Source organism: Chanodichthys erythropterus, chromosome 14, assembly GCF_024489055.1.
Source record: "Chanodichthys erythropterus isolate Z2021 chromosome 14, ASM2448905v1, whole genome shotgun sequence".
NCBI lineage: Eukaryota > Metazoa > Chordata > Actinopteri > Cypriniformes > Xenocyprididae > Chanodichthys > Chanodichthys erythropterus.
The window spans coordinates 36,695,368-36,767,456 of record NC_090234.1 but is presented as its reverse complement, the minus strand read 5'-3'; the positions used below and the strand labels follow the sequence as shown (position 1 = coordinate 36,767,456).

The 72,089-nt window shown below is 37.9% G+C and overlaps 2 protein-coding genes across 2 annotated transcripts; both read right to left on the bottom strand.

Annotated features, from left to right (window-relative positions):
* Positions 1–13,969: 13,969 nt before the first annotated feature.
* Positions 13,970–35,339, bottom strand: wnt10a (wingless-type MMTV integration site family, member 10a). The gene is made up of 5 exons (XM_067408843.1): positions 35,291–35,339; positions 26,958–27,132; positions 25,888–26,150; positions 23,180–23,553; positions 13,970–14,437 (listed from the first exon to the last, which is right to left on the bottom strand). The coding sequence occupies exons 1-5, from the start codon at positions 35,337–35,339 to the stop codon at positions 13,970–13,972; spliced, it is 1,329 nt and encodes a 442-aa protein (XP_067264944.1).
* Positions 35,340–44,850: 9,511 nt separating this feature from the next.
* wnt6b (wingless-type MMTV integration site family, member 6b) lies at positions 44,851–69,100 on the bottom strand. Its single transcript, XM_067409365.1, has 4 exons — positions 69,021–69,100; positions 61,878–62,098; positions 51,004–51,308; positions 44,851–45,312 (listed from the first exon to the last, which is right to left on the bottom strand). The coding sequence occupies exons 1-4, from the start codon at positions 69,098–69,100 to the stop codon at positions 44,851–44,853; spliced, it is 1,068 nt and encodes a 355-aa protein (XP_067265466.1).
* Between the last annotated feature and the right edge of the window lie 2,989 nt (positions 69,101–72,089).

Sequence of the window (72,089 nt, the reverse complement as noted above, 5' to 3'; positions counted from 1 at the left end):
CCTTAATGTTATGAAGTGATGAGAATACTTTTTGTGCGCCAAAAAAACTAAAGAACTTTATTCAACAATATCAGAATTTTCATTTTTGGGTGAACTAACTCTTTAACATATGGGCACACACCAGGCAACATATTCAAAGTTCTGAGTAAGAGTCAAAATTGCCAGACCTGGAGGGAGAAAACAGTTTGGGTCTCTGTCAGATCGCAGCTCTCCCGCTGTGCGCCTGAAGAACGTGATGTTCTTTAAGACATGCAACAAGTGACTTAAGGAGCCCATGTGAAACAGAGCTCATGCAGTATTCACTACGGCTCAATACAGAGGGCGCACTTAAATAAAGTCCAGATTTGCTGTAAGGACAGGCAGGGGAACTAAGGAACAGGAGTGGATAGACTGTGAGTTAAAGGTTTTACGCATGGGGCCTGAAGCAGACCGTCGCTCGCTGGCTTAGGTCCATTTATAGCAAGAGCGACGGGGAAATATTTAACCCTGTTGATCAATATTTCAAAGAATGGCTTCCAGTGTCGTTCCCCATCTCCGCACTTGTGAGGCAGCTGTCACAGAGCCTAATCTAGAGTAAAGTGGAGCAGTCGCTGGGGAAAGCACCACTTCACATCTTCCCTTTCTAAAAATGGAAGTGAATTCGCTGGCAGTGTTGCCTAAGGTCACTCCAAACATGTTGCAAATGGTGTTAAAAGCATGTACTTCCTGGCCCAGTCTCAATATTTCATAAAAACTGTGTGCAAATTATCCTTCTCGCTGCCTCAAAAACCCTACCACGCTGATGCGGCCTATTAAAATAATCATAAGGATCAAACTGTGATGTTAGCACAGATCAAGTATTTGTAAAGAAGCTCACAGAATGAGGCATGAAGCCTCTGGGGAAGAGGTGCATGCGGCGCAGATGTATGTATTAAATTATAGTGTGGAGTTTCCTTTCATAGGAATTTAACTCAATTAAAGCTGGAGTGACTATAGCATGGCCTAGAATGCCTCAAAAATGGGTCCGTAAGTTATTGAGGCACCGAGAGAAGGAAAATCAAAAGAAACTTTTATAACATGCTATTATTGAGCTTTTTGACTCTTTATTGGACAGACGTGTGGAGTGAGCAATGCAAAAAACCTGGAGTCAGTCTGGAGTGGACTGATTATAAAGTGGGGAAAAGAGTTTCTGACAACAGAACTTCATGGAGAAATGAGCAGGTATCTTAGAATTCAAGAAGAAATGCGGATTACGTAGATGCTCAAGCAGAAGCGGGATAATTGTACAGAACGGGATACATGGAACAAAGCACGACTCTAGTCTTCGGGGTGCATTGAAGTGAAATATTACAATATAATCTTGATGTAAATGTCAGGACTTAAGACGATTAAGACTGCTGGTGTGTGTGAGTTCTCTTCTGATCATGCCATGGAGGCTCAATCGGTACTGACTGTGGCTTATCTTAGAGCTCATCCACCAAACATGAACTCTTCTAATCACCTTCAACTGGATCAGGTTCCTGTATTTGGTATATAGTCTGTAACCACCGAGACACTGCCAGCCCTGACTCTTTGTGTATGATTACAGTTATTATTATTATTGTTGTATTTTATGTTTAACCTAAAGTCTACATATACCATTAGTCTTATAAGTGGTTTCCTGCACCAAAAACATAAGGCATCTGCTAAGTTCAAATAGCAATAGATGCTATTTACACTGTGCAAATAGCAGTATTTTCTTTGCACCTCAGTATATTTTAGTATATTATAAAACAGTGTGCGATATAAAACATATTCAGTGAATGTGTTTATATTTATTAAAATCCTAAATGGAAGCTGGGACATTACTTGTTCTTGACATTAACTCGCCTTCACCTACTCCCAACCCTACCCGTTAAAGGGTTAGTTCACCCAAAAATGAAAATAATGTCATTTATTACTCACCCTCATGTCGTTCCACACCTGTAAAACCTTTGTTCATCTTCAGAACACAAATTAAGATATTTTTGATCAAATCCAATGGCTCAGTGAGGCCTGCATTCACAGCAATGGTACTTCCTCTCTCAAGATCCATTAATGTACTAAAAACATATTTAAATCAGTTCATGTGAGTACAGTGGTTCAACCTTAATATTATAAAGCGACGAGAATATTTTTTGAGTGCCAAAAAAACTAAATAACAATTTTTTTTAACTATCTATTTCAAAACACTGCTTCATGAAGCTTCGGAGCTTTATGTATCGAATCAGTGGTTCGGAGCATCAAAGTCACGTGATTTCAGCAGTTTGGCAATTTGATATGCGATCAGAATCTTCGATTCGTAAAGCTCTGAAGCTTCATGAAGCAGTGTTTTGAAATAGATATTGTTAAAAAATCTTTTTTTTTTTTTTTGGCGAACAAAAAATATTCTTGTCGCTTTATAATATTAATATTGAACCACTGTACTCACATGGACTGATTTAAATATGTTTTTAGTACCTTTATGGATCTTGAGAGAGGAAGTACCATTGCTGTGAATGCAGGCCTTGCTGAACCATCGGATTTCAACTAAAATATCTTAATTTGTGTTCCGAAGATGAACAAAGGGATTACGGGTGTGGAATGACATGAGGGTGAGTAATAAATGACAGAATTTTTGGGTAAACTAACTCTTTAAAGACCTTATTCTCACTATTAAATACCCGTTAGGCACTTTATTTCCATTTTTTTATATATATAAAAATATAAAAATATATATATTTTTTTCTTAATTTTTTTAAGAATGAGTTTGGTAAAAGGCGGAATTGAACCTGGGTCAGTTGCGTCAAAAACTGACACCACCTTTTGCTCAACATCACTGCTCCTGTTATCAGCAGGAGTTATTTTGTAATTTTGTCTGGCTCAATCAGATAATGGTCGGTGGAGTTAATGGAGTGTAAATAGAGTAAATATTTTTATTTGGTGTAAATAGACACTCTGAAAATATAATTATGTTTATATCATATTTTAGTTTTACATGACATTGTGCACCCTCTATCAAAGTTATACAGGTTGTTTTATTCCTACTGTACTTTTAGGACACCTTAGGCAAAATAAATAAATAAATAAATTGGAGAAAAAAAGTCATTTTTTATTGTTTTATTGTTATTTTTTGTTCTTAAAAGAGGAAATGATATTACAGAAAGAGTCTGGTTAGACCCTCATGACTGCTTGTCATGGTCAGTTTAAAAAATATTAGAGTTGCCTATTTCATATTAAGATTATTTGATATAGTCATTAAAATCATTTATTAAAAATACCTGTATATTTATGTGTATGGAAAGTATCTAATTTTTTTTTTTTACTTGATCGATAAACTGATTTACTTATTGTTGAAAATGGTATCAGTATTTTTGTTAATGCATGAAACCAACATGAATACAACACGAGTACAATGTGGCACATGCTTTTTAAACTAGATTTTTGAAAGATTTTTTTTTTTTTTTTCTCATTCTCATAGTTATTTTTCATTGACCCTGATATATAAACGTGGGTGGCCATTTGAAGCATGTGTTCATGCTTCTGATGTCATAACCATGACAATTACTGAACGACCCCTTTTCAGCTTTGTTTTCCAAAACAGGGTTTGTTGGAAGAATGGCTTTGCATTGTGAATGTTAGAAAGTATTGGACTCTTATTTCAAAAGAGCAAGGATAATCCTGTTTTCCATGAAATGTCTTGTCTAGCTAACGTTGAATGAATTGGAATGAATCCATGTAAATAAAAATATTTGATAAAATTACAAGATAAGCATTTTCACTTAAGATTACTGTAGAGTGAAGGAAGAAAATGGAAACTCTTTTACAAAATGTAAAAGATCCATAGTTCGTTCTTCTGTTGCTTTCTGTTTGCATCATGACCTTTCTAGTGTCTGTGTGGAGAATTCCCTGCTTTCTGTCTTCTTGCTGTCTAGCTGTGCGTCATGCTCTAACCCTTGTGAGGCCTTTTGCAAATCAAAGGACCTTCTCTCTGACTGAACCATTATTTTTTTTTTTTCCTTTGTTTGTGGTTTCACTGTTTTACAGATTTCAAAAATCTTTATAGGTGCCATCATCAGAGAGCTGAGGAATCTTTACTGGCATTAAGATGTACTTTGCGACACTAAGATCAGTTAAATAACATACTAATGACAAATAGCAAATATTGTTGAGAACTGAATGAGCGTATAATAGACCAAAACTGGATAGTGGGTGGGTGTGCTTTACAATAAGGAAAAATCTTAAAACAAGCTCAATCCTGCCTGTTCATTTTGAATGTTCACAAAATCACACGCATCACAGAACCACAGAATTTCAGGGGGCAGCTGTTGCATGCAGAGTCTGACGTTTAAACAAAGGGTGTTACCAAACATTTTTACAATGCACGATCACCAAAAAACCCTTTGATTGATAGCATTGATAAAAGAGGAATGTGGTTAATTTCCTCTGAATTATGACATCAATATTTATCATAGACAAAGCAATAATCATGTTGACATCAACAAGGGAAAATGACAAAAGAGTGAAAAAAAAAATCTAGTTTAAAACACAGAAATGCACTCATATGATTTTAAATGTCATGTGGTGCAACTTTTGTGGGTAACACTTCTAATGGCGTAATAAATGTAACTTCTGTTGCTGCTCAAGGTCAAGGGCTATTTATAATGCCTGCCTGTGTTCCCTAGTTTGTTCCCCTGGTTCCTGATTATCACCTGTCAATCGTTATGTCTCCCCATGTAGTTAAAGTCACTATGAAATCAAAATTTATTTATTTTTTTTCCTGCTTTTAGTATGCTTTAAGCACTTTAGCTGGCCTTTAAACCCTGATTTTCCACACTGTAAAAAAAATCCCAGTAAAATTTACGGTAAAAAAACAGCAGCTGTGGTTGCCAGAACTTTACCGTAAAAAATACAGTAGCAACGTAAAAAAATCTGTTAAATTTACGGTAAAATAACATATTTCATTAACTGATGTTAATTTACCAACCTAATGAAGTACTAATATCTGTTTTGTACCTTTATAATACACTGACAGTCACCAAACCCAGTGGTGATAAGAGTCACATGATGAATCAAAGTTCATCACAAGCAGCTTTTCCGCAAGCTGAGAAGGACAACATTAACATACAGAAGGAGCACACAGTGTCATTCACACACACACTAAACACCATCATGGTAACATGCATGAAATTTTAAAAATGCAATAAACATTAATTTAACAACATTAGATGTAACATAAAACTCTAATGTACATAACTGATTAGAAAAAAATGAGAAAAACTAATAAGAAACAGAGTTATTTCAACGAAAATATATCAAATGTGAAGTGTCACGCAGGGAATTGTGGGAATGTCAATTTACGGTTTTTCACTGTAAATTTTACAATGAATTGTTATTTTTCACTTCCAAAAACTGTGAATTTAATGGTATTTTACCGTAAAATTACATTAAATGTACCATTAGATCTATTACAGTTATTCACCGTATATAGTACGGAAACTTTCTGTAAACCAATTGACAGTTTTTCACCGCAGCATTTTTACAGTCTTTTACTGTTAAAATCACGGTCATTTTTTACAGTATCATTTTTGATTTACGTGATTGTGGATTATTGTAGCTCCTGAGATTTCCTACATTACAGCTCATTACAGCCTGTATGTGACAGAGTTCAATGAATTGATAAGTATTATAATGTATCCTAACTGTGGTTACAACTATTCATGAGAACATAAAATGCAAGGTGCATTACAAGGCATTAAAATACTTTATAAAATGGTTAGTTCCTGTCATTGATTCTGATTGGTCACCAATAGCTGTGTTTTATTCACAATAATAAACGGCTATGACCGCTTCGCCCAACGGTTCTGTGTATCACTACACAACACACTTAGCAACCACTCTTAGCTCAATTTGTTCTCGGTTGATTTTGTTCTTTGAAGCTTACTGTATGTAGAAGAGTATTGTGAGAAAGAGATCGAGTGAGTGAGTTCATTACCTGCATTCAGATTTAGCATTTTCCTTTAGGTCAGTCCTATGTTCATAATAAAAAATCTGTTTAAATGTCTGATGTATTATCCTGTCCTTTTAACAGTTAAGGGGTTTTCCCGTGACTGACAGCGCTAGTCAAAGTATTTGTCAGTTGCGTCTTGTTCTGTGTTCACAACAATTCAGTCTTTTCAATGCAAAAGTCTTCGCTACTGACTGACACACTCATAAAGACAGCCTTTGCCGCCATCTAATGGTGTAATAATGTAACTTCTGTTGCTGTTCACGGTCAGGGACTTTTTTTTTTTTCTGGTGGAAGGAAGAACATTAAAATACTTTATAAAACAGATAGTTCCGGCCCTTGATTCTGATTGGTTGAGCCGCATTCGAAGCTGTTGTAAAATTCCCGAAAACATACAACTGACCGCATTATATAAGTATTGCTGTGTCTGTCTTAGCAATGTAAATATATGTTTGTTCTCTATTGATTTTGTTCATTGAAGCTTAATGCATTATGTAGAAGATTATTGTGAGAGAGATATCAAGTGACCGAGTTTATTACCTGCATTCAAATTTAGCATTTACCTTCAGGTCAGTCCTATTTTTCATAATAAAAATGTTTTTGTCTGAATGTCCGCTACGATCTTTTCCTTTTAACATTTAATGGGGTTTCCCATTCCCTGCTGACACCGACACTAGTCAAAGCATTTGTCATTTGCGTCTTGTTCCCTGTTCACAACAAGTTTCAATATAAAAGTCTTTGCGACAAAGTGACATGCTCAAAAAGAAAGTCTTTGCTGCCATCTAATGTAACTTCTGTTGCTGTTCACGGTCAGGGACTATTTATAAAACCAATAAGCTCCATGAAGCTGTGGTTTACAGTGAATTTATAACAGCTAAGGGGCGTTGTTAGGCATGATGTGGTGCCTAAAACCCCTTTAGCTGTTATAAATTCACTGTAAACCACAGCTTCATGGAGCTTATTGGTATTATAAACAGTATTTATAAAATCAATAAGCTTTAATTTATAATGCATTATAAGGCTTTAAGTAAATTGTTACCCTTTTGTGTTTTAAAAAGTTGTTTAAATATATATTTTTAAACATACACTACAGTTCAAAAAGTTGGTGTCGGTATGTTTTTGAAAGAAGTCTCATATGCCCACCAAGACTGCATTTATTTGATAAAAAAATTCATTATTGTCATTTTCTTTGTAAATGCACCATTTGAAGGAAAGAGTCATTTTCCATTTGATAAACTACAGGTAAACGACCACCCATGGCCTATTAGCACTGTACGCTCTTCTACGTGCGCAGGGTCTGAATTCCTCATGTATCTGCAAACCAGTACCTGCTCAAACATTCATGTGTGGTCTCTGAGCATGTAGGCAGGTCAAAGTTCATCTGTGTTTGCAAACAGATAATTAAATGAGCCTTCGACTCTCAAGATCATAATTCCTTTAGCATGGTCAAACAACCATGGCCAAATAGTGTACAGGTTTCAATACACACGGCATGGTCTCTGCCTCTCGTATGTCATGCTTTTGATTCAGCTAAAAAAATAATAATGACTTATCTCTGGCTGCAATAAAAACTGTGTCATTCTGAGCTTTGCGTGGTGTGTACAGTCTCTCTGTCTGTTCTGTCCTGTGCTTGTAGAGACTGGCCCATCACATCAGCTTGACGTGATCCACCCTAGGGGAAAAACGCAGAACATTTATTTCACATCAGGCATTGGCACTGAGGTGCTTGTTTTCCATCGGCTGCTTTCCCCAGCTGTCCTCTTCTTCTTCTTTTTTTTTTCTTTCTCGTAGTCTTTTCAAACTTCTGTACATGTCCCCAAGTGTCAACTTCCTGCACAGAATGCATTGATCAACATAGAAAACAACTCTTTACTGACTCATATAAATGACACTAAATATGCAAATTATCTCTTTCTTAGAAGTCACATGGGTATGAAGGTGTCTGCCAAGAACCTGACAGCACAATACAGTAAATACAGTACCATAAATCATGTAATTTTTATATAAACTAGTTGAATCTCAAACATAAAAACACCAGTGTGCAGAATTTTGTTTTGCCTGTAACAAATCAATGCAACAATGTTTGATTTCATCTAATACTTGTGCATATTTTTTGTAAACAAAAATTGTGCATGTGACATCAAAATTAAAAGGCAGGGATCAAACTGACGTCATTAGTGTTCTTATGCTGCCATCCAAAATTCAAAAACAGCAGTTTCTCATAAAGGCTCCTTCCTGCAGAGCTATTTATGTTTTAGCCTTCATGTTCTGTTTGAGGTCTTGATTGATAGATAGATAGATAGATAGATAGATAGATAGATAGATAGATAGATAGATAGATAGATAGATAGATAGATAGATAGATAGATAGATAGATAGATAGATAGATAGATAGATAGATAGATGGATAGATAATACATTTTGTGTGCAAAAACAAAAAAATTATGACTTTATTTAACATTTTTCCTCTTCCCTGTCAGTTTCCCACACAGAAGTACTGTGTATATTTTGTTTTTGCGCACAAAAAGTGCAATGACGTTGTTGCCTATGTGTGGTTCAGAAACCCTCAAATTTCATCAAAAATATCTTGTGTTCTGAAGATGAACGAAGGTCTTACGGGTGTGGAACAACATGAGGGTGAGTAATTAATGGCAGAAATTTCATTTTTGGGTGAACTAACCCTTTGATGTAATTGAATTCCTTTTCCCTTGATACAGTAAAGTAAGGGATTACTGTTAATTTTTCTGTAATTTACTTGCAGTTACTTCTGATTGCATTAAATACTGTAGACTTTAGAACAATTTTAAATTAATCAATAGTAGATTTAAAGTGCCCCTATTATGGATTTTTGATGAGTATTGTGTAGTCATGTAGTGTGTAACATAGCTGTAAGTGAATGAAAACTTCCTGCAAAGTTTTAAATCTGAAAGTGCACAGTATATAAAGTTATTGTTTCTCAAATGTAAGAGTCGACTCTGAGTCAATTAAACGAGTTGTTTGTAAAACGAATCCCAAGCCGTTTCGTTATGATGTCAAAACAAAACATTAGCATATTGTCCGCCCACTTGTCGCACGCACAGGTGCCAGGAAATTTTTTTTTTTAATTTTTCAACAATACTACAGCAGTACAATCTTTTGTTGTGTTCCCGTCATTTTACTGACGACTACTTCTCAAACCTCGGGGAGTTTAACGCAGGATTCACAAAACACTTGGTCTTAAAATATGGATCAATGACCAATTTATTTGGACCAGCTTGCTCTTCTGAATCTCAACCTGTAAGTATGATTAATAATTGATGTTTATATTTTCTAGCGATCGTTCAAAATTCGTAGTTTTGTATGTTATGTTGTGTAACATACACCCAGTCTGTATGTCTCCTGCTAACCGGCTAACTCACGTTTCTGCTATTCAGATGTGGGTCCAATATTGTCTAAAAATTGTCTTATTACTTGGAGTAATGATCAAGGATGGAGCACAACTTTTGTTTACAAAGTGTAACGCATTATCAGCTATTCACGTTTGTGCTTGGCTAATGTGGGAGTTTACAACCTTTTTTTACTTAGTTTGTGTACACATCTGGCCTAAATTTTTTTATGTTTGAGGTTTTCAGCTTCGCTTGGCATTCTGATACAGTTCCCACAGGTTCACCTACATAAAGTATAACAATGGCGCTGCTATCGCGTCTTATAAATAACGCAGACTAAGGTGACACTTACCACAGAGCAACGTCCTACTCCAGTCATGATTGTGAATCAGTTTCTGGATGATCGACTACTTCAGAGGTTTAATTGTCGGACTCGGGCTCGAATTGATATGGTCAAATCATTGCCATTTTGTCTGTCCATACATTGTATACAATGTCTTGCTAATAGAGTGCCCCAGGGATGACGCGGAAGCAAGTTAGCATTTTAGGACTTCCGGTTCCAATGCCCTAAAGTCTATGGGTTTTTTGAATGGGTTTTTGCTAAATCGTGGTTAACAAAGCCTCTAAATACTTTCACGTTTTGATCTATGACATAAAACACACCAGTTATAACCCACTTGTGATTTTTTTTTTTTAAACTTTTACTGTGTCTTAAAAACGGCAGTTGCTAACAAATTGCTAAAAGGGACTACCTTTGACGGGGACTTTAGACGTCATCATTAAAAATGGGACATTTGGACAGCATTTCTCATGAAAAAGTGGATAAGTATTCATACAAAGCGCAGATCATAATCAGCGAGCATGTTTATAAATAACGTTGTTTTCTAAATAAAGTTTGAGGAAGCTTGGTGGTGACGACGTTGATCCGCGACCATGGTGTGCTGTAGTCCGTTTATAACCTACTGTTAGCCTTTTATATCTGACGCCTTTATTTAGGCTTCAAAATCTATAAATGTTGTGTTAACTTGTAAAGGTTATCTTGATAGACAAAACGTGTAAGTGTCATAACCCTTTGTTAAACACAGAGCTTATGTTCTGCGATTTTCCAAAAGTCTATGGGGAAAATGCATAGGCTTTCAACCGAGGGAACCCGTGCGCCGCTAACTTCCGGGTTGGCCTACAAAAACGCGTCATCCCTGGGGCACTCTATTGATAGCTGTCATACAGTTATGGCAATGGGTGGACCAATAACAACGGATTGGGCCATCTGACCAATCAGAGCAGTGTATGCTCACAGAAAGGAGGGGTTTAGAGAGACTGATTTTTTGAACTGCTTCTAATGAATCGTTTACAAATAATTGAGAACTGATGCGAAATTAAATGTATATTATGAGAAAGGGTTTTTTGACCTTGCATGCATGTAAACCTGTTGTAGGAGACTCCCAAAACAATATTGGGAACCTTTAAAAAGGCATAATCAGGGCACTTTAATATAAATTCACCAGATGTCTAATTTAAAATATATGTTTTTAATGTAACCTTCTTCCTTTAAATACTTTGGTCAGTTCAAGAAAAATCTATGCAATTTTATGTTATTTATCTAAGAGAGCAGTTTCATGTTGTATTGTTCAATTGGTCGAGGTTGATATGACTTGGAAAGTAATTAATAATAAATAATGCTAGACTTTTTAGAGAAAGTAATCTAATTATTACACTGTTGAAGATGTAATTAGTAGCTAGTATTTAATTCTTTTTTAGAGTAACTTAAGACTGATGACAATTAATGATTAAAAGGGTTACTTGCCTAATTTATGTTGCAACATGTTTATATAAAGGCAGAGACGATCAGTTTTGCTACTCTATAAATGGCTGTCGACTAACTGAAGCCCTGAAGGCGTCTCTCTGCAGGCTGCAACAACGTGCTTGTCCTCACTCTTCATGCAGTTTACAATGGAAAAATAGTTTACTTTTGCCAGAGAACAGAAAGAAAAGAAAAAAATCCCGCTTTCCAGAAATTAAAAGATATATGCATGATACAATATATTGGTCTGCATGATGCTGACCAACATATCAGTCCTGTGTATTGTGTGCTTTTCTTTCTTCCTGCTGCACATGCAAAACAGGTGAATGTGAAAGCTGGTATGCAGGAATGTCTACATCACTCTTCAACCTCTTCTATAATTAAGTTCTTTATTGTTTTACAAATATTAAGTTATCCACAAAATAAAATAACTTATATATTCAAACTTAAAAAATTATACCATTTAAAATTATACCATTTAAAATAAAAATGCATATTATCGCGTTTACCCCGCACAGTATTTCATGTCAGTCATTTCTCCAGGATAATTGTTCTAAATGTGCAAACAATCAAATTGAATTAAATGTTAACCAGAACTCAGTTAACTGACAACTCAAAATTCAATTTTTTTTTTTTTACAAATGCATTTTGATGTTTTGGCATATATTTTAACATGAGAAAATCACACAAATAAATAAATACAACAACAAAGCAAAACAGAAGAACAGAACAAAAATTGGAAGACTAAAATAAACAAAAAAGGAATGATTCTTCTTTCACTTTGGGACAAATTTTAAAATTACTAAATGAAAAGGTTGGTTGGAGTTCCCTTTGAAAAGTATTGCGTAATTATGAGTTGTTTTTTCATCAGAGAGATGGTTTAGATGGGCAAAAGTGTTCAAAAGCTTATTCTATCCTTAGTTATTATTGATCGAAGTGATGATTTTTGCAGAAACATCATGATTCAATGACAAAAATCTGAAACTTACAGGTTTCTTACACTGGCCATGAACAGTTATTTTCATAAAATATCCAGTGATATTTTACTACTTTATATAAGACATTATGAGACGAGCAATCTGAAAAGAGAATAAAACAGCTCTGAATGTTGAATATCATGTTTGAACAGTTGTGTTACCGAAGAATAAGCTGGCAGAAGTATTATTATTATTATTATTATTTATATAAAGTTTGGTGAGTTCAGGGGGCCTATAGCTACCACATTATGGGTGTGGTGATCAGGATGTGATTATACATTTGTCTAAATATCTACTGACTGACATTAAAAGCTCTGGTGAATATGTTCCTGTTACAGTGAACAGAGGCACAGCCAACAGTTTGCAGGGAAACGTCATACACACAAGCATCTGTAGAGGTCCAGCTTCTTCCATACATTTAGACTCCTCAGATCCTTTTTATGATGTGCTTTTCGTGCCTTTGTCCATAACAAATGTCCATATCCATGTAACAGTGTTGTCCTTTCTACTGGTCTCCAGGACTGATCCACAACTTGCACATGAGTGCAATCCATTCATCTGACTGTGCTTAAAAAGTGTCACTTGACAAGGCAAACAAGACCAGTCTACACTTTTACCAGCATCAAAGTGGTTATATGTACAATCACTGGAAATTTAAACAGACATGCTGGCCTTTTGGATTGATATTATCTGGTATATGATACCGTTTTTATACTCAGAGTTTATTTCTTAAACTCTTCTGACAAATGGCTCTGTGCAAAGGTATATTAAACATCATGGATGTACTAACTATACACACACAGTCCTAGGCAAAAAATGGGCCAGGCCCAAAATGGCTAAATACTAAGCTTTTAATTGTCTTAACCACAAATTATTGGTCAGGAAATTAGTCAAATTTAAGCAAATGCGCTACGTAAAAGGTCATTGCTGTCTCAGAAAAACATCAAAGACAGAATCATGTTTTTGGCAGAATATGGGAAGTTGTGTGTGGAGTGAAGAATCACAATGAAACACAAGTTGCATGGTGATGCTCCAGAGTGGTATCTTCGACAATCAGATGTCATTTTTCAACAAGACAATAGTCCTGCCCGAAATGCAAAGATAACTAAGAAGTGGTTTGAGAAAAAGTCCATCAGATTCATGTTTTGGCCTGGTCAGAGTCCCTATAGCGAATATTTTTTCTCACATTAAACTCAAATGAACTGAAAGACATTTTTTCAGCTACTCTGTTTGAACTGTTTGAAGCCATTAACATTGTGTGGAACAACTCTTCTTCCTCTAAAAAAGTTGGGGAAGGCTATTCTGTGCTACGTTACCAGTGATTTATGAATAAAAAGGTTAAGACCATTAAAAGACCACTAAATACTTCACCTTTTTTGGTTTGGCTTGTTTTGTTTTGTTTTCTCAGGAGTGTATATATATAATATATATGTTTCTCTTCTTTAAGTACCGGAATCCCATGCGGCTGCTTGGTGCTATATTACAGGACTACGAGCCATTTTTTTCTTTGAAAACCGAAATAAAACGAACACAACGCCGTGTCGATGAGTGCTCTGTTGGCAATATACTCCACAATATATTCATATTCTTAATTTATTTAAATTAAAAATACTTTCTGAAATTATATGCAGTGCAAGTCCAAAATCAGTCTGAAATCTTGTGCTTGGACCCATGCAGTGTGCAAACATGTGCACACTTCTCTAGCACTCAATTCATCTCAGTCTGCTTTTGTGCTTTCCATTCGAATCATGGAAATGGCAGTCCATTGCAAAAGGGAGAGATTTCTTAGTCTTTCCCTATGTTTAATGTCTGTTTTTGTACATTTAGTAGATGAGTGCTCATTTCATTTGCAGACGCTGACCCACTCTGTTATCCTGCACTCCTCGCACACCACGTAACAGCACCAGTGGAACTTGCAATTGCAGCGTTCGCTGCGAGTCTGCTGTAAGATGTTGTGCCCCCGTCCACAGCACAAGCTCTCACAGTTGTCCATGCCCTGGCTGGTCTTGTTACAGATCCGGCCCTGCGTCCCAGCAGAGTCCGAGCCGGGGTCCCTCTCGCAGAAATCCGGAGACTTCTCAAAGTAGACCAGATCATTCACGTTGGCTCTCCGTCGGTGCGTGGGGTGGGCGTGCTCCACCTGACCCGTGTTTCTGTTGTGGGCTTTGATTAGCGTGGCGATGTTGAAGCGTTCTTTCAGCAGCGAGCCCACCGTTCTGAACTCTGGAGTCACCTGCCAGCAGGTCTTGAGCTGACAGCTTCCTGATGTACCGTGGCATTTGCATTTCCTCCTCATGTGGTCCACCACAACCTGCACACAAGCAAAACAGATGAGGAAGCGTTAATATCTGGAAACCGCAGCGCATCTGGACCATAGCTGGCAATCTAGACCTTGCAATGCTTTGACTAAAGCTGCAAAATTTGTGCAAAAATGATCTGAACTTAGTTCAGAATCACTGATTTGTGATGAATGGAAAATTATACACAAGATATATGAATAGATGGGTCAATCACACATAAGAGTGTCTACAGTAAGAAAGTTTTTTAATGCAGTTAAAAAGTATTTTTTTGATCTTTATTTTGCTTTTCATAACATTGTTAATGGACAATATTTCTAAAATATAATAATAAAAGATTATGCAAAAAGTTTTAAACTTTACTTATTATAAACTTGTATATATATAAAATCAGGAAAGTTGACAACCTTGGTGTTTTTGACTTTATGCCACTCCAAAAAAAATATCTAAATAAATTTTAATTCAGAATTTAAAATCATGCTTAAAGAAGAGGTGTATTCAAGTCATTATACAGTATGTATGAGTTGTATTTTTATGTATTTTCGAACAAAAAAATGATAGTGATGTTAATGTTATTAACAGATTTATTCAGTCTCGTATTACTAATGAACATTTCTGTGTGGTTATGAGTTCCACTACATGACATGTCAGAGACTGGTTGGAGATGAGGATGCCCTACTCACAAGTTCAGACCTCCCTGGCTATAAACTTTTAGATCCAATTACCAAGAGGAAGAGGGGCCACCCTCACTACTGACAGATGCCCCAGCACCCACCCATATCAACAACACAAGCACAAACATTAAGGCTTAGCAATCCCACATTTCACACTGTCTCAGGCTTTCTAGCGCTCAGCGTGGGACAAAACACAGTTTGAACATCTTTAGAGATAAGTCAAGTTTTGTCTGTCAAAACTCAATGGATTAGGTTTCCCTGTACAATATAAAGCTGTGCTATTTCATGTCACTCAGCCATGGTTTGTGTTTTTTTTTTCTTCTGTCTTCCTCTTCCCGTCATGATCCAGAACATACATAGGTTTTTTTTCCCCCCTTCATTTTATGAAATGACTCAAAACAACTTTTCAATCCTCCAGGGCCACAGTCTTCTAAAAACGTATGTTCTGATAATCGGCAGACATCTGTTGCCAATCACCTCAAGTCGCAGGTCCCTTTAGCAGTTGTGAAAAGCAGACATCTCCCATCCCTGAAGATCGTGAATTCTCCAGGCTATGTGGTTTGCATGCCGGTGGTTTCTATTTCAAGCTCTTAGCCACCATAGGTGCGCATGCAAATGGAACTGGTCTGTTTTATATGAATGGGCACAAACAGTAGAGAGACAGATATGAAACAGATATCACACCCTTATTGAGGCCAAAGATAACAACCATCAATCACAACAATACGCCCACAATGGCAAATCAGGTACTACAAAACCTGTTTTCGCTCAACATAGATTTAAAAATTTTAGGCTGATTTCACTATGTCTGAGGTAAACATCCCAATTAACCCTTAGTGATGGGGAAAACGAGGATTAACCCTTTCCGGCACCAGCATTTTCATGGTCGGGATCGGTTCGAGCGACTGCAGCCTTGCAAAAGGAAGCCAAATCAGTCCCCTGAGGGCCGATGCAATGCGGGAACAGACAAATAAGGATATTCAAATCCTTTCGCTTTGAGTGCTGAGGACCTGATGGAAATTAAATGTCTCACCTCCAGCAGTTAGGAAGTGAACCTGCCTGCTCTTGCCATGTGCGGCCCATGGTGAGGGAGCTACAGGGAAGGGATGGGAGATCGCAGGGTCTGATTGCTCTTCTTCCTCCTCAGCCTGGACGAGGCACCTAAGGGCAGGAGTGGCGTGGGTGCGCGGCAGTGGAGGAAGCAAGGAAGAGACAGGAAGTGCTCTTGGAAGCTGCCGCCCTGCTTAAGTGACAACAGGATAATCTATCGGGTGTGTGGAGAGGTGGAGCATCTGAGTGAAGCCTGGCAGGCCGTCTAGCCCGAGGAGCTACAGATGAAGTGCAGGAAGCGTAGCTCATTCCTCTGTCTGCCATGAACAGATTAACATCCTTAAAGCGAAGCCTGTCAAGCCTCTGCATTGCCCTGCTGGCACAGAATGAGACTTGTGAAACAATGGGCTTTATTGGCAGATTCGTTTTATTCGCTGTATCCTACAGTTTCTATAGGGATACTGGGCTTTATAAGCAAAGGAACGTACATTTACAGGCATATTTCAACCTTGAAAAAAGCAGATCTTTCGGTCTGACACGTCTTTGGCAAGAGCAGATGTGCAGTGGAAGAAGAGTTGCAGTTATTCATCAGGATTTGATGTGTACAGCAACATGTGCTGCTCCAAAAGCTACAGTAACACAGCAGAAGCCACTATAAATGGATCTGCAAGCAAAACATATTAGGGCCTATAAATTTGCACATTTTCTTTTCCGACATGCAGTGGATGTGGATGTTTTGAAGGGTGTGCTGTAATTTCATTGGTGCAGAGCAAATTGAAAGCCACATCTGGGCCACTTTAATTGAAGAAAAAGTGAGACAGGCTCGCCCATAAACTGGCACCAGACTGAGATCAAGTAAAACACATTGGTAGCACATTTGGACCACAGGCAGTATACAGCAAAACAGTTGTAAATGTACAACCCCTCAAGTGAGATGATTTTCCCTTCACACTAAATCAACAATATAAAACGTATAATATTTAAATAAAGCAGCGTTTTACATGTTCATTCAATAACTGGGGATCAATCAAACAAATATTGATATTAATTAGCCATTCAGTAATACAACTGAAGTCCTTCAAGAATACTATTACAAACAACTGAAACAGCATTTGCAACACATTTGTCTTTCCGGATGTGCTATATTTCTGAGTGGGACTATTTTCTCCATTCGGATTTCATTTGGGTGATATTATACTGATATTCAATGATATTATTGGTTAAAATTACTTTACTTTTCTCTGCAATGCAGTCTTTTAAGAAATCATTTAACGAGTGGAGAAAGTTATTTGATTTTAATGAAAGAAAAATTAATACTTTAAGAAAAACTAGTTTATCTTTTACAATTTTCCATTACAGAGTTTCCATATGAACTCAAAATTTACCACTTTTTTCATATCATAGAAGGACAAACACTCCTTGTTTTATTCTGCACAATTGATTATCATTGTGTTATTCATGCATTTCAATAAATGCACATCTAAATAAATATGTTTAATTAATTAACTGCAGTATGCAACTAACAATTCCACTATGGTACAGAATTGCCATATGGCAACATGGCTTCCTTTCTAATAAAAAGTTTCCACATAACATTGCTCATATTCCTTCAATTTACTGTAAAACTATTCCAGATAAAGTTGATCTGTGAACAAAAGCATCTATGTAACATATCATTGATCCAGAAATCCAGATGTAGAAGAAATGTACAGAGAACAGCACAGTTTGAGCACCCCATGTAAGGGTGACCACAGGAAAAGCTGTAGAGAAAATGACATGTGTTGTGGCTTAATGCAATTTCTTATAATTCTTTTCTGAATAGTGAGAATGCAAAGGAATGTGTTGCCATTAAATTGTAAATTGGGTCACTTTTCATTTCATGATGTCTGTAACACTCACAACAGCAACATTAATGTCTAAAATATTTGTATGCCAATCCAAAAAGCATCATCACAGTCAGAGGTGATTATTTGTGGAGCACTTTCCTGTTCAGGGTGCTGCAGTTGCAGTAAGACACTGTTAGGTATAAACTGGATAGTCCACTTAAGATCTAGGACAAAATGATGACAGGGTGCCCGACAACATGATCCTCCATCTAATGGCTCTTGATGAATTGCTGAATGAGAATTGCTCGGTTCCTTTGATGTTTCAGAGGAGGCGTTCCACCAAAACCTCAATGTCCTGAAACACATCTTCATTAAAGTCTCGGATAGATGCGTGACCAGACTGTGATGTATTTCTTCAGTTAAACATGTTCACATTTAAATCATGTGTGGTGTATATAGCAAAGAAATGTAGAGTAAATGTCACTAATACTTCTAGGTCAAAACATTGTCCTTCTAAACTGTGTTTCTGTACCGTCTCCTGCCCTTTGCTTGCTTTGCTCTAAAAGTAGAAACTTTGCCTGGCTTTCCAACCGGTCTTCATTGAGTGGAAGGAGCTCCAATGAAAACATGCAAAAAATAATTTACAACCCCACTAGACGTTGCCATGTAATCGGCAACTACTGCAAACATAAAAACATGCCCTGTTCTTTTCGACCCGCCGGTCCAGATGATGTTGCCAGAAGCAGTGAATGGCAAATACTAAAACAATACAATTAAATTGATTCTCTTCATGCAGTTTCTCTCTCTCGCTCTCTCTCTCTCTCTTTGTGTTGCCCTGGCCAGTGACAGACTGTTTAAAAGTTGTATTTGGGGAAGGAAGGGCGAATGTCTTTCTACTTCCCGCTGTGTTTGATGTCTAAAATCTTTTGCTAGCTTTAAACATCTGTTTCCAAATAGCCAGCAGCCACTAATTAGAGCTTTTAACAAGACTGAACGTCGTGAGAACCAGAGGGTGGGCATGAGGCGACATGTACATCCCAGTAAAGTCACTACATTCCTTGACAAGCGACTACCTTTCCTGGGGAGAGTGGTTGGGGAATATTGGGTCGCAAACCTTGCAAATAAAAACGGGACCCCTACATCACATCACCCATCTCCCAAAATTATGGGACCCAATTGCCAAAGACAATGGTCTAAGCATAAAAAAAAAAACATCATGAATTTTGAGATCACATTTCTTTTATCAAGAATATTAGTTTAATTAAAGTCAGAAGATGAAGGATTTCGGATTTTTCTTTTTCATCTTTCTGACACTGACTTGATAAAACCTGCCAACAGTAACATATTTCGGTAGCAGCAAAGTTTCTTGTCTTTTTTTTCTGACAATCAGGTTCGGATGCCAAATAGGCTTACTGGCAGAAGCAGAAATATTCCTGAGCAATGGCGTCTCTGTACATCACACCCTCGCTGGCAGCTTGATCAAACACCACACCTCCTAAATGAGCTTCTCAGACAGAAATCCTGAACTTCCAGCATCCTTTATAGATCATCCAATGTAAATAACAATCAATCAGTTTAGAAACTGATAACAATAAAGATCCTTTGAAGTGTCGTCTCTTAAGTCTGCAAATGGGTGGCTTTTGCCAATGAACTAATGAGCCAATGATCATAATAATTACAATAATAAATCATGAAACTGTGACAGAATTCATCAATAACAAAGACTCTAGAAATATTCTAAATTTACAGTCTCTAAAACAATGCGTCAAAGTGTATAGAGCGAGACACAAAATTGGACATGAGAATTATCAAGTACTTTAGATGGCGAACACAACTAAAAATAAAAATCAAAGTTCCTTATTGGCATTTATGGTTCCATGAGTAACCTTTAACATTCATGGAACCTTTTCTTTATAGTGAAAAAAGGTTCTTTAGAAGTGTTCTTTACACTAAGACAAAAAATGGTTCTTTTGAGAATTGTTCACTGAAAGGTTCTTTGAGGAAGTTAAAACAGTTCTTCTATGGCATCGCTGCAAAAAAAAAACCCTGTTTGGAAGCTTTATTTTTAAGAGTGTATCTGTTACTTTATTTGGGACTTACCAAGTATGTTTTGTCTGAATAATCAAGAGAACCAGAAAACTGATGGAACGATACAGAGACAGATTGGAGAAGAGGAAGCAGCAAACAATGAACAATCTGCAACTCTGTCTGTGTGAAACTGCCAGTGATGGCCCATCACAGCTTATCGTGGTCATTTACAGTACACTTCAGTTCTGTACCGTCCTGATAAAGAGTGACAACAGATTAATCCATGATGATATCTTACCTCCCACATCTAGAACGCACAGCTGATGAGCTGTTGTTTGTTGCAACACCAAAATAAGTTGGACAGTATTGGAGTTACAAGCAATAGTGAAGCTCTTAAGATAGTGGTAGGAGCAATAACACATGATAAGAGTTAGGCTTGGAAGAGTACTAGCAATGCCAAGATCATGGGTTCGATTCCCAGGGAATACATGAACTTGTAAAAATCCGGTTAAAAAAACAACTCTTGAGTGCAGTGTAAGTTGCTATAGATTAAAGTGTCTCAAATGTAAAATGTGACTTCAGAAATAAGAGAAGTGGTAGTTTATAGGGGCTTTGGCACTGGGTAGTTATAGGAACTCAGTTGTAGGAACTAGCCACCAGGGCAGTCCCCCGAGAACTAAAATTACCCCTAGGTCCATTTTCCTGCTGCATTCGCACCTCCAGTAGGAACTCTGAAGTGACGTAAGCCAGTCAACACTGATGTCATTTAAGTGTGGCATTCAACAATGTCAACAACCGGAGGATGGAAAACACCATGATCAGAGCTGTGTTTTTGTTGTGTGTCGTGAGTTTCGTGACAACGGAGATGGAATGTAGACATATAAGTTATGCAATTGAAAAGGAGGGCTAAGAGATGAAATCTCTTATAAAATATTAGTTTTATATTGTTGATTTAGTGTGACTTGATGGGTTGTACATTTTCAACTGTTTTGATGTATACTGGCTGTGGTTTAGTATACACTGTGCTATCCAATGTGTTTTACTTGATCTCAGCCTGGTGCTAGTTTATGGGGGAGCCTTTTCAGCCATGTATGACACAATGCTTTCCCAACACTGACAGAATTTTCAGACAATTCATGTTTTCGCTGTTATACGGTAGGGGGCATGTTCTAAAAGAGTACAGAATATCCGGATCTCAAAACAGTGAAAAAGCAGAAACAAGCGACAGAAGCATTGCTTATGCTACGCGCATGTAAAATAACATGATTAAGCAGCATATAATTCAAAACTGCCTAACGTTACTGAATGAAATGTCGACCCAGGAAGAGGTAGGACTGTGCAAGCTTTGGGGGTGTTGATGGACTTGATGTACTCCATCTATGTTTTGATCATCGTTCTGAGTCTGATCTGGACGTAGTCTTGACAAAAATGTGTTTTCTCAGCTTTTAGTAAAAAAAAAATTGCTTTTTTATGAAACTTACACACATTCAAGTGTTGATAAAAAGAATGGATCAAGTTGGATCAATGCTCTGTTCTTTCTTTTGATATATTGCATATTCAGATATTCATACAACAAAATATTCTGGGATCCATGAAAGTTTTGTGAAAATTATTAAAAATGCTGGTTGGCAACTTGGCACTGGCGGGGAAATTGCAAATTGCTGCACTTCCAGAATAATGAGTTTTAATATATATTCATTAAATGTATATAGAACTAGAAAAAAATGGTTAATATATTCCACTTCAAAATTTAACTGTCATTATATAATTCCAACACAATTTTGTCTTGCAACTCTTTTTAGTAAATGTAATAATTAAATAATTTAGAAACTGGAGACTAAGTCTAACATTTATGAACAACTTTGCAACAACTGCTTGATCAATATGCTTATTCTTAAATGACTGAAGCTAGTTTTGTAGACAAATATATAATTTTCCTTACAGAACTAAAAAAAAGAAAGTATTTGAGATGGATGACTTGGACCGGAGAGTGAAAGGAAAGCAGCAAACAAGTGTCCAGAGACATCTCAGAATGCTCCTCATGAATGTGGTCAGGAAAATATACAGAGTGTGTAAAGCTGTCATCAAAGCAAAGAGTGAATAATCTAAAATTTAGAATGTTTTTGATATGTTTAACTATTTTAGTCACTGCATAATTCAGTTTGTGTTATTGCATATTTTTGATGACTTTGTGCTCTTATACTACAAGCTGCATGAAATAAATGTTTATGGAGTAAAACAAATGCCATTTTTACTATTGGGGCAGCACTATATTTGTTTTCCTTATGAAACACAAGTAACAAGTAATGACTCAGAAAGGTCATTAGGACCCATCAGTTCTTCACCTCTTCCATGTCCTTTTATTCCTCCCAGTTCTTTTAACTTAACTGCTCTTCAGTGTTGCTAATCTACCTCTTATTATCTAATTAGTCCAACACAGGCAAAGAGACAACACCTCGATCCCTTACATCACACATTGCCACCAGGAGGGACTCACTGATCAAAGGCAACACCAGGGAAGGCATATCTCGATAAGGCTTAAATGCCTTTTAAACATTCCCAAATCCAAAGATAACACGTTTCAGTGAAGCACATGTTTGCTTTTGCTCGAGTGGAGTTATTGCTCATTTAAGTGTTTTGCTGTTGGTAGGTGGTTCGGGGGGTGGACACTGTTGCGTGGAGATCGGAAAAGATTCATGAGTGCACCTAATTGAGCATAGACGGGGCACCAGCTCGTACGTTTACGCACAGGCAGGAGCCCAGGCAAAAAGTTCAACAAACCTCTCTCAATGCCAGGGCCTCGCTTTTTTGAAAAACCAATGATCACACGAGGCGGGGAACGCACAAACAAAAATGTTACGCTTGGCAAAACGGACAGGCATGAAGCTTTCAAGAGCACAGCTGCAACACGAGCGTCCCTTCATGTTTAACTGCCGCTCGGAGAAAATCTGTAGCTTCTAGGTACATCAAAAGGAGGAACTCAACCGCTATTGTCTCCTTTAGTACATGCGACACGGTTATAGTATCTCAGTAGAAAAGAAGCGCTCATCTTTGAACACCGCGTTTTAACGCACCTTAAAAGGGAGCGTAAGTCGATCCCCTTTGCAATCCAACACTGCTGATTCATTCAGGCTTAGTGTCACACATCACACACAGCCAACATAACGCCGTCTCTCACCTGCCTGCCAACTCTGTTGTTATGAAGTCTCATCCGGGAGTGAATGTCTCTGTACGTCTCACGGGAGTCCAGGAACTCCTTGGAGAAGCGTTCCCCAAACTCCACGTTGGGGCTGCAGCCGCCCCACTCCCAGGAGTCCTGGGGGCCGAGAGCGTCGGCGGGAAAGTGTTCCATCACGCCGTGCACCATTCCTTTACCGCGGTTGATGGCCTCCAGCTGCAGACGGTTGAGTTTGATCCTGAACGCTTCCTCGTCCCCTCTGCGTTTCTCATCGCAGCCGCAGGCCTTCAGTTTGCCCATTGCGCAGGCGTTGGACACGGCGTGCACCACGCCGGCCGCAGCAATAGCATATGCAAATGCGCTTTCTCTGAAACCTGCCAAAGAGACAACACAAGGGATTATTAAGGCAAGCCTCGCTCAAATGTTGTCCATCGCCCACTTTGCCGTTTGTTCTCTCCGTGCTTTGGGGAGGAGATCGCTATCATGTTCGGCGGGAGAAACCGCAAGAGCCCTGATGCTTGACAGCAGTACCAGTATATTCCTCCACACAACAAGCAACAGAAAGACCTCACAGGACAAAGCACAACAAATCTAATGAACGCCTTAAGTATCCGAAGCATGCACATGCAGGAACAATGGAGAAGGTGTGGAGGGCTCTGGTTAGTGTGGCTAAGCACAGACATGCTCATCTGTACACAGGCTCTGCACTGAGCAAGAAAACGTGGCTGCAATTAACCTGGCTACTGTTAGCAGCCGTTTGATCTGCACTAATCACATGCCGCTCATCTGGATTTCAGCTCTCATCCACCGCGCTCTTTATTAGAACTGAAGCGCGGCAGACTTTAAGGCTTTCCGACAAGATTTAAGAAATTCCTCAGCAAATACGTTCGAACACATGAGAGCCACATGTAGCAGTAGCATGTTTTGTTGTTGTCCTTGTATAAGAATATTTAATTACAGTGTGTTTTTTTTTTTTCTCTCCAGTGTTTCCAGAATAAAGAAGATGCCTCACCAGAGGTTCCTGTGTGTGCTATAGGCTTGTTGAACGCTAATGGTCTCAAACAATAATAAACGGAGATCTCATAAAAGCAGGCTCTCCTGAATCACTTTCAGGGACAGATGGGGAATTAAAGAAGGCCATGCTCAGAAACATGAAAGAGCCCACTAAAGGCTAAATAGTTTATAGTTCCTTCTGCCTGCTAAAATCAAAGGGCACTTCTTCAGTATGTAAAAGACTCTCTTAAGTATACATATCAAATTCTTGTTTTAACTGTTAAATCACAAAAAAATGATCAGTCTGGTTACTGATCTGAAAGAATATTTATATATGTATATATATATATATATGAAATGAAAATATAAAAAGTGAAAGTCATTTTTAGTTTGTATTTAAATAATAATAATAAAAAAAAAAAGCGAGACTTAATAAGTCTGGTTAATTTCAAAGATTTGAAAGAAACTCAACTGAAGACTGCTTACTGTATGTGTCAACCAAAATTACAAAAATATTAAAGCTTATTACTTGTCTGCAGAATGTCTGCATTCATATGCATTTGCGTGACCACAAGACCTTTGGTTTATTGAAAATGATCCTTCAAGAGAAACAGAAATTTCCAAGTTTGAACAGGTTTTAAACTGGCCATGACCCCATGTCTAGCACTTAAAAAGCATGTTTAATGCAGATTGGGGCTTGTCCTATTAGGCCTGTGAATGCAGCCTCGCCTCACCTCCATGTCCTGTTTTGTCCATCTTTGGCGATTGCAAATGACTAATGAGCCTTTAAGACTAAAATCAGGTGTGTAACACTCAGTGTCAGGAATTCACTGTGTTTTCCAAAAACGCTTGCTGATGGCAGAGCTGCCCTTGGGGCTCAAAGCAAAGATAGCTGAGATAGCTGAATGATGTTCAATTGATCATTTCAAAACACACAGGAACTCACACCTATTAACCCACCCACCCACAGTGACATACACACTCACGCAGAGGAGACCTGCATGCTGAAATACACACAAACACGACACCAGCCGGTGCTTTTTTTCTCTCCGTGCAATCCTCTCATGATTCTATGGGGGGCAAACGGCACTTAGGCGCAGCCAGAAGACACGGACATGGAAATGCTGTTTTAGATTTCCTTCCAAGCCAATGAAAGACCTGGAACAAATCAATCTAACAAATAATTTAAAGTGAGAGGCATGCCCGGCTGCGCTGATGGTGGAGGAAGTGGGAAAATGAATTAAAGATTGAAGGAAACTGTCACTTTGGGTTACAGAAACTAACTAAACAGGTTTATGCTTTTGCCACTGAGGGTTGGGAAAATGCTGAAAGCAAATTCACAGCACTTGTACCGGCACAGAGTAAAAGCATTAGCTGGCCAGGGAAGCCCCCTTGCAGGATATTTACATTCACTTTTTACATGATATATGTCTATGGCTGATAGAGCTTTTTCTACTATCACACATTTATGTGTTTGTAATATACAAACTTGGATTTATTTACCAGTATGGGTCAGTTTCTAGCTTACCAAACCAGTTTGGATGCAATTGCTTAATTAAGTACGAATACCATCATTAATTCCTATTTTGTACGTCTACACCTTGACCCCAAGAAAAGACCCAACCGAAACCAGATTTTCTAAAAACTTCACCTGAAATGTTCACCAATTGAAAAGTCACTGTTTCAACATAGTTTAGATACATTTTGTTGCTTACCCCTGCTGAAGACAACACTCTCATAGGGGATCTTGTTCCTGGTCTCCAGACTTGAGCAGTTCCAGCGATGTCCTCTGAACTGATGCTGGCACTCATGGATGGCGATCTGAATGCCCTGTATGGCAGAGGCCGTCACATCTGGATGTCTCATACACACGTCCAGCTGTTTCTTTGTCAGGCCGGGCAGGGTCAAACACACCGTGTTGGCATTGAGAATGGGGTCAAAGGGGATCTTTAGTCCCAGGATTTCATTTGAGTCTGCCCTAGAAGAGAGAATTAAACCTTATCGAGTATCCAAATACATCTGCACAAAAATATGCTTAAAGAGGTAATAAATACTCTGAGTTCTTTTGCATTGTTTATGATATAAAAAGATCCCATGGGTCATACAAAACTGCTGTGTCACACATTAGAGTGACACTGAGCCACTGAGGAATCCAATGATCATGACTAATACAAAATACGCCATGTGCCGGAAATAGATACTATATACATGCAGACAAGATGGAATCAAAAGGGGTTGATTTGATATAATTAGACAAGAGTTTACTTGTCCAATGTCAGATGCAATAACAGTACATTAAAGAAAAGTTATATGAAACTATATCTATTAATTTGCATATAACTACTGCAATGCAAACTACCAGTACAATATAATAATATTGAAGGGAAATGCAAACAAAGTAACTAGTAAACTGCAAAAAAGCTATTGCATAACTGGGCTCACTGATATGAAATGAAACTCTCATGAAGGCATTAGCAAAATATTCAAATCTGTCAATCAAAACTGAATCAAACAGCCCACCTCAGCACTTTATGACACTTCTAAATACTTTAGTTACATTATAAAAGAGTAAAAACTTTACTTTTCTCAAAGATGTTATAAACAAAACTTTAAAAACATCTTACTGCACGTAAAAACAGAATAGCATGCCAGTTTATTTAGTGTAAGCTATGTTTATGAGCAAACGTTTTCAGTAAATAGACCTAGACAATGTCAATAGATATTTACGTGCAGAAACGAATAAAATGGTTTCAATTTTAAACGAAACAACTAAGCAAGTCCTTACCTTTGAACTAAAAGCGACGCTAAAGCCAAAGAACAGAAGAGTCGAAATAAAAAGTAATCCATGCTGCAGCTGCTGCTCTTCTGCAAAACTCTCTCACAACAACTCTTCTGCCTGAGGAGAAGATCCGTCCAACACGCGCACAGCTTTCCAGCGATCAGCTTCAGATCGTTCAAATCTGACGAAAAATAAAATGATGCTGGAGAGTGCCAAGCGATGTCGTGCTACCTCATTCATGAAATCACTTTACAACTTTTCTGCTGGTGCTTTCTGTTTAAAGAATGAATGAATGAGCATGTGAGCCGACGCTGTGAGGATCCGCTGAGATATCATCTGACACAAGACACTCATGTATATACATCAGTACTCAGACTGAGCAATCTACTGTCTTCAGGACTTCTGATGTTTGCCTTATCTTGATGGCACTCAGACTACTCCACTTAACTCTCTGCCAGCCCACCTCTACGTCAGCACACACACACACTCACACACACACACTGCACACTGCCGTAGAGGACAAGTGCCTCATTAGACAAATCCAGATTGAACCGATAAACAGGGAAGTTTAGGACCCATTGAGATGTGAGGGATTGGTCGGGGACAGATAGAGAATGATAACGAGGTACTTACTTTTTGCTGTTGTGAATATGGATAAAAATCAATGTTGTCTTTATTCAGTTGAAGGATTTAATTGAGATATATATGACAGACACTATACTAGTTCAGTGCATTAACTAATGTTAACAAGATTTTAGCCTAATAATGTATTAGTAAATGTTGAAATCAACATTAACAAAGATTAATAAATGCTGTAGTGGAGCAGTTCATTATTAGTTCATGTAAACTAATGTGGTTAACTAATGGACCTTATTGTAAAGTGTTTCAGGCATGGATAAATACTATCAGACAAGCATATATATATATATATATATATATATATATATATATATATATATATATATATATATACTGGAATGGTCTACATTTGAATATGGATAAAAATGAATGTGGTCTTTATTCAATTGAAGGATTTAATTGAGATATATGACAAACATAAAGACAGAATAAGAACAGCAGGAAGGGATAAACATCAGACAAGCATAAATGGTCTATATTTGAATATGGATCAAAATGAATGTGGTCTTTATTCAATTGAAGTCAAAAAATCTTTACACGAATGTTTTTCTTTAGCAGTGTTTTGTCTGTTTTGATAAAAAAAAAAAACTGACTCTGACCTCTTATAGTTAAATAAATAAATAGTATTCAATATATAGCATTTAATATTTATTTATAATTCAGACTTCTGTCCTGTAAAATAAAATTTCATTCTCATATTTTTCTATACATGTAAACAAGTCAGGGAGATTTAAAACTTGTTTAGCACAAGGGTATTTTTCATAAATATCAGATTCATGAGCTGTCACAAATGTTTTACATTTATAAAATGTTTCCATTACCTGTTTTATGAATTGTTTTGTGTTCCATAACTGTTTTGCTAAGCTGTTTAAACTTCCCCCATATGTCACTGTTGGGGCATGTTGTCACAAGAAGGTCAACATGTGTTTAGTGAACTCTGTGAAATAAAGGTGAGAATATCCTCTTTTTTTAAAAAAAAAGGCAATTAAAGTTTTATTACATGATGTAAAAATGTAGTTTTTATTGATAAATTTCTTTTAAAAATGTATATTTTCACAGAGAATAGAGTCTTGAAAATACATTGTGGATCTAATTTCTTTAAACTTACTACTATTCCTATAGACTCTCTCTTGGTGTTTATGTTACCTGGAAACGCAATTATGAACACTGAATTTATAGTAACCCCATGACAAATGCAAAATACAACCACATCTTACATGCTGAGAAAAGAGCCAAAAGCCTATTAAAGCTGAAACCTTCCCGCAGCTTTTGTAATGTTTGAATTCCATATGCTTCTTTGTAATTCTTCATTTCAAGACTTAAATGAAGAGTGTGTGCATAGTGGTATCAATAAAGCGAACCACAGAAAGTTACTTCAATGTGGCAGGGAGGTTTTAGTCACAGTGAAGTCACAAGGAGGGAGTCGGTACGGTTTAAAGCTTCAGTCTTGAGTGAGGGTAAACAGCCCCCGCTGACTTCAAATGAATTGATAATCATCTCTGTCTTCAATTAGGCACCATCTCAGCTCGGTTTTATATAGCTGTAGTTCATGACAAGTTAAAAACATTACAATGGACACATTCCACACTCAAATGGTTACCAGTAAGATGTCGCAACTTTCGGAAAAACAAAATCCTGCTTCCATCTGGTGTGGATCCTTGCCAAGAGATCTGCGGTCAAGAATTTACACATGCTGATTTTAATTGTGTCCTAGTGTCAACTGGGGAACCCCTTTCTCTATGATCTTTTTAATTGCAGCGCATTAAGGTAATTTAGTGAAGACATTTATCCACGACCGAACAACACATCTTCTGATCATGAGTTAAATGGCTGAGAAAAACATAATTTGGTAAAAAGGCAAAATCATTACAGTAATTTTATATTGATTAATTGCATAATGATTTCTGTCCTGTGATGTAATGACTCATATGAGTAAAAAGGAGTTTTGTTCATTGATTGTAGCGATTACCAGGAGAGCCCCAAGGCAAAAGATAATTCTGAATTGGAATTTCCCACAATAAAGAGGTGCGCTAAGAGTTGCGTGCACTTTTCCTTGGCGAAATGGCATTGTACATGGTGATAGCTCCTGTCCTTGTCCAAATGGTCCCACCAGGGACATTTGAATTATTCACAGTCTGTTAGGTTTCAGAACTTCTTCACGGTTGATTCAGTATAGATATGAAAATGTCACAAAAATGAAGGAAGAGAAGTAAAATACTGTACAGTATGTAGCATTAACTTATTTTCCAGAAAAAGAATGCAGTTTTTTGTAAAAGCTTTTAAAAAAAAAACTTCTGAACTGATTCACGCTTTATTTACCCAATTATGCTCATTTTAAGAAGGGACCAGCAGGTTAAACAATTCCCAGTCTTCCTTTAATAAGCATTTCCTACTTTCATGAGTGGGCAAAAGATGTGACGCTACAGGAGAAACAGAACAGAGGGTAAAAAGATCAACACTGCAATTACTGGGGCTCCCGCAGGACATCTCACTAAGAAGGTTTTTAAAAGAATTAGAAAGTTCAAACCCCCCGCTGTGGAGCAATGACACATCTGTGGAGAAATGAGTTCTTGCAGAGGAACCTTTCCTTTTTTTCAGGGGAGAATAAAGATGAGTACTAAGCTTTGGTTTTTCCCACAGGAATATTTGTCTCTTTTTTTCGTAGCTAAGCCATTAGAGCATGGTGGGAAAAGGACTTTTTGATTGGTCTAATGGTGTAGGTATTGGCTCCTACGACACAGAAAGAGAGGAGACTCAAAGAATAGAGGAAAATAAGCATTGTGCTGTACTGCGCAGCGTGCGAAGCTCCCAAGAATCGTCTGATCTGCTTGTTGATACGGGATGGGAATGGTTGTAATCAATTAAAAGTTCATTGTGTTGGAGCAAAACATTTGGGGGGTAGAGAAGTTTTGTTATTGACTTTCTTAGCAACCCAAACAAAGAGTGTCTTGTGCTGTTTAAGAGATGTCTTAAATTGGCCGCAAAAGATCTTTATAGGCCATGGAATGATGCGGTCTGTTTTGATCAGTCACATCGTTTGTGTAATTGTTCACAGTGTGGTATTAGCGGTTATTTATAATGTATACTAGTTGTTGGACTTAATAACAGGAAGTTTCTTTTTGAATGGAAACCTGTAAATAAGACACTTAAAGGGTTAGTTCACACAAAAATTCTGTTATTAATTACTCACTCTCATGTTGTTCCACACTCGTAAGACCTTCGTTCATCTTCGGAACACAAATTAAGATATTTTTGACTCCTCGATTTAACAACCACTTTCAAGGTCCAGAAAGGTATTAAAGACATTTTTAAAATGGTCGACGTGACTGCAGTGATTCAACCTTAATGTTATGAAGAGAATACCGGAATATGACCAGAATACTTTTTGCAGGCAAAAACGAAACAAAAACAACGACTTTATTCAACAATATCTTCTGTGTCATTCTGCTACGGTGTTTTCGTCCAGCGCTTCCAGGTTCTACGTCAGAACGCTGACTCGTTATTGGCCGGCTCCTGCGTCAGCATCGTGCTGCTCACGTGATCAGCTTCGGCCAATACTGAGCCAGCATTCTGACATACAATCTGGAAGCGCTGAACGTAAACATAATGAAATCAATACCATTCATTTTGAATTTTTTTCATTTTAAAATCTTGATTAGGAATAAAACATCAAGATAAAGCATGGAAAACAATGCAAAATCATCTGTTTATACATTGTACAACTCCACTAATTGATGCCTGAACATGCCAAACTGGCCAAGTAGACATGATATCGGAAGCTCCCCCTACTGGCCGCAGGAGGACCTTATTCTTGTATAAAAGCACTGATGCTTAGTTTGTGTATCACAACAAATTTCCATTGGTACTTATATTCAGAGATTCCTGACTTTAGGTACTTGCCCAGCTGCTGAGTTGGCTAAGCCATAGCTATTGAAAACAGCAGAGCGTTGCTTGTTTTCTTTACCGCTTGAGTTACTGCTCGCTATCACTAATTGAGCAGAATTACACCCGTTTGCTTGCTTTTCTTGGTACTGTGAAAATGTTTGGGTTATTGCGGCAGATGATATGACTGTAAAGGTATGTGAAGCAGGAGAATGTATTAGAGATAAGAACATCTTTTGCCATTTCAAAGAAGCAGTCTCAGGTGGATGGCAGTGTGCCACAATTTAGTATATACTATAGCATTCTTGTGTGTGTATATATAGGCCTATATATATATATATATATATATATATATATATATATATATATATATATACACTGTATTATGCCAGACAATTAGTTGCCAATGTCACTTTGTAAAGAAAGATTAGGCTACGTGCCTGATCATACACATTCTAATACAAAGCACTCCCACCAAACGCACATGCCTATCCACCTTATTTTTATAGTTTACTGCACTTTGATATTCTTCTCATTATTTCCCTAAAGCGGCTAATTAATCGGAAGTCTCGCACATTCACAGAAATACCTTAATTCCGCGTTGACAAATAAGGTCAAACACGAAATACGCATGTGCATGCCGTCACCGTTTTCATAGATTCGCATTTTTGGAGTTACACGGAGATGACATCAGTATAATTTTCAAAAACTTCCACTTTGAAACCCGTTTTCAAAAGTTTGTATATACAGGCCACCAAAACGCGTTGTCGTGTAAATGAACTAACAAAACGCATAAAAAAGTTTTCCGTTTTTAGTTGAAAATGGTGTCGTGTAAACAGCCCCTTAGATCACGTCTATAATAGCCTAATGCACACTGTGTGATTTAAATTTCCTGATAATTTACTCGCCTCCATGTCATTAAAGATGTTCATGTCTTTCTTTCTTAAGTCAAAAAGAAATTAAGGTTTTTGAGGAAAATATTCCAGGATTTTTCCCCATTTCAGGGGAGTACAACAGGTGAAAGGTCAAAATTGCAGTTTCCGTGTAGCTTCAAAAGGGCTCTACACGATCCCAGACGAGGAATAAGGGTCTTGTCTAAAAAACAACAACAACAACAACAACAAAAAAAACATTATATGCTTGTTAACCACAAATGCCTGTCTTGCACTGCTCTGCGATCCGCCACGCATTACGTAATCTTGTTAGAAAGGTCATGCTTCACGTTCACACTTGTAGTTCAGTTTGTTTGGTTCATTTGGTCCAGACCAAAGAAAAAAGTCCTGGTCCAGTTGTTCAGATTGGCAATTTTATCACTGAACCAAAAGATACCGAGCCTTAAGGCATAGGGATACATTCACAACGTGATTGGTCGGATTTTATGACGTATTGCCTATTTAGCGGTGCGTAGCCTGCATGTGATGGTATTTTGGCCAGCTGGAAACTCGTGAAGAGCTTATAAAATGTGTAAAGTAGTTAAAACACCGGCGGGAATCCATCCGTTACATACACACAAACGATCTGCTGTGTGGAGACGCGCGTCTGATGCCTGTGATGGGCAAACTCGCGACTATGACGAGAAAAACCGACATGCGTGAGGATTCTGTCCTATTAGGGTCTCGTCTTCCTGTTTTTGGTTCAGTTACATGTCTTTGGTCCGTGTTGCGTTCATATATCATTCGAACCACACCAGAGTTCGTTTGGAAGCGGACCGAGACCCATCTTTTCAGCGGCCTCGTCCACTTGTTTAGTGCGCACCAGGGTTCGGATGGCAGCGTTCACATATGTTCAAATGAACCGCACTAACCGAGCAATCGCACCAGGGTTCGTTTTAATCGAACCAAACATGACAAGTGTGAACGCACCCTTAGGGTGCTTTCACACCTGCCTCATTTAGTTCGGTTGAATCGTACCAGAGTTCGTTTGCCCCTTTGGTGCGGTTCGTTTGGGCAGGTGGGAAAGCAGCAATCGCACTCGGGTGCGCACCAAAAGCGGACCAAACAAGCGTACCGAGACCTGCTTGAAGAGGTGGTCTCGGTACGGTTTCAAACGAACTCTGGAGCGGTTCGCTTGAGATGTGAAAGCAATCGACCCAGTTAACGGACCAACGAACCAAACTATATTATTTTCATAACGGAAAATATGATATAAAAATCAGTAATGTCTGATTCTGTGAGTGAGCACATTATTTACAATATCTGAAAGCCAACGAGCGCCTCTGGTGTGTAATTACACTTCTCCGTGCGAGAATGCTGTCCCGACGAAGTCTCAATTCCCAATTGTAACAAATTTTGTCCCTGTTTCGGAACAAAACAAGCGATCCATAGGTGTGAAAACACCCTTAATTTCTTTTTGACTGAAGAAAGAAAGACATGGGGGTGAGTAAATTATGAGAAAAAAATATAAAATTTAATATCAACACAACTACTGTGGAGCTTCATGAATGGGTTTCCATGGCTGAGCAGCTGCATGCAAGCCTCACATCACCAAGTACAATGTCAAGCGTTGGAAGGAGTGGTGTAAAACACGCTGCCACTGGATTCTGGAGCAGTGGTATTCTGTGGAGTGACGAATCACACTTCTGTGTTTGGCGGATGCCAGGAGAATATTGCATACGCCCCCAATATTTGCATATGCCAGCTCATGTTCAAAGCATTACACAAGGGCAGCCAGTATTAACGTCTGGATCTGTGCACAGCTGAATCATCAGACTAGGTAAACAAGCAAGAACAATAGCAAAAAATGCCAGATGGAGCAATAATAACTGACATGATCCATGATAACATGATATTTTTAGTGATATTTGTAAACTGTCTTTCTAAATGTTTCGTTAGCATGTTGCTAATGTACTGTTAAATCTGGTTAAAGTACACATGAAATAAAAATTGACCTTATTTATTTTGTAACCTCAAATTGCTAGTTTTGTGGTGAACAATTCATCCGTGAAAGTCAATCCACACAAAAAAATAGTTTGGCTTCGTAATATTTAATCAAAATTCTCAGATGACATCAGTTTGACGGCTTGGGTTGTAAACACTTAAACCACTCCCCTCCGACCGTTAGTCTGCTATGAGCGAGAGATGGAGAGGAGGAGCGCTAAAATAAAACTCTGCCCTCTATTCAATATTCCGTTTCACTTGGAAATACGTCACAGCACTGGAGAAAAGTCGTTTGCAACTTCCAGTTCACACAGACTTTAAAGTCAGTATCGTTTCTTACTGTATTCACGGAGAAAAGAGAGTTGTCGCTATTTTCATTTTTAAACACTTGCAGTCTGTTTAATGCATAAACACAACTTCATTCTTTATAAATCTCTCCAACAGTGTAGCATTAGCCTGATAGCCATGGAGCACTATCAAACTTATTGAGAATCAAATGTAAACATCCAAATAAATACTATACTCACATGATCCGACGCATGCATGCAGTATGCATGACGAACATCTTGTAAAGATCATTAGCTGTGTGAACTTTGTAAATGCACTGTATTATAGTCGAGAGCTCGGGGGGCAGGGAGCGCATGATTTAAAGGGGCCGCAGCCTGAATCGGTGCATAGTAAATGATGCCCCAAAATAGGCAGTTAAAAAAATTAATTAAAAAAATCTATGAGGTATTTTGAGCTGAAACTTCACAGACACATTCAGGGGATACAGTAGACTTATTACAGCTGGTAAAAACTGGTTCTAGGGCACCTTTAAATCACATATTTTTCAATGTGGTCTCAGACTTTTGAAGCCCACTCTATATACATACGTTATTCAGAAGCAACTGTGTACAGAGTTTGTGGTGTGGGGTCGTCACAGGGGATTTCCTCTTACACTGAGGCACACAGCCCTAATTCTGCACAGATCTGTGCTTCTGTTATTCATTCGTGAGCAAACCGTTTATCCAGAAAAGAATGAAAGCTCCATTCCAAAATTAATTCTGCATGCTGGTGGTTTCTGATGTGGAGAAAGAGAGAGAGAGAAAAGAGAAGATGACAATGGCAGACGGAGTGTATAAAACTGAGGGAGATGTTTCACCTGTGAATTGTGGTCATTAAGATGATGGTGAAGATAACACAAGCAAGAGTTATTCAGGGGTCATTCGCTATGAACAGCTGGACACAGTGAACGTTTCTGACCTTGTAGGATGTCTACATCAAGACTCTATGAGTAAACCTCCCACGATGCACTGCACTCAAACATACTAAATCTGTCTGAAAGGACTTGAAAGGTTCTGCATCAAACAAGAGAAAAGTCCAGCAGTAACTGTGCGTCCTCAGACAAATGAAGAGATCATGTGACGAATTAAACCGCAGCTTCTGGTCTCCTTCTTTACAGATATCACCCATAGCGCCCTGACATCATCTATAACTGTCTAAAAAAAAAAAGAAAACAACCCTGGAAGCAGATTCCTTCTACAATAGAAAAACTGCACTCTGGGACACCAAAATAATCTATGATCCCTTTTATCCTGCTTCGCATCAGTTCTTCCAGCTTTTCTCTTGGAATGTACCACAAATCCCTATGCGCAAAGACCACTGGCTTTCAGAAGAGTATCTTCCCACTTCAGCCAAGCTCTTAACCCTCATACTAATCCCATACGACTGTCTGACAGGTGCTGCTGCTGCTGCTGCGCTATTAACTAACAACTGCATCCTGTGTGTACTTTATGGTCTCATTCATTGCATGTACTGCACTGATTAGAAAACACATTATTCTTTATAGATCATGTTCATTGTTCAGCCACAACCTGCCTCTGTGTGATTACTCAGTAAAAACTGTGCTCTATTGTATTTGCTTGTGTTGTTTTGTATATGGGTAGTTGATCCATAATGTGTCAGCGTAAGTTTTGAACCTTTTTTTAAATAAACCTTGTGACAAAATTTTTAAAAGTACAAATATGGGGAAAAATTGTTAACTTAAAATTGTACTAGATTTAAATGAATTGATTCACAATCACAAATATTATGTAACATCACTAAATCCATCTAAATGCATAGGTTGCAACAACAAAACTAAATTTAGGGGATAGATCAGGTAATTTTAAAATTAAATTAAATTAAATAATATTAGGTTATAGAAACTGCATGCACAGAAATGATTACATACATAATTATCAAAATATTGTTTCAAACAGTTTTGGGCTATAGCATATCACATCACAGAACACATCAACCTTTCTAAAACTTTCCCTTGTGGAAAAGAAATATGCTTAATTGCACTGAATGTGCACTTGTAGTGTACTTCAAATCTTAAAATTATATTAAAAAACTGTATTTGCAGAAAATATTAATTAAATAAAAGGCCATAGAAGTTTACTTAACACACGTTTAGGTAAGAACACTTCAAATAATGTAAAATCAAACGTTTTACTTTAAAGTACATTTTAAATCATTTTGTTTTAATTATCTTTTGTCATGCTTTAAAGAACTACACTTATTTTGATGTGCTGACTAACATAAAACCACATGTAAAGTACTTGTTTATAATTTTGTAGGATAATGTTGTAACTGTAGTGTTGTTCGATATTTAGTTAATATATTTTAAATGTACTAAATTGCAGCTTTATCATTACAAATGTCAACAACATGTGTATGCAAACATAGGCTATTTGACAATAAATCTCTTTATGATTCTGACATATGTGTAATTAAAATATACCAATTTCAATAGAAATTACATTAAAGTCAATTTTAGTTATCATAAATGCTTGTCAGTTGATTTGACAGTACACTTTAACCATATTTTAAAGACAACAGAGGTAGGCTAATTATGAAATACACAGTAAGTCCTACTGTGAAGGAACAAAAAAAGCATTATAAAGTAATTCCATGCTATATAAATTAAAACTATAAAACATCATTTTATAACATGGAATTTAGTGTCCGAAAAATACATTCTTTTAAAGTATAGGCTACTACTTCGATATAGACTACTTCTCAGTAGCATATGCTAAAGAGTAGCTATTTCTTTTTCACGAGGGGCATTTCATGCAACTTCTCACACTTGTTGTTTGTCCTACTTTTAGATAATGCAATCTACTCGCAGTAGTAGGCCTACTTATCTTGCAGGTACTGATGATCTAAAGGCTGTATCGTCAGTCATCTATGTATTTCAAAGGCTGTTTCCTGTAAAGCATGCAGCCATGAAATGAGACAAATAGCTCCATCTTGTGTTAAGTGGCTGGAAATGTTCTACGGAGAGAGCACTGTGTGTGTGCAGGGGCTGGCATCAGTGGAGAGACCGTATGCATGCAAACCACAAATCCATAAACACTTCATCGCAGGCCCATTTTGGAAACAGGCATCCTGATCTAACTGAGGACAGGGACTCGATATCCATCTGGCGATTCCAGTGCGGAGAGCACGCAAACAACATTGTTTATTGATACAGACTTGCACGCTGGGTTTCTACATTTTAGTCTGTCCAAAAAGAGACAAATGGTAACTATGAGTAAGCTTTTTTCTGGAGATATTATCAGCACTTAAAATCCTGACATGAGAGGTTAACAACCCAGTGAGAGCACTAAACTCCGTTTATCCACAAAAAGAAATGTTCCAGGTAATTGTGTTATTTAGCGAGCCATTAGGGGAAATGAGACTGTTTCAACCCTCCTTGAATACGTGAACTTCCATGCCTTGTAAATATCACTGTAAAAAAATAAAATAAAAAATGGAGCAGTAACTCTTACAATAAATAGGCCTTTTTTTTTTTTTTTTTTACAGCAATTACACTGCAATTACTGTTCAAAATGATCTTGTTTAGAATCTGGGATAATAGGCAATGCAAACAACTGTATTAAATTTGTTTTTATTCCAGGGAACAGGGAACGTTGTTGGACAGCGTTTCTCAAAGTTGTGAACAAACGTTCTTCCAGTAACGTTTTAGAACTTTAACAGTTCTCTAGTCTTTAATAGCCTACTGTTTTCAAAATTTTAGCACAAAAACGCTATTTATACATCATTCATCAAACGTTTTATTTCTGAAATGTTTTAGTTGGACATTAATCTAAAGTCTATGTTACTTTTCAGAATGTTCCGAAAACATAAAAGTTTCCTTAATGTGAGCAAAATAATGAAATGGAATGTTCCCTTAATGCATTGAGCACCCAGAGAACATTCAGAAATAACATTTTCATAACGTAATGGGAACGTTAGCAGAACGTTCTTAGAACATGTTTTTTTTTTTTTTTAGTTGGGATGGGGATTAGTGTTCTCTTTGTTTGGGAAAATTGGGTTGATTTGGATTGGACTAATATTTTCTGAGCCTGGTAACAGTTACAGAAAAATTAATGCAGAAAGTAAAGTTTACTGATTGTTTGGTAACACTTATGGTTCATTAGTTAACATGAACTAATAATGAACTGCACTTATAGAGCATTTATTAATGTTAATGTTAATTTCAACATTTACTAATACATTATTAAAATCTTGTTAACATTAGTTAATGCACTGTGAACTAACATGCAGGGGCGTAAATCGCGGGGGGGACGGGGGGGACATGACCCCCCCTATCTGAGTGCTGTCCCCCCCAAAAAATATAATTAAAAACCACTCTAAGTATTGTAAATAAATGATATATCCTTAAAATAATTGTGTAAGAAGCAAAGCAATACAAACGCAAACAGGCGTTTTAAGTTTAGAAACATTTTGAGTCACCCCTCCCTTGCCTCACAGTGGTTTGGTCCACCGCGCACGTCACACTCGTGCGTGTAGAAATCCGGCGGCGCCGGCGGGAGAGAAGACAGACGGTAGTTGAGAGGAGCTCTAGTAAGTAGGCTGTTTAGGCTATTTTATTCAAACACATCGGATGAAGTGGTTATTTTTGCTTTAATGCTGACGACGCTGAGTAATTAGTCATAACAAAAAAAAGCAAGATGATAACATGATTTTTTTTTCCGTGAGTCCGCTATTTGGTTTCAGGCTTTCGAGGAGTGCACATGTGTATGCAAAGCCTACAAAATCTTATCAATTGACAAACTAAAAATAAGTCGACAGAGCCCTCTGCTATGAACACTAATATGCAGATCAAAATCATTCTAGATGCCGGCAGTGTGCAAAGCTAACTTACATCTGATAACAAAGTCTTTCTGTAGGCCTAAAGGAGAGCATATCAATACAAAATACAGGGTATTGTCCTTTGGACAAGTAAATTGGTCACTTGTCCGACCAAAAAAGTTGTCTGGAAAAAATTTGATGTTTTTTTGGTGTAAATATAATTTATTCTGAAGCTATATTCTCAACAGTGTTCCGTCAGCTTTTGCATATTTATATCTGCATATTTGTGATATTTACCCCAAGGGCATTTTTTCCCCTAATCTTATTACATGCTTCATCTTTTATTTCATTTTTTTTTTTACATTTGATCAATAAATTCAATAAGAAAAATAAAGCAGGACTGTTATGAATCAAATTAAATAATTTACACTGAAAAATTACAACTGCATTAAATAATGTTATGATATTCTTTAAATATTTTTGAATATACAAATAAGAAATGTTGGGAAAATTTAAACATGAAACTGAACTGGCAGTAGGTGGTGGCAAAAGACTGTCCTAGTCATTCATTCAAACGGCTGATTCATTCAAGAATGAGGCAGGTGTTTTGGAATAGGCTATTACTGATTCTTGACTCAACCGATTCGTTCAAAACGCTGAATCATTCATTAATAAAATATTTATTATTAAATATTTATATTATCCATTATCAATCGCCACTTACACTAAATGTAATAGAATCATGCTTGCGTTTTGGTGACTCCCTAACTATTTTTGTTATTGTTGTTTTAATCAGGACAAGTAAAACTCTCTTTCTCTTGCCCCTTCAAGAAATTAAGCGTTAATGTCGAGCCCCGGACGGCCCCGGCCCAATTTAACCCCTGCATATATCCTTTATAAGTAAAATTTTGGCTGTATTATTTGTGTCCCCTTCAAAAATTGCTCTTGAGAAATGTTATGTTTATTGTCCCCCCCTACTGTCCGATGAAATTTACGCCCCTGCTAACATGAACAAACAATGAACAACTGTATTTTCATTAACGTTCACGAAGATTAGAAAATACAGTAACAAATGTATTGCTCATGGTTGGTTCATGTTAGTTAACTAATGTTTAACTAATGAACCTTATTGTAAAGTGTTACCTTATTGTATTGTTTTACAGTAACTTATTAAATTTGCACTATGTGTGGCCATGTTATAGAATAAAAGATAATAAAATCTGTTATTATAAACGATCAGGGGTAGGGCTGCCATCAGGGGAACAACGAGGAACATTGTCCTGGATCATGCGATGATGGAGGCCCATCCATGACAAAATCTGTCCTGGGCCCAGTAAATTTTAGCTGGTGTTTTTTTATATTTTTGTGGTGTGCTGAGAGGTACAAGCATACAAAGATGAACAATTGTAATAATAATAATAAAAATAATAATAAAAATAACAAATGTACAAATGTCATAAAGGTGCAATATGTCGTTTTTTGTCCACTAGAGGTCGCTTATTCAAAACAAAATCGTAGCTTGATGACGCCAAGTTTGAGCGCGGAATCTTGGGAGATGTCGTCTTCACCTCACAGCCAGAGGAAAAGAATCGGGATAGGACTCGAGCAGAAATCATGTTCATGGATGCTATTATTAACGTTACTGTAGTATGAAGCAGAGCAGGACCGAGTTTTTTGGGAGCTGAACGAGGCCGCTGGAGCGATTGCTAACGAGAGACGAATGCGACACGCGCCTTTCGAGCAGCGGAACTTTTATTATGCCACAATCTCTGGCTCCGCTCCCGCTTTTTCCAGTTATGAGTATGAGGTAACACAGCTCTGTTTGTCATATTAGATACATTTGACTGTGTTTAAAAGTTATGCTATAATGTAACTCTGTGCGTTAGCTCGGCGGCTGCTGTGACACACTGTTGCACACTACAGTAAGCTAGATTGATTTAAGAATATCATTAAAAGCTGGATGTCTTGTGTTGATAAATGGCATGCAATTAATTTTAAAACGTATTGTATGACGGAGAACATTCTGTATTACTGTTACTAAAAAATAGAGCTGCAGCTGCATTATGCTGTGTTAGCTACTTCACAAAATACAAATAGTTGGAAACATTTGGGATATTGTAAGTACCTAACTGACCAAAATATATAACACTGGCCCATGTGGTTTTTGGATATTTTACTGCAAAAATCGTAAATATTGCAGCTTTAATGTCTTAACATTAAAACACAACTAACAATTTAAAAAAGTGAGAAACAAACAAATTAAATGTATTCTTGCCGTTCATGCTCAGAACAAAAGTATCAACATAGTATTATGGACACTATGACATTTAATGTGTAAATATTACTGTAATGCACTGGACCTGTTTACAGTTATTTAATTGTAATACATTTTACAACAACTACTGTAAAAATTGCTGTCAGTGTGCAGCAGCTAACAGCCAGGAACATACCAAGTACAGGCTAAATTTTGTACAGTGCACCCTTTCATCCAATCATGAACTTCAGAGTCTGACAGATCCTAGGTTGTAATTAGACCGATTACCTCCCGATAAAATCTCCTGCAAGGTTTCAGAGCCTTTATTCACAGCTCGACTTTTATGAGTATGTCTTCCTAAAGCAAGCATCTCTATTTAGATAAAGACTGGTTGTCAGAACAGGGGGGGCGCTTGATGGTATTATGTTACCGTTTTATTCACTCAGGTTGTCCACCACACACATGCACCTGTGTACACAGACATGAACCATTTTTGTCTGTGCCTTTATAACGAGAGAAGACACTTTTGCTTTATACTGATTTAAATGCTCCTGCAAATTCTCCAATAAACAAAATGTTGAATCATAAATTCATTATTCAACAGCTAAAATGATCACCACCTGTAGATTTGCAACTGGAGTTCACTGTCTCTCATCTGAGTGTTTTTGATCCTCATTGAGGAAGGGAATGAGAGTGTATCCCATCATGCCGTGTATCCACCCACAGTGGCAGGCCTTCATTAATGCCCTGTGTGTTTTACTATCAGCAGGCAAAGACAGAACGGTTGTCTCATCCTGCACATTCCACAGCCGTGTGTGTGTGTGTGTGTGTGCGATTGAAACACAGCAGCCATATTAATACCTCCGCTTCTATAAATCTATTGGCTGTGGAATGACTCTGCTGTCGTCCTGCTCTGGGCTGTCTACCGTTGTGTGTCTCTCTCTGTCTCTCATTCCCTCACCAATGCTCCTGGCACATTCCCGGTCTCCATCTTCCCCTCTATCTTCAACATTGTTGGCTACACAGCCCAAATTCCTGGAAAATATGAACTTGTGCCGACTTGCAGGACTTATACTAATACAAAGGGAGTCTTTTCCAACTGCGTAAATAACTCAAAACAACACCTTTCTTCTGCTGAGTGGCAAAGCGGTACACTTGAAGCTGAAATCTCTGAATTGCTGTAGCGAAAGAGCGAGGTGGGAAGCATTGAGCCTTGACCCTGTGTGAAGTGAGCCAGTTAGAACAACATTTGTACGATTTGTTTAACGTCAATGAAAGGAAAGTGTGACATAAGCTTCATTATACTGTCTATATAAATATCTCAGGCTGAAATGGGATCATATCTCCCAGTCAAAACGTCATGAGAGAGTTACAGCATTCAACCAAATTATCACTGAGGAAAAATTGGAGACAAAGAGAGACTATTGACAAACCTTTGGAAATGGACTTATGCCAGGTCTTGTCCATCAGTTTGAATATGTTAGAGAACAGTAGTCTCTTTATTTGTACATTTTATACTAAGTGTAGTCTCACTTTGTCAATTAAATGCCTATTTCAATCATTTTTATATATAATTCTGGGATGAATTATTGCAAGATCACTTTATAAACAGTTGTTTTGAAGAGCAGTTGATAATCTTGAACATCTTTCCACCACATTTCTCAGATATGAGGTTGCATAATAGAGAGAAACTACAAATTTTGAAGAGTCTACAGATAGAGGTGAATTCAGAGTGACTGGGACACTTTTTGCCATTGAAAAGACTTGGAAAAAGTGTCCCAATTAGCCTGAATTCACCCTAAATAGAGCCGAATCTTATATTTTATTTTGTGACATTGCCATCAAATGTCAGTCTCTCAAATGTGTTATACTTATGCTCCTAATACAAATGCATGTGAAAGTTGTATTTCGCTATGGTCTGTGGCTCATAAGCACAAACTCCAGATGATACCTTGCGAAGGTATTTTCCAAAAATGCAATACATTCCAAACAAAGGACGGGGTGCTTGAGATTAACACTTGATGAAAGTCTCATGGCTGACCCCTTAAGTAGCTCTGCATTCTTTATGTCTGTTTCTTAACATTTCTGTTTTCTGATTTCATTAACTGTACAGACTGCAGAAATATTCAGTTTCAAACATAATGCATTTGGATGACACTTAATTTATTTAGCATGGTGCTGAAATGGTGTTTTGATGACCTACAGATATGAGGTCCATGGAAACCATGTAATTGTTAACCCTCCAGTGAGAGATCCATTGGAAATAAAACAATATGGTCATAAAACAATGACAATTTCTCATGCATTCCTGTGATCATTGTCATTAATTATCAGTTGCAATTGGTTTTGAGAACTATTGAGCAGTGTTAGCATACTGAAAGGCATTATATATGGTCAACAATACAAGAAATCTTAACAAACATCCAAAACTGAAACAAAACACTGAAAATGCATTTCACTAAGGAGCAAACCAATGAAAAATAGTGATCAGAATCAGTAAAAGTGCATTAAAAGCCCCACAGATTAAATATCTCACAAACATAAAGAGTTTTTACATGTTGCTTCTCTTGCATTTGCTTTGTACCTTTGAGTTTAAGAGTAAAATGACCTGTTACCCTTTCTGTTAAAAGTTCTCAAAGTGCTTTTGAAAGAAAATAACAGGGCATTAGTCACAAGAAGTAGTCATGATATTAAATGCTTATAAATAACAGTCTTTGTTTCATATCCAGAGATATGCCAAATATCCTTTCTTGATGTTCTGTCTCTTCAGAGCATGAACAGCCATTACACAGTGGCTGCGTTGCTGATGTGGATGTGCTTCCAGCCTGAACACATAAAATATATAGGGCTGATCTAACAGAAAAAGATGCACAAAAGCCTTCTCAATCTGCTGATAAGAATTTCAGAATGTCTTGACTTCACAGCTAAAGAACCCCTTGAGTCTTGAGTGGTCATTGAGACTAGCATCCTGGGTTTTCTGAGGGGTGAATCACAAGTCAGACACTCCTCTAGGCTTTTCCAAAGCCTCAGGGTTTGAAATGTGTATGCATGAATCTGGAATGTTCTAGATTCTTTTGTTCTGACACTGGCACCACATCCTTGTTTTGGAATCGCTCTGCTCAATCCCAACATCAAGGGTTCTCGGTTAGTGACACAAACTCAGTTCCTTCCTAACTGAGCACTTTTTACACTGGACTACGCAGCACCAGTGGAAACGGCAGAGACAGTTTTCCTCCAGGACCACTGTCTCGTCCCGGTGACCCCGCTCACAACAAAGAAGGTCACATCCGCTCACGTCCAACGCCGTGCTGTTGCACATTCGCCCGCGTGTGCCCAAGGAACCCGTCTTCCGATTGGGCAGGCAGAAGTCCGGTGACTCGGCCGAGTAGATGAGATCTTGCTTGTCCGGGGGTTTGATGTTCTGCCCCACTGGGATGAGAGTCTTACCGTCATTCCCACCCATCACTTTGGATGCCCCATTAAAGCGCTCGAGCAGGCGGTCGCCCACCTCGCGGAAGTGAGGCATTTTCTTCCAGCAGGTCCTCAGAGTGCAAGAGCCAGACAGCCCGTGACATTTACATTCAGTTCTCATATAATTCTTCACCGCCTGCAGTTCAAGACACAAAGATAGTTCAGTGAGATAAAAGGAGAAGCTATTTAGAAGGAATTTACCCTTGTCTCTCCCCTCCCTCTGTAGCCTCCAGCCACCCGAAAGCCAATCCGAGAGCTTGAAAACAGAGATTTGTACAGTTCTATACCTGTTTAAATTAACATCTGATAAATGCAGCATTAACATTTTTCTCGCTTTAATTCCAAACATGTCGTCGCAGGGCATTTTTAAAAAAAACAACACTTTGACGTACTTTAGAAGAGAATCACTATCTGCCAAACATGTCTATGCTCCCACCTTGCTCCTTAATGCCTATTTACCTGTGACTGACCCCATACTAATAGGACCTGAGGCTGTGAGGCATGACCCCTGGAAGATGAAGCACTACTGATACTAGTGAATAACTAATGTGAGGATTTGGCCACTGGCCGACTGATGATTGCTTAAAGGAAATCATAAATCAGACCTCTTTAGACTAATGAAAAATAATAAACTTTAAAAAAGTAAACTGAGAAAAGAGTAGTTGCATACATCTTAAGAGATTTTCAAAATGATCTAGCACACATACACCAGATATTTCCATTTTACAGTATTACAAAAGTAGTTACAATGTTGCATCACAGATTGCCACTAGAGGCATCAAATGTAATTGCAAAAATAATGATTGCTATCCAAAAGGGTTTTTAAAACACTACTGCTGCGCTGTATAAAAGGTGTAACAGAAACACTCACACTCAAAGTTCTTTCTGCACACTATACTATATGAAAAAATATAAAAGAAAATGTAAATACTACTGTTCAAAAGTTTGGGGTAATACCTTTTAATGTTTTTTGAAAGTCTCTTTCATAATACAGTAAAAACATCTTGGTTACGTATGTAACCGTCAATCCCTGAAGGAAATTGGGATCTGAAAGCCCTGTCACCTTCAAGTGTCAACTAAACGAGCCAATGCACATTTGCGTGCAATATTTTCATCTCGCACTCAGCCTGCAGTGCGTGATGCAGTGCACGTTCAGGTTTTCACTGAGGAGCCGAGTTGGTGACCCAGCGCTCAGCGGTGGTACAGCAACTGTGGCAACAGGACGTGACATCTCCATTCCCTCCTTCAGGGAATGAGGATTACATACGTAACCGACATGTTTGATGTCACGTCAGTGACTGACGAATTGGGATCCCTATGAAAGCACCACTATTGCTGCCCCTTCCCGCGCCCCTAGAAAGCCACCTGATCCCCTGCACCTACTGGGGTGGAAGATAGGACAGGGCTTATGCGGAGAGAGTCAATTACTGTTGTTCCACTTGACCCATATAGTAAGATTATGAGATAGCAATGGGTAAGCATGTCCTTCCTGCAAGGAGATATCATGTGGAGATTACACATATGGACTGGGCATTAAGGGCAGTACAACATATGGAATGTCTCTGAGGTGGCTCCGGCCTGGTTAGGAAGGAGACAACACCAGCAGGGATAGCAGATTCCCTCTGCCAAGGGAAAGACATGGGCTCACCGACAGGGGAACTGTACCATGGAAGAATACACATATGGGATCATGAAGAGCTGAATACGCAGCAAAATGATGCAGCAAGCGAGACACTGAGCGATCTCTCCAGTGTTTACTGGCTACTTGAGGCGAGGACACAGGAGGACACTAGCTCTACACGAAGGCTATAAATCCTAGCAAACATGTTGGGTGTCGCCCAGCCTGCAGCTCTCCATATATCTGTCAGTCGGACATCCCAAGATGAACAGCACTCCTGGTAGGGTGAGCTCTCAACCTGAGGGGGCACGGCATGCCTTGGGTTTGGTACACCAAGACAATGGCATCCACTATTCAGTGTGCCAACCTCTGCTTGGAGACACCCTTTCCCTTCTGCTGGCCTCCATAACAGATGAAGAGCTGCTCTGAGGTCCTCAAGCTCTGAGTTCAGTCCACAAATAGGCGCAAAGCAGAAAAGGGACAGAGCAAAGCTAGGGCTGGGTCTATCTCCTCCAGGGGCAGTGCTTGCAGGTTCACCACCTGATTCCTGAAAGGCGTGGTGGGAACCTTGGGCACATATCCAGGCCAGGGTTTTAGGACAATGTGAGAGTTAGCTGGCCTGAATTCTAGGCATGATTCGTTGACCGAAAATGCTTGCAGGTCCCCTACCTTGATGGAAGCCAGCACAGTCAGGAGCTCTGAGCCAGCACAGTCAAAAGGGGCTGTCTGCAATGCAGTAAGCACCATAGAAAGATCCCAAGGTAAGAGCGAGGGGGATTTAATCTCCTCATGCCCTCAGGAACCTGATGATCGGGTTGTGCTTTCTGAGACCATCTACTACAGGACCGTGATATGTGGCAATCGCGGCAACATACACTTTTAGGGTCGAGGAAAACAGCCTTTGCTCCAGCCCTTCCTGGAAGTAGGAAAGCACAGCTCTGACCGGGCATCTCCAGGGGTCTTTCTGGTGAGAAGAACACCATTCAATGAACAAGTTCCACTTAAAGGCGTAGGCATGCCTTGTAGAGGGTGCTTTCGCAAAAGAGATGGTGTCTACCACCGCCCGAGGTAGATCACCTTGGACCTACGCGTCCCATCTAGATACCACACCTGGAGGTTCCAGAGGTCTGAACATCAGTAAATGTGTTGTAAACGTGTTGTAATGTCTTTGGACACATTTGCATCGCAACAGCGTCCTCCACCGGGGGGATCGCCACATGCCCCTTGGCTGCCCCACTATCGAGGGTATTGAGGGGGAGGAGGTACAAGACCGGTTTCAAGCAGAGAAAGGTGCTGTCTATGATCTAGTAACCTCCTCATGTACTTCCGGAAAGAATGGCACTGGGGTGGGGGGCTGAGAACCAGCCCAGGCCACCCCGAGATACCATTCGTCCAGCCTTGAGGGTTCGGGACACTATGGAGGTCTCCACTCGGCGGCCCGGGAAAGCATAGCCATTAGCTCTGGGTCAGGCTCTACTCTCACTGAAGGGGGTAACACAGCCGAGTCTTCATCCTCAGAGGATCGTTCAATCTCAGCGTGTTTGATGCCCAGACACGTGAGGCAATGATCGTGATGGTCATCCAGCGCCAGGTAACGACCGCATCCAGAAACACATGGGTGGAATAACATCTTTAGAGAGACACAATGTCACACCCTTGTTTTGCTCTTTTAGGGAAATTTAAGCTCTCTTTAAGTGCTGAAGCACTCAGGGGAAATGGCCGCAGCACAGCTGGCAGGGAATAGTACAGCCTACAGTGTGCACAAAGCTCTTTCAGGCTGTATGGAAACAGCAGGAAAATGCTCTGTAAGATCACGACCATGAGTGTTGGCTGCGCCGTCACACCAACACTGGATTTGAAGAGTCTTCTTCCCAAAGAGCACTCGCAGACACTTGTATAACACTCTTGAAGTGACAGATAGAGCAGAACAGTTGAACCGCTCGGAAAAGTTGAATGCGTGTTGCACCCACTTCTGCATTTATACCCGCGCTGCGGGGCAGATCACAAGATGCAAATCTTGCACGCCATTGTGCATTGGCTCGTTTAGTTTACACTTGAAGGTGATAGGGCTCTCAGGTGAGATCGCAATTCGTCAGTCACTGACGTGACGTTGAATGTGACTGACTGAAAGGTAACAGTAATATTGTGGAATAGTATGACAATTTAAAAGAATTTGTGAAGCTTATATTTTAAAATTTAATTTATTCCTGTGATGACATTCTTTGAAAACAGTTGTGCTGCTTAATTTTATTTTATTTATTTATTTATTTAGTGTGAAACCATGATAATTTTTTTCCTCAGGATTCTTTAATGAATAGAAAGTACCAAAAAAAAAAAAAAAAACATTTCTTTGAAAAATAAATCTTTTGTAACATAAAAAATGTCTTACCTGTCAATTTTGATCAATTTAATGCATATTTGCTAAATATTAATTTCTTTTAAAAAATCTCATTGACCCCAAATATGTGAACAGTAGTGTAGTTGTGTCATTCAATTAAATATTTAATCATTATTAAGTTAAATATGTTTATGCATTTAATTGATTTGACTTGTTGACTTGTTTCATTACTGTATTATTTTTTATTATTACTGTTTTATATACTGTATTATTACATAACTGTTTCATTTTATTATGTGTGATTACTTGTGATTTACTATTGATGGCAACATTTAGAGCTGATTGGAAATAATTGGATTTGCAGCGCAAGCATCCATGTTCATACAACCACTCACTTACACACTATAGTCCCTAGTGGGACTCAACCAATGGAGAAAGACATTCTTTATGGAAAATTCATTTGTATAACATCTTTACAGATGCAGTGTTATGTCCATAAGCTATATAAGTTTATTATTGAATTACTACATGTATTCATTTTTGTGTTTGCATTTCCAATGTGTTTTGATGCTGTTCATGTTGTGTAAATGTAAATGAGATGAGAAAAGTACACAGCTGAATATCTACCTCTGTTCATTGTTACACTGCTCTGCAAATTAGTTTCACAAATTGAAGACCAAAATAATTACTTATTAAATAATTAATTAAAAATTATTTACTAAAATGCTTTATTGTTTTTCTACTTTGAAAGGAACTGGATGTGTTAACTCATAATAATAATTGTTTAATTTAGTGTACATAATAATTCTGTAATTTTGAAAGCTCTATTTAAAAAAAATGACACTCCTTTATATATTAAATTGATCTAGACAATAAGGAATGGAGAGAGTGGTGATTTTGGGAAACTAGTCTCAACTGTCTTCTTCAGCTTCTGCCAAGTATGTTTCCATAACATTTCCGAGCTCTTCCATGCTTGGGCTTTTGAAGTGCACCATCTGTTCATTTGAGCTTGACTATCTCTGAAGGGTTGTACAGGCAAAACAGCACACGACTGTGCTTGTATCATCTATGCATCGATGCAAAAAATCTATCTACAGTGATATCGTACCAAGAACATGAAAAAAAAACAACCAAAAAACATTATGCCAAACCTGCATGAGGGTGAGAGGTACTAACTGAGGCTGCTGTTAGCAAAACATGCAAGTAAATACTGTAAAAGCTACCTGGCTAGTCATCACAATTCCTAATTTTGTTTATTGTTGATGTGTATTAACAAGGATTGTGAACTAAGAACCATAAAATGAGTACAGAATAATGTAGAAAGTTATTGTATAAGTTTTCTGCAGTACTCATACAACACCGCCATAATAATGCTATGGCTTCTACATTGTGATACAGGCAATACAGTGTAATTCGAGATCTAAGAGTTACTGACTGGTTGTTTGTTTGATAATATGTAGTTAAAGGTGCACATTGTGTGTTTTGTCAGTATTACTGGTATCACTTAATTTTAAGCTGGCATAGTTACTACATGTACTTACTGTAGTAATATCAGTAAATTATGCATAATTAACCTAACCGTAACTCTATAGTATGTACATGTAATTAATTAATATTACTCAGTACTTATTTGAGTAAGTAAAATGTAACTATGTAACCTTAAAATACAGTGTAACTGTACTATTTTATAAAAAATGTTTACTTTATAAATGTCTTTAAGATATTTTTTATTATATAGGTAAGGCCAATTATTGGATTGCATTTATACCACCTATAAAATATTGTAAAAAGCAATTAATAATTCTGTGTAAAAACATTGCAAGAATTTATTTTTTCTTTTAAGATAAACAAGATTACATGAAATAACGTACCAGTCGTCCGGCCTCATTATTATGAAGGTCTATCAGTGTGCGGATGTCACTCTTGCCCTTCCTCCGTCTGGCATCCATGAACTGTTTGGACTTCTCGTAGCCGAACTCCACATCGTCCCCGCAGCCCCCCCACTCCCATTTGACCCCCTCGGTTGGGCCAATACTGGCTAAACGAGGGGGCGGCCCTCTGCTCCGTGTGGCCTCGCAGCCGCATTGCAGCAGCTCCCCCATGCTGCAGGCCTGAGTCACTGCATGTGTCACGCCCGCTGCTGTGATGGCATACACGAACGCTGTCTCTCGGATGTCTGTGCAGACACAAACACACACCCACAGACACACACACATCAAAGTTAGCTTCTGATTGTTGGCCAGGCTGACTTACATCGGACTCTGATAATTATGGCACTTTAGATATCCTAAAGCTGCATGGGCTATTTCTGTGACAAGGTAGTCTCATCCACAACGACAGCCCTGTAGCACAACAAGCCATATACAGTATGATAGAATAAGCTGCATTGTGGATCAGTACTTATGCTGTTAAATTAAAGATTATATTCCATGACGTTCCAATAGAACAAAAGAACTTGCTTTAAACAAACAACCCAAAATTGCGTGGAGAAAAAGAATGAAGAATTTTAAAATGCTTATTTCAAGGCCTGGAAAAGGCAATCATTATTAAATAATTTCAAAAACATATCAAATTTGCTTTTATAAAATGAATACTGCAAAGACAGTAAAGACATTTCTAATGTCACAAAAGATTTCTACACTAAAAGAAAAAAAGGAAATTGTGGTGGTAACTTTCTGCCATAACATTATTCTTTAAGTTTATGACATTTCCTTTAACCGTAAAATACTACACAATGCAATGAGTGATTCAAAATACAGGTAAAATGTGTAAAATCAATACGGAAAATTCCTTCATAATAACACAATATGGGCCCTGTTTTTCCTATTTTTCAGTGCATTTCAATTAAAAAAGTATGTTCTTTTGAACTTTCTATTCGCCAAAGATGAATAAATAAATATACATATATCACGGTTTCCACAAAAATTATGCAGCACAACTGTTTTCAACATTGATAATAATAAGAAATGTTTCTTGAGCACCAAATCATCATATTAGAATGATTTCTGAAGGATCATGTGACAATGAAGACTGGAGTAATAATGCTGAAAATTCAGCTTTGCCATCACAGGAATAAATTATATTCCACAATATTCCTGTTTTCACTAAATTTTAAATAAATTCAGCCTTGGCGAACATAACATTGAAAAAACTACCAGTAAAATTGATAAAGATTTGGAACCAAAAATTATTCAGACACTTTGACCTGACCATGTTTTCCTTAAGTGTTTTCTGACATACTTAAGATTTTTTTTTTTTTTTCTGAGACAGTTTAACTCTGAAATCTTGTCATATTTTATTACCATTTTTTGACTATAGTGAATAAACTGTAATAATGAATGAAATGTTCAAGGTGTCTGAATAACCTTTGGTTTGACTGTATATATATATATATATATATATATATATATATATATATATATATATATATATATATATATATATATATATAGACACACATATAATATATAAATAAACCTTTATGTTTGACAGCACTAATATATTTATTTCTATTTTCCACTTTAAGAGGAAAATTACATTATACACTTTCTGTTAATAAAAGTTGTTTTAAAAGAAAATGACAGGGCATAAGCCAATTCACAAAGTATCTTTTAAATGCTAACATTTAATAATGCTGATTGAAAACAAATTCTCTGCAATAACAGAAAAGACAGAACAGAACAAGAAAGGAATGGAGAGTTTGAAAAAGACAGATGTGTTTAACAACTTGTAGTAAGGGAGTTGAAAGAAATGACTTTTATCCTGTGTAAACGCTGGATGCAGTGAGTGTTCAGTCACTCTTCAGTCTTGTGCCAATTCTGTATCGCATGATTCAGTGAATGGGATTCATTAAAGCCAGTGGAAATGGAATCAGAGCTCATGAGTGCGCGCACACACACACACACACACACACACACACACACACACACACACACACACACACACATATTAATCCCAGCTGTCCATTCACACACCCACTGTCATCTTCATACTGTGAAGTAATGTGTGTGTGTTCCTGTTTTGATACATCTATGGGCATTCTGAATGCACCCCACCTGAAAACACCTGTAGCTTTCTGGCACACAAAACACCAACGAAATCTGTACAAACTGAGTGCTGGTCACTACATTACTAGCCAAAAATGCAGTGCTCTAAAAAGAAGCAGCCTCTCTGCGACATACATTGCATATCCTCAGATTCTCTGAATACTGATATATATTAGTCCCAACAGGATTTCGTAATTCTGCGATCCCAGAATTTAACACATAATCGAGCAAACTCTGTTATTGGCAGCAGCTTACATTTTTGTAATTTCCAGAATTGTAAAAAAAAAAAAAAAAAAAAAAAAACAATAACCTGAGAGGGGGGAAAGCAATATTAGCTCCAAAGTGAGGGAAACCCATTTTAGTGACAGAGAGTGTAATATTTAATATTTATTTACAAGTGATCTCTCTAAATCATTCATTCATGACCTACACTTGTTTATTGTCTTTCCAACCTGTTCACTTCCAAAAGGCACGAGAAAGAAGCAGCTGCATGTACAATCCATATATATATATATATGTATATACTTGATATATATGAATGTCATAACCCCTCGTAACATTGTTTGTTTGGGTTGTCGGCCCGCTGTGCATTACTAGAGAATGTTGTATTTAGTTTCGGTTCAGGATATTTCTGAATTATGTGAAAATACGTTATAATTTTGATTACATAATGCCTACAAATGAACAGACATCCGCATCGAAAATGAAAGATCCACATCGAAAGCAAAAATGCTTTGTCAGAGGATAAATGTATGTGATGTTTAAAGTCAAATGAAATAAATATTCACCCTATTTTCTAAATGCATGTTATAGATCTTATTCATATGTGCATACAGCATATGTTTCTTAATAATAACTAAATAATAACTGGACCTGTGACGCAGCACAGGTGTAACAGATTACAGCAGTGTTTACTACAGTGTATTTCAACATCTCACGTGCTGTAGGTCTATGCAACAACAAACATACAGCACAACCTATGTAGTATCCGATTCACAAATAAATGATTCTTATCATTCTTATCAAATGATTCTTATGAACTGTTTTTTTATGCATGATTCAAAAGACTTCAGAGGTTACTGGTTAGAATGAGTCTGATGAATCCATCAGACGAATCCTTCAGTGAATCCATGAAAATGCATCATTACTTCAATGAAGCCATTAGTCTGCTATTACTTCCTAAGCCACCAAGGAAGCAAAAATATATTCTCTGTTTATCTCAAAAAATATCTAGGTAATGCAATGAAATTGTTACAGTAAGTAAACCTAATCAATCATATGACAAGAAAAGTAAATAATGTTAACTAAACGAGAATGGAAGTTGTTTTTTAAAAACATATATGTACATGTAGAGCAAGATTTTGGATAAATGAGATCTCGCTGTGGGCAGAGCTATCTAACATGACACAACAGATAGAAAAACTAATGGACCAATGTCTTGTCACTCATCCACTGCTGGTTTCCATGATCTTTTCCAGTCATTCATGAATATCAGATATGTTTTTTTAGAAATAAGAATTCCATGACAGATCTTTTAAATGAGTAGATTTAAACATTATACTTATGGCTGTACAAATGTCTTTTATGACCCTCAATGGACAGACTCCTGTCATAATGCTGGCTTGTGGGAAAGTTTGAAACAACTAACTGAATAAATATTTTAGAGAAGGGCAGGTCTACACTGCTTATAATTATTATTATATTATTAAAATTACCATTACTTTCAAAAATTCCATGTATTTCCAGATTTTCCATGTTCATGCAACCCTGATATTACCTCAGAGGCTCAGCCTTTTTGAAAGTCAGACATATCATGATCAAACAATATTTTGTAAACACTGTATCATCTAACATTTATACTACTACAAAGACAAAATTCGCCCCTCTGGATCCACATCTAATCGAATATATTCATAAGAAAGGGGTTGTCATGACAGACAGAGGGTAAAAAGTCTCTTGATTTCACCTCCCTCTCTTATTTTTTCCTCCAAGACACAAATTCCAAACAAATTTTGTGCAGCTGTCTATGCCCAGGCCTGCCTAGGAAAGAGAGAGAGAACTTAATGCCAGAAGGGGCTTCTGTGAGAATTAGCAAATATTTTTTTAATACTCAATCTTTGAGTCAATGAAGCATGGGGCTGCAGGATGAAAAGAGATGCAGAGAAGGCAGGTCCCCTCCAGCGGCTCCACCAGTGCTGACGGGCGGGAATCATTTTGATTGATTTATTTTGCCACCATGTGCTGCCTGCATGCAGCGAGGGCTGAGAAAATCTCTAATGCTGTGCAGATCTTGTTGCATACCTGGGATTCATTTTTATCAACTGAAGGCAACCGAAGCTACGCACACGCACATGCTGATAGATAATATGAGTAATTAGTAGGCTTTTCTCAAGGTCCACATTAAAGGGTTAGTTTACCCAAAAATGAAAATTCTGTCATTAATTACTCACCTTCATGTCATTCCACACCTGTAAGACCTTTGTTCATCTTCAGAACACAAATTAAGACATTTCTGATGAAATTTCTGATCTCCCTATACACAGCAACGTCATGAGAAATTTCAAGGCCCAGAAAGGTACTAAAGACAATATTAAAATAGTCCAAGTGACTACGGTGGTTCAAACTTAATGTTGTAAAGCGACAAGAATGGACTCTTTTAAAGGTGCTCTATGTAAGAATGACAACTAGAGGTTGAAATAGGTACTGCAGTCCAAATTCAAAATATTGTTTGCCCCGCCCCCTCCTCCTCACGCTCTCGCAGGTTGCCAGTTTGAAGACATGCAACAGGAGCGAGCTCAATTGACATTGGAAGGCGAGGAGACTTACACACTGTAAGATAATTAGTTGATTTATTGATTTATGAGTTGATATCGTGTTTTAATATGCTCCTGTTCATAGAGATTTTTAGATGGATGCTGAGGCTTTTTAGGTTGGGTAGAATCTGCGATCTCTGACCCAGTTTGTTCACTGGCTTCCATGGCTGCAGTTCTCTGCATGTGTTTTCCACCAACTGGCAACCCGGTGTGGCGAAATACTATTGGGTAAATTGGCAAGGTGCGGTCTTACACAGACCAAAACAAAAACAGACGGAACGCAAATTTCAAAGTAAAATAACTGGCTGTAGCAATGGTTTTCAGAGAAATGAGTATGTGAACTCAGCATGTTTAATACAGTGGGTACGGAAAGTATTCAGACCCCCTTAAATTTTTCACTCTTTGTTATATTGCAGCCATTTTTTAAAATCATTTAAGTTAATTTTTTTTCCTCATTAATGTACACACAGCACCCCATATTGACAGAAAAAAATTTGAGTCCAGCTGTGTTTGATTATACTGATTGGACTTGATTAGGAAAGCCACACACCTGTCTATATAAGACCTTACAGCTCACAGTGCATGTCAGAGCAAATGAGAATCATGAGGTCAAAGGAACTGCCTGAAGAGCTCAGAGACAGAATTGTGGCAAGGCACAGATCTGGCCAAGGTTACCAAAAAATTTCTGCTGCACTTAAGATTCCTAAGAGCACAGTGGCCTCCATAATCCTTAAATGGAAGATGTTTGGGACGATCAGAACCCTTCCTAGAGCTGGTCGTCCGGCCAAACTGAGCTATCGGGGGAGAAGAGCCTTGGTGAGAGAGGTAAAGAAGAACCCAAAGATCACTGTGGCTGAGCTCCAGAGATGCAGTCGGGAGATGGGAGAAAGTTGCCAAGATGGTGAGAAATAAGATTCTCTGGTCTGATGAGACCAAGATAGAACTTTTTGGCCTTAATTCTAAGCGGTATGTGTGGAGAAAACCAGGCACTGCTCATCACCTGTCCAATACAGTCCCAACAGTGAAGCATGGTGGTGGCAGCATCATGCTGTGGGGGTGTTTTTCAGCTGCAGGGACAGGACGACTGGCTGCAATCGAGGGAAAGATGAATGTGGCCAAGTACAGGGATATCCTGGACGAAAACCTTCTCCAGAGTGCTCAGGACCTCAGACTGGGCCAAAGGTTTACCTTCCAACAAGACAATGACCCTAAGCACACAGCTAAATAAAGGAGTGGCTTCACAACAACTCCGTCAGTGTTCTTGAATGGCCCAGCCAGAGCCCTGACTTAAACTCAATTGAGCATCTCTGGAGAGACCTAAAAATGGCTGTCCACCAACATTTACCATCCAACCTGACAGAACTGGATAGGATCTGCAAGGAGGAATGGCAGAGGATCCCCAAATCCAGGTGTGAAAAACTTGTTGCATCTTTCCCAAAAAGACTCATGGCTGTATTAGATCAAAAGGGTGCTTCTACTAAATACTGAGCAAAGGGTCTGAATACTTAGGACCATTTCAGTTTTTCTTTTTTAATAAATCTGCAAAAATGTCAACAATTCTGTGTTTTTCTGTCAATATGGGGTGCTGTGTGTACATTAATGAGGAAAAAAACGGCTTTAGCAAAAATGGCTTTTGAGTGACAAAGACAAAGTGTGAAAAATTTAAGGGGGTCTGAATACTTTCCGTACCAACTGTAAATATCTGCAAACATACTATGGTATTTTTATGCTTTAGTACAGTCAAAAACTTACATATACCTTTAATGATGTCTTTACTATCTTTCTGGGCCTTGAAATTTGTTATGATGTTGCTGTGTACAGGGAGATCAGGAAAGCTCTCGGATTTCATCAAAAAATATCTTAATTTGTGGTCTGAAAATGAACGAAGGTCTTACGTGTTTGGAACGACACGAGGGTGAGTAATTAATGACAGAAATTTCATTAATGGGTGAACTAACCGTTTAAGCGTAACCTACTATATACCTTTCAAGCAGATTCAGGGTCTGAAAATTCGCTTTCACACTAACAAACTGAAGTAACTTCTGAAGTCAAATGGACTGTCTCAACCCTCAAATATGTCCAATACAGTTACTCTTGAGTGCACAAGGGATCCATTACAACAGGACTGGCTGTCCCTTTAAATGATAACACATATTCATGCAGTCCCTCATGCTGAGTACACCGGCCTCTGACCTGTTCCAGCAGTGGAGCTGGAAATAAAGCGAATGCCAAGCTACAGTGTGTGTTTTGTGCTTAGGTTTGTTGAATACATTAAGGGTTTGAAATGAGATTATATAGAAAAAAGATAGAGTTTATAGTCTTAATGCTTGCAAAAATGGTTTGCCTTCAGGCTTGGAGATGCACTGTAGCATTGTTATCTGATATAAGCTTACCTTTTTATCTTTCTCTCTGCCACTTTCTCCCTCTTTCTCTCTCCCTGCCCTTTTCTTGAATGCACACATGCTTCCGAGTTCAAATGTGAGTTCACAATCACTACTATCAGAATACTGAAGATACCAAACACATCTGCTGAACAAATGGCTGATGCACGGATGTTATTGCTGATGGTAAAATTTGAGAGAAACTCTGGCTCCTATTACAGAATACCAGGGGGATCATGCACCTTCTGTATGTAACTTCTATCTCACAAGATAAGATTAAAGAAAAAACAAAGATATTCATTCAGACTCAGATTCATATATATATATATATATATATATATATATATATATATATATATATATCAATATGAAATAAATGTTTTTCTCCAAAACACGTTGGCCACAATCATTGGCACCCCTAGAATTTTTCATGAGTAATATATCTCTGAAGTATATTCATCTCTGAGAACAAAATGAAGCTTCTGCCATGGTCTTCCCAGTCCCCTGACCTGAACCCTAAAGAAAATGAGTGGAGTGAACAGAAGAGAAGAAGCACCAACATGGAGCTGGGAATCTGAAGGATCTGGAGAGATTCTGCACGAAGGAATGGTCTCTGATCTCTTGTCAGGTGTTCTCCAAACTCACCAGGCATTATAGAAGATTACTCAGAGCTATTATCTTGGCGAAAGGAGGTTGCAAAAACTATTGAATAAAAGGGTGCCAATAATTGTGGTCAACGTGTTTTGGATATAAACATTTATTTCATAATGTGACTTTCCCCCCACTTTCAATTCTTTTCCTTCAATGATAGGTTAGATTGTTGCTAATTTTATGAATTAAAGATCAAAACAAAACAAAATGTCTATTTCAAATAAATGCTGTTCTTCTGAACATTCTATTCATCAAAGAATGCTGAAATAAAATGTATCACAGTTTCCATAATAATATTAAGCAGCACTATTGTTTTTTACATCACCGAATCAGCATATTAGGATGGTTTCTGAAGGATCATGTGACACTGAAGACTAAAATAATGGGTGCTGAAAATTCAGGTTTGCCATCGTAGGAATAAATTTCATTTTGAAACAGATTAAACTAGAAAATGGTTATTGCTTTGTTTTTACTGTATTTTAAAAAAAAACATCTTACCATCTACAAACTTTTGAATGGTAGAGTATATTGAATGCTTCAAACAAAATCATATAAATAAAATATATTTAAAAAAATAAAAAACACTGTCTGTCTCTCTCTCTTTCTATATATATATATATACAGTCAAACCAAAAATTATTCAGACATTTTTTATATATTTTTACTAGTGGGTGCAGGACACTATAGTTCATTTATGTAAGTTAGGATAGCAAAATAAAGTAAACTGTGACATATTATACCCAAAAATTCTTCATACAGTGGACTACCAGTAAAATGTATATATTTAATTTAATTTGGAACCAAAACTTATTCAGACAATTTGACCTGACCATGTTTTGCTTAAGTGTTTTCTGACATAAATAAGATTATTTTCTTCTGAAACAGTTTAACTCTGAGATCTTGTCATATTTTATTACCATTTTTTTAAACTATAGTGAATAAACTGTAATAATGAATGAAATGTTCAAGGTGTCTGAATAAATTTCAGTTTGACTGTATATATAATTTCATTTAAATTTCAGACCCCATGGATCCCATCTGTGCCATAAATGAAAATATAATTTGAACTCACAAGTGTGTTACCATTCTGAGACCTGAACTTCAGGAAAAATGTCAGTAACCTCTGTACATCAGACAATACACGATACCATACACTCATTGACACAGACAAGAAACAAGAGGTCTTGACAGCAAAAATAATGACGCGCATTCCTGAGGTGACAGGGCACATTATGCACACACAGTGTCCTCATCATTTCTGGGGTTTCTAATTGGAACCGCATATTGTCTCTGAGCGATTTTAACGACTTCATTACAACCTCAGAGACAACATGTAAGAGCAGCCGACAGCATTTCCAGCAAATTCTGGCATTAGAAGGCCGCTCCCTTGGGCCAAGAAAACAAGCTCTGGTTTACATGTTTGAATAGGGGAAGAAAATAGCCCCCAGTTATTTAGCAATGGAAGAAATATGTGAGACACTTTGTACAACCCTATCACACGGTGCAGGAAGTAAACCTGCTTTAGCAGAGCTCTCAGCTCTGACACGTGGTCATTAGAGCAGAGTCTCACGGTAATTGTGGTAAATGCATGAAAACAGAAGAGCACTTAAGCTTCACCTATAGACACAGAGGAATTTATGATTAATTTCCATTTTGTGAGGCAGTCTCCAGTGCTCAGTCTAAGATGGGCTCATGCAGACAGAGGAATCATGTTGCAATCCGTGTGTGAACACGTCCACACTGGAGGCCAAATCGTGAACTCTCCGCTCCAGACCTGGATATGACAAGCCTGCATCACTGGGATATGGGTATGTCTAACGAGAAGACTCAAGTGAAATTAGGCAAAATATTTACTGTCCATCTTAATCTCATACCCTGCTCGCTCAGGACAGAGTATGTTGAGCCAAAATAGTGCCCTCTATTGGTGACAACTAATGAAACTGTTTAAAAAAGAATAGCTGCAACATGCAGCATCTAAAATTCACACTGACACAACCTTTAAATGATTTGCTCATGCATACTCATCGAAAGCTGAGATGATTGCAAAAACTTGTGAAGATGATTGCACAAGATGATTGCAAGATGAAAAGATGATTGCAAAAACTGTATTCTATAAGGTGAATGTGATTTCACCAAGTGCAACATGTTCCTGGATTAGCATCTTTGTAGATCCTGAAACAACATTCCAATCAACCAATCAGATTGGAAGGAAGGTTCTAAGAATGTGTTGATTTTTGGGACAATTTACATATTTAAGCCAAGTTCTCGTAAACTGTGGCCTGAACTACCAGATGCATTTGCCTATTATGTATCAAACCACCTCTTGATCAATTTCTCCAATGCATCTTGAAAAGCATGTACATTCGCCACTTGGGTCGTTCATCAGATCTTTAAACGAAAATGTTTACAAAATATTAGATAATGACAGACATTTTAGCATGAACACCACTGTTGTGGGGTAAAATAATGGCCAACTGCTGAACGAGATTTCAAACGCGAGAAGGAAGGAGCTGAACCCTGAGAGGACGGCCTAATAATTGTAGAGGTTACGTTAGTTTATTACTCTTCAAAGGGCTGAAAAATGTGGCAGATCAATGATCATGCAATTTGGGGATCATTTTTAGAGAGCAATTTAACACAGAAGAAAGGCACTGAGGTAACCCGGACACAACAGCTGTCCTTGTTCTCTTATGAACTTGGATCAAACATGCTGAAAATAGGGCACAGGTCTCGGGGCCAGAGTTCATGCCCTCAAGAGAGACATCGCTGACACATAATCGAGAAAAAGATTGACTAATTTAGATGGAGAACCTGGGAGAGTGGATTCTTTCGCTGCGTCAGGACAAATACTCACCTTGCTGGAGGATTTTGCCAAAGTACTTGTTCTGGCTGGTACAGTTCCAGCGGCGAAAGCGGAACTGGTATTGGCATTCCCGCACGCCCAGCTTGGCGCCCTTGGCTACTTCGTTGACGATCTCCGGCTGTGTCTGGCAGAGCTCGGCCTGCTTGCCCGCCAGACGTTTGGTCTTCCTGCAGATGCTGTTCGGGTCCATGACCAAGGGACTCCCCACTGCCCTGAAACCAACAAAGCTTCATCAGATGACTCATCTGAACTACATAAGGTTTCACAAGATAAAGTGCGGTTATCTTCTCAAACCGCACGGCACACAAACCACTTTAAATGATGTAAAGCATTATAAATTTAATGTTCTGTTGCTTTACTGCAAGGTTCACGTTAAGGTCTGAGCAGATCCTCATTCATTTAGGCTCTTCGTGGTTTTATACACACTCATTGTTCCTTGCAGATGACAAAGAAAATAAACAGAAAAAAGACAACTACTAGAGTCAGACACACTATAATGTCAGCGGTAATCGTATTACCCCTTTGAACATAAACAGATAACATTTAAAGCAAAAAAGCTGCATCTTAATTGCTGGGTTTTATCAAAAGTGACGACAGACGTGTGTTTACACTTGAATCAATTGTTTATTTCAACTGCTAATGGGAGAAGAGGCCTAAGGTCCAAAGCGTGGAGCGGGCTGCCAGAGCTTCCCGTGACAGTCGCTATGACGTAATGTGAGAACGGCGCAATCCTCCGGTTCTTTCTTTTTAATAACTCTCTCCGTATTGGAGTGAAGTTCAGCGTCTGTGATCCGTGCAGTTGAAGTCGGTTTTTATCATTACGTTGCCGTCTGGGGGAGCAGAGCTCTCTGCGAATACCTCATTGCTTTTCATTCACCCCTGTCAAGGCTAATCTTTCAGACTAATAACATTCATCTGCCGTGCGAGTTTGTTTTAAAAAGTCAAACCAACGCTCTTGCCAGTCGCCTTCCATGGCGGTCTGATAAGAAATATGAGAGGGGAGATAACAGGCGTTACAAGTGATGCATCCCATCTTGATAGGCCTAATATTTCATTTACATATGACCACTCAACAGAAGTCTTTGGACATGGAGCAGCGCGAGTGTGTTTTGCCGTGATGTATGCTTACATGTGATGAAGGGCACAATGGATTAATTTCACTGCACATTAGAAAATGTTATATAGCCAAATTAAGCACATTTATTTTAATTTTAATTTATTTTATTAAATTAAATTTATTAAAAATATTTTTTTTTTCCCAATAACAAAATAATTAATTAGCTATTTTTTCCCTTAGTATATTAGTAAGAGGTCATTGTGTCATTCTTAGCATCTCATTCAACATGAGCCAATGTTTCTCAAATTTCAAATGCTCATATTTGTTTTAGTGGTTTAATGCGAGGAATATTGTGACCACATGAAGTCCAGGTTAAAACAATAACAACAAAACAATAATCTTTTGATGGTCAGTTTTAAAAGTAAAATTATTAGACAGTTTGTAGTCTTTCTTTTGAATCACTCATGTCTCTCCGATCAGTTTGCTTTTACAGTTTGATTTAAACCATGTATTATGTTGCTGTTCCTAATAAATTCACAGGCCAATTGGCACATACTACTTTACTACTCTTCGATGTCAATTTTTACTTGTATTCGGCGCATGAAGAGAATTTTGGACACCGCCTATAGAAAAATTTGCAGGAGATGATGGATTTTAGTTAACACTTTAGTAAACACTATCACTATGCATTATGCATAACACTTCTGTAAAGCCATAATATGTGTGTGTGTATATATATATATTTATATATTAAGAGTAATGCAATGTTTTATATCAATGCATGATCATAGTGGCCCATGTATCCATAATTAAAGGGTTAGTTCACCCAAAAGTGAAATTTCTGTCATTAATTACTCATCATGTCGTTTCACAAATGTAAGACCTTCGTTCATCTTCAGAACACAAATTAAGATATTTTTGATCAAATTTGATGTGTCAGTGAGGTCTCCATTGAAAGTAAGATAAATAATTAGCACGTTCAAACGCCCACAAAAACATATTTAAAATAGCTTATGTGACTACAATGGTTCAACCTTAATGTTATGAAGCGACGAGAATACTTTTTGTGTGCCAAAAAAAAAAAAAAAAAGATTTTATTCAACAATATCTAGTGTTGAGCGATTTCAAAACACTGTTTCATGAAGCTCCGAAGCTTTACGAATCTTTTGTTTCAAATCAGTGGTTCAGAGCGTGTATCAAACTGCCAAAGTCACACGAACCATTGAAATTTCAAAACATTTCGAAACACTTATGACGTAATGAAGCCTCGTTTACTGAAATCACATGACTTTGATACACGCTCTGAACCACTCGAAACAAAAGATTCGTAAAGCTTTGAAGCTTCATGAGGCAGTGTTTTGAAATCGCCCATCACTAGATATTGTTGAATCAAGTCATTATTTTGGGTTTTTTTTGGTGCACAAAAAGTATTCTTGTTGCTTCATAACATTAAGGTTGAACCACTGTAGTCACATGAACTGTTTTAAATATGTCTTTAATACTTTTCTGGGCATTTTAAAGTGTTAATAATCTTGCTGTCAATGCAGGCCTCACTGAGCCATCATCAGATTTCATCAAAAATATCTTAATTTGTGTTCTGAAGACGAACGAAGGTCTTACGAGTGTGGGACGACATCAGGGTGAGTAATAAATGACAGAATTTTCATTTTTGGGTGAACTAACCCTTTAAGACTACGTTTTAACTATATATTGAAGGCACATTTGATTATATTTATTTTATTATTTTGAAGACCGTATAACAATGTCTCCCTTTAAAAACTTTCCAAGTTTGATTTCAATTCAATTTAAGACAGTCTAGCAGCCCATCAGGAAAAGTCTTAGTGCTCCCTACAGCCAATTCATCAAGTGTTCCTATAGTGCTTAACAAACTGGCATTAACCAATGCCTCGATTATCTCTCACAGATCTCGATCTGCACATGCAGATACTATGTTCTCCTCTGCGGCCTCTGATTATCTACAAACCTGTGAGTTTCTCAGTGCCAGGATCACTGCTCAAATAATGGAACCACATTTTACAGCAGGAGGTGTAGACTCGTAAAAGAGCAGACAGTGTTGGAGCGACTCTCTCTTTCCAAGTCTTGTTTCACTGTCAGAAGGGGCGAGGTAAAGCAATGGCTTTTAAAGGAAAGCTTGAATATCACAAAAGCGGCCCTGGGATGCATATGTGGTCACATTATGGCTTGGGTGATATAGAGATGAAGATATTTGTCTGTGTCTGATGAACCATCCCTTCCCTGGCTCTAATCGAAACCAGCCACGACCACGGCCAAAGACATAACAATAGACAAAGGAACATGCCTGCAGAAAGAGTCAATCTGGACATGCCGATCACTTCAGCCGTTTCTCATACAGTGATTCACATTCGGATTTTAATAGGGGATGTTGATCCGAGGTCAGCACATAAGGCTGGTATCTAAGCAGAGGTGGACCACACGCCCTTGATGATTAACCATCATCCTCACAGCTTTATTCAAAGCCATTCGTTCCTCATTCTCCGTTATCTGGTGAAACTCCTGGATGTGATAAGCAGGAGATGGGGCCTAATCATAACATGGAAAAGGATGTACCCAACTTGTGCAATCAGGAATATACAAAAAAAAAAAAAAAAAAAAAAGCCACACCGTGATGTATGAGAGAGATAATACTGAAGGGGAACGGAGGGGGGGAAACTGTGATTAAGAGAAGTTATCCAAATAATCAGTGCGAACATACACATGTACATTTATCTTTTCATAGACCCGTCATCCTCTGCGCCTGCTGAGACCTCAGGTTACATTATGAATTGCGTGGTTACAGATAAGTCTCTTCTTTTTTCACTTTGTGAAAGAGCGAAATTCATCCCTACTTAATCCCTCAAGTATGCTGGATATGAAGTCAGTCACGACAGGGCTGGAACTGCACAGAGTGGCTTGGGTTCACTTCTGTGGTGCGTGGCGCAGAGCCATGGCACAATCTTGTCTTGGAGTACGCCATTAAATCATGCTAGTGGAACCATGGTGCTGCGCGACTCCATCACCACGACGCTGTCCGTCACACGCAGATGGGACAGACCCGAAAAACGGGAGAGCGGCAGACGCATGCTCGGAGGTGAAACAATGTAAGTGCGGCCAAACGGGCCAAGCAGCTGTCATCCAATCGTTATCTGATCCATCTCTCAAGGCCGCTTGATTGGATATCTCTCCATTCTCCAAATGAGATTCGCTTCTCCCAGACTGAACATCTTAGAGTAGACTGTGCAATCTGGGACACACTCACATACATTGGTTAGGTCCAATAGGAGACTTGTGAGTGGATAAAAAAATGGCATTTCTGTCATTATTTACTCACCCTCATGTCTTTCCAATCTTTTATGACTTTCTTTCTTCTGTGAAACACAAAAGAAGATATTTTGAAAAAAAAAAAAAAAAATGTCCATACAATGAAAGTCAGTGAGGTTCAGTGTTGTTGTTTATTGTATGGACAAAAACAGTTGAAAGTCAGGTTTGGAACAACATGAGGGTGAGCGAAAATGACAGAATTGTCATTTTTGGGTAAACTATAAATTTAACACAGAGATTCTTAAATTATATAAATCAAGTTATATTAAAATATTGTTACTTAATTAAAATGCTAAAATACACATAAAATCAAGGTGTAAACTCATTATAATTTTAAAGTTTTATTATATTTTATTATTATTATTATTATCTATTATTTTATGGCAGAACATATAGTTCTTTAAAATTCTGCAATCCCAAAAACAATTATGGTTAATTAATCTAATATATTGACTAGTGCTGTCAAATCGATTAATCGTGATTAATCGCATCTAACATAAAAGTTTGTTTACATAATATATATGTGTGTTTATATATAATATTTATATGTATTAAATATGTGTGTGTCTGTGTGTACACTGTAAAAAATAATTTTTGGTTTAACTTAAAAAAGTAAGTTACCAGGTTGCCTTAAAATTTTGAGTTCATTGAAATGAAAAATTTGAGTTAATACAATGAAAGCGATTGGTATAATCAACAGAAACTCAAAATATTATGTTATCTGAACCACATTAATTATTGAAGCTGATGAAGCTGATTTGACAAAAGAAAAAAAATTATGTATAAATATACGTATAAATATATGTACACAAATTCTTTCACAAAAAAATGTTAAATATTATGACTGGTTTTGTGGGTCACATATACACACACACACACACACATATATATATATATATATATATATATATATATATATATATATATATATATATATATATATATATATATATATATATATGTGACCCACAAAACCAGTCATAATATTTAAAATTTTTTTGCATCCTCGGATTCCAGATTTTCAAATAGTTGTATCTCGGCTAAATATCCTAACAACATGTATAAATATAACTTATATATGTTATGCATTATAACAGTTATATGTTATAACTTTTATGTTATGCGATTAATCCAAAATTAATTTGACAGCCATAATATTGACATATATATGTTTCATTATTACAGCAGAACAGACTGGAGGAAATATTATATGAGGGGCCTTTGAATTTTGTGTTGGACAATGGGAGCCTTCAAGTCAAAAAGGCTGAGATTGAACCCTGCTTTAACAAAATAAAGACAGTGTGAAGGAACAGATTGGGTTGAGATCACACATAGGCATTTATATGCAAAAATGTTGACTAAGAGTGGACTCACACACAGACATAAATGCAGGAGTGTATGGCGCGTGCACAGGCACACCTGTCCGACAGACTCCTGGCGGGCTGCCAGCACATGACCCCGAAGACTCCAGAGGAGGTGAGGCTTCCCATCGCTTCCTCAAGCACTCAGCTCTCAGCCCTTCAGATCAGAGCACAATCAGAGTCCTGAGAGCCAGTTTATCTGCCTCCGTTTCATCTCCTCTCAGTCTCAGCATGTGAATGGCACGCTGTCTGTCAGAGACCCTCGGCACAGCCCAGCACCAGACGAGAGCTTTGTGATGGCATGCGTCGTGCCCCAAAGAAAGCATCATTGTCTCTGCAAACGTTTTTAGACATCCAGGTGTATGAAGGAGAGTTTGTGTGTGCGTAAGACGTGTGAGGAGAGCTTTAGGTGCAGCTGACTTTGTATGAGGTGGAAATTTTAAAGTTCAAATTTAAACAACACCCTTGTTAAAGGTAATATGTCACTTTGGATTGTCTCTGTTTATCAAACATTCTCCCTCTTGTCAAACTCATGCATTTCAGCGTTAAGGGACGGAGTAGTTTATGATGACACCCACAGCCCGGAGGTCCAGCTAAAATTCCAACTCTGACCTGATGTGTCTATCTTTGAAACAGAGTACAACTTAACCCTTAGTAAACCCACGATGATGACAACAACTTTTATTATAGTACATTTCTCTGTACAGATTTTAAACGCATTAACCTTTTTAGTGACCTCCTTATCCACCTGTTTTTTTATTCACTTTACAAAAGTGCAATCTCTCAAATGTTTTTGTTTTTTTATCATCTGTGCAATTATTTACTGTGAATAATTTTGTATTTCAAAAGTGAACAGTTTTCAGAGTATGCAGTAAATAAGGCACCAAATCATAGACAATATTGCGTACAGAAACTCATTGTATGCCTGTAATCAGCAAAACTGCACCACAAGCACTTTTAACAATAAAGGTGAAACAGAAACAGAATGTTTTGCTGCCTAATGTCACAAAAGAACCTTTACAAGTTCCACAAATGGCTTTTTATTCTTTAGTTCTTTATAAAACAATCTATATTGTGCTGCATGTTTTACAGACAAAAACCAACACACTGATCTCAAGACTCTAAACATTTTAACCTCCAGAGAACCCACTCAGGAATACAACAAGATGTTTCATGATAAGAAGAGGGCTTTTTGTTGAACCAGATAACCATTTGTTGTTAAGGGATGTTTCTTTAAAGAATAATTATGCGATAACGTCTAAACTCATCTCTAAACTATAACGTTGAAGTTTCCCTAATCACACTGATCGAACTTTAAACATGGAGCTCACTGGAATTTCTAGAGGCGATTGAGCGCGCGCCTGAGATATTACTTACCACCAGAGCCCGATAATGTTGACTGGACAAAGCAGGATAAAGAAGAGGGCAAGCTGTGTTCTGGAAAGTGGAATCGTCATGGTCAGATGCCTTTCGAAGGATAAAAGTGTACGTCTGATGCTGAAGAACTAGTCCAGAGATGAAAAAGGCTTGTCCTGTGCGAAAGTTTGATAATTTCTGAGAAGATTCAGCACCCCTGAATAACACACTTCCAAGAAGCACATCATCGGGTGAGGACGATCGCAAAATCCGCTTGGAAAGTCGTCAGCATCATCATTCTTACTTCTTGGAGATCTTCATCCATCAAAACCAGATAAACTGAGGAAAAATTCCAGGCAGAAGAGCACTTAGATTAAGTTCATGGAATGTAGTCAAACCTCTCGAACTACTAAAATGCCAGAACTTTTAAAAAGCGTTTCCGTTTGGAATGTAAAATATTCAGTTTTTCTTTTGAAGAGCAAAACTGTTGATCTGAGTGCCATGTGCTGAACCTGTGTGCGCGCGCCCTTCTGCGAGTGCGCCAGATCTCATCCTGATCCAAACAGGTAGACGTCTAGGCATTTCGTGCTCCCCTCGTCACACTTTTTTTTTTCCTGCCTTCAGCTGGGGACCTTTTTCCTCGTGGTGTAAGAAATTCAGAGTTCATCACCCACTCAGTGACGTCGCCCGGGGCTTGAGTCAGGAACCTTGTCATACAGGAAAAAAACGGTTCTGATCTACAGTTTGTTGACGATCAGGTAGTAGCTACACTACCCATTATGACCGTCCATTGTTTATTTTTTGACAACTTTATAGCATTATTATAGATTAGATTTAAAATCTGTGGAAGCAATGACATAATGAGAAGATAAATAATGTTGTCGTGAAATAAGCTCTTTTTTTTTTTTTTTTTTTAAAAACAGAATGTAATAAAAATGTAATTTGGTATACATGCTTCATTTAATAGATATAAATAACTGCCTCTGATAAGAAGTCATGTTTGGTTCAGTTATACAGTCCAGACAGGGTGAGCAATGGTGACACACTTTATTCCAGTATTACATTACTGTGAATGAACACACTTGTGCTCAGGTATCTAGTAACTTTCCCAGCTCACTCCAAGTGACTTAGCCTTCATGCCGCCTTGCTTATTCAGAAACATTATCAAATATTTTCAAATTTAAGATTGTTGTAGAAAGACAATCCAAAAATTCCATTAAGCTTGTGCTTTTGCATTCCAGCCCCCATTGTTTAAATAATGATTTATGAACATATCAAATCATAAAAAAACAGTCATATTTAGCCTGTAGTGCATTTGAAACAAAGCAATAAATCTCACACATTTGGCCTGTTATAGCTGTCCTCTCATCTATCATCTGCGAAGATCTGTATTATCACCCTCATTAACTGTCCTCCCAATGTAATTTGTGGCTCTCAAGACAGTTCTTCATTGTGATGTTGTCTTCATTCGCCGTACACGCTCTACCTCATCCATTCGATGGCCAGGGGGTCCCGAATTGAAATCCAAGACCTCCCTGCTTTTGAAGTCTCACTTTACTGTTGGATTCAGATACAGTGATGTATACTGCATCACGTACAGGTAAAATCAAAGATGGAAGCTCTGGTTCTATTTTCCTATCTCGTTTGAGATAGCTGGGAGCAGAAAGGGGATGTGACAGGCTGTTTATCTGTTATCTCAGGGTCAGGTCTTTTTGATTTTCACTCTTTGTTTTCCCTCCAGCTTCAAAGCGGCAAATATGGAACAGTTTTGTCTGAGGTGCAGGTGTGTTGCAGCACAATTTATCATTACATAAAAGAGGCAAGATAACCTGCCTGTCTTGAGGGATAGTTTAATTGCAGAGGAACGGCGTTCAGTTCTGGTCTGAAGGCAAATAAATTTCCTAAAAGAAAACCAGAATTGCTCAATTTAGCAATGATATACTTTAAAAAATCGAATCGATTCAATAAATAACATCTAATTGCACCAAGACAGGTTTGTTCATGTTATTCCTAGTTATATGAGATGAAGAGCCTTCTTTATATTAAAGAAAGCCATGAAAACGTCTTTATCATATCCCATCTATATACATATATATATATATATCTGCTGCATAATTGGAAACATGGCTTTGACAAAACAGACTGTGCACTCTTTCTCTCTTCATACATATGTGTGTGTGAGAGAGAGAGTGTGTTTTGTTTGGGAGGAGCGATTCTTCATACTTGGCTTAAACTTTATGGACAATAAAGATCCCATTTCAAAGTACAGCAGGGTGTTGAGCCTGGGGTCTTGGCTGAGCGTTCCTGGGAACAGCCCTCTGAAGACCAGGAGAATATCTTCAGCTGACACATGGCGCGGAAAAATCCCCATGCAGACCGTGTGGCAAAACTGCCTCTCATTTACTCAGCACTAAATTTACAGTCGATCTCCCAGGTAAAAAAACGAGACCCCACTTTTTGCTACTAAAATCAATATCCATTATTCAGAAAAAAGCTGTTAATTATGATCTCCCACCTTTTTCCTATTGTTTAACATTCTGGTCTCAACAGGGAGTGAGACAACTCCCTGTTACGTTAGCATCCAATGCGATTAGAAATCCCATTACACACAATATTTTTTAAGCATAGTTAAAAATTACGTCCAAATCAAAACCACATGACGCTTATGTGCCATAACCTTTATAAACAAGCCACAGTCATTTCTGGAATCCCCACGAGAAGTCAAGTTCATGAAATTCCTTCACCACTGGCAGTAGAGTTTGTGTTATAAAACGTCAATATTGCCACACGCTTCTGTGTGTCTGTGAATAGGCTGCTCAGTATGGAGAGAGGACAGTGTCAAGTCATGCCATGACCTAAACAACAGAGGATGGGAGGGGATTCGGCAGACGTGCTGTTTCCTGGAACTTGCATCAGATGAGTAAGATTTTGTCTCTTCAGAACATGGGGGCAGAGTAAAACATGTATAATCACAGCGCACTTTATAATAATCTGCTTTGAGCATTATAATTTATTCCAATAAAAAAAAGCTGTCGCTCACCACAAGATTTGAGCCATCGTTGAATCAGTGCTTGCTCTGTAAGACTTTTT

Bases quoted from the DNA above. Each gene is read 5' to 3' on its own strand.
- wnt6b (XM_067409365.1), bottom strand. From the start codon at position 69,100: ATGACGATTCCACTTTCCAGAACACAGCTTGCCCTCTTCTTTATCCTG. The intron at 62,099-69,020 runs GTAAGTAATATC...TGTTGGTTTCAG, and splicing joins AACATTATCGGGCTCTGGTG to GGCAGTGGGGAGTCCCTTGG. The intron at 51,309-61,877 runs GTGAGTATTTGT...GTGTCTGCACAG, and splicing joins TGGCAAAATCCTCCAGCAAG to ACATCCGAGAGACAGCGTTC.
- wnt10a (XM_067408843.1), bottom strand. From the start codon at position 35,339: ATGAATAACAGAAGCACAGATCTGTGCAGAATTAGGGCTGTGTGCCTC. The intron at 26,151-26,957 runs GTAAGGACTTGC...TCTCTCTTCTAG, and splicing joins GCGTCGCTTTTAGTTCAAAG to GGCAGACTCAAATGAAATCC. The intron at 23,554-25,887 runs GTAAGCAACAAA...TCTCTTTGGCAG, and splicing joins GAGTGTTGTCTTCAGCAGGG to GTTTCAGAGAAAGCGCATTT.